General features: G+C 51.0%; 1 protein-coding gene across 2 annotated transcripts; it reads left to right on the plus strand.

Annotated features, from left to right (window-relative positions):
- The first annotated feature begins 4,074 nt into the window (after positions 1-4,074).
- Positions 4,075-27,677, plus strand: SNX19 (sorting nexin 19). Of its 2 annotated transcripts, XR_014616743.1 has the most exons (12): positions 4,075-5,702; positions 6,016-6,154; positions 6,575-6,675; positions 6,824-6,943; positions 7,089-7,216; positions 8,410-8,506; positions 8,745-8,931; positions 10,987-11,116; positions 22,405-22,589; positions 23,289-23,376; positions 24,137-25,986; positions 27,189-27,677. XR_014616743.1 is itself a non-coding variant. In XM_084221571.1 (11 exons), the coding sequence occupies exons 1-11, from the start codon at positions 4,179-4,181 to the stop codon at positions 24,267-24,269; spliced, it is 2,832 nt and encodes a 943-aa protein (XP_084077697.1). In that variant the 5' UTR covers positions 4,075-4,178; the 3' UTR covers positions 24,270-27,677. The 2 variants fall into 2 exon arrangements, 1 of the variants encoding a protein (XP_084077697.1); XM_084221571.1 differs by having other exon boundaries at positions 24,137-27,677.
- The last annotated feature ends 42,372 nt before the right edge of the window (positions 27,678-70,049 follow it).

Here is a 70,049-nt window from a genome sequence, read left to right on the forward strand (position 1 = left end):
CCGTGTGCTGTCCCTGCTCCCTGGGAGCAGAGCCCGACCCCACCTGTCTGCCCCCTGCTCAGGGAGTTGTGGAGAGTGAGGAGGTGCCCCCTGAGCCCCATTTTCTGCAGGCTGAGCCCCACAGCCTCTTCCCACAGAACTGACTCTCCCATCCCTTCCCCATCCCTGGACACACTCCCAGCCCTCAGTGTCTCTCTCCCAGTGAGGGGCCACACCTGGACACAGCATTGAGTGTCCTGGGTTGCCAAGGAAATTGTATTCTATTTGCCATCTGGATGGCAGTTGCCTTCTGCTAATTGGGCAGTTTTCCTTATCTCTCCCACACCAAATCCTCCCTCTGGTGGGACGCCTGCTGATAACAGGCTATGGAATGTCACTGCATGGCTGATAAGAACTACAGCATCCCATTGGGAGATGTGAGCCCAGGGGGAGGAGCCAAGCATTCCTACCTGGATATAATCTGAGATTCTGGAACACCAGCACGGCTTCTCCACTGTATTCTATTTTATTTTATTTATTTATTCTATTTTATTTATTTGTTTATTCTATTTTATTTATTTATTTATTTATTTATTTATTTATTTATTCTATTTTGTTTTATTCTATTCCATTCTATTATTCTATTGTATTCTAAATAGAATTTTATTCTATTTGCCATATGGATGGCAGCTGGCTTCTGTTCAGTGGGCAGTTTTCCTTATCTCTTCCACACCCAATCCTCCCTCGGGGGGAAGGGGATATCTGCTGATAATGAGCTATTTAATGTCAGTGAACTGTTATTCCTGCTCCCATATTTTTGCCTGAGAGCCCCTTAATTTCAAATTTATAGCAATTTGGAGGGAGGAGTTTTGCATTTTCTGTGTCAGGGGAGGTTCCTGCCTTCCTTAGCAGACACCTGGCTTTCCAATCCAAGACACTGAGGCACCTCCCAGCAAAAGCCCAGCCAGGCAAGGAGGATCCATCACCTCCCTGGGGCACAGCCTCAGCTTGCCCAGCTCGAAGAGAGCTGGAGCACTGTGAAAAGAAGAAGGAAGCAGGATTTGTGGAGCACGTTGTCACTTACGAGAGCGCACGGTCACCTCCTGAGAAGGCACTGTCACCTCCTGAGGTGACACACTGCATTAACAAGGTGATATTAATAGGCAGATCCTCCATGCAGAATTTCACCCACGGAGCTGCAGTGACGTTTAACCTTGTGCCAAGTGCGCAGCAAGCTGATTATTTTAATTACAGGGTGGGATTTTTGTTGGGTTTTTTTTTTTCCCTTCCCTGTTGCAGTTCCATTATGAGCTTCAGCCACATTCCTGAACAGCTGAAGGGAGGAGGGGTCCATGGCAGTATCCAACATCCAGGTGCAGTCAGGGGTGGGTCACCTGCACCTGAGGTCCCCTCCCAGCCCCAAATCACTGCTCCAGCCTCTCTGTGCAACCCTGCTGGGACACTGAGTGCTCAGAGCAGAGCTCTCGAAGGTCCCGAGGGCCAGCAACCCTGAGATGTGCACAAAGTCTCTGCTTCGGCCTGTAAAATTGAAGGATGAATCAGAGATCTTTGTTTTCGGTCTCAGAAATATTTATTATTTCTTATCTAGAAAGTTTTCCACCCACACAGCCAGGATCAGTCCAGCAGGACAGTGCCAGGCACTCTGCCTGCCCCCGGGGCTGGGTTATCTCTTTATACCAAAAACTACCTATAACATGTTTACAATTACTTCCCAACACCCATCACCTGTGTTAGACAGTGAGCTTCTACTCTAAACCCATCTAAAGGTGTCACCATCACAGCAGAAGATGGAGGCAGAGAAGAAGGAAAAGAAAGGCTGGACACGCCCAAATCTCTCCATCTTGCCTCTAAAACTTCTATACTAAAAATCCCAAAATCTACTTTTTCACCCAGTGAAAGTATTATTGTTACACTAATTAAACTGCTGGGGCTTGCAGGTCTTCATACAAGGCTGGCAATTTGCTCTACTGTTCATAATCTCACCCACTGGTGTTCTGAACTCTGTGCCAGGGTCTCTGAGCCCCCTGGCAGGGTCTCACTAACTCTGGACACCCAAAAGGACATCCTGAGTTCCAACACAGAGCAACTCACACTTATTGTACATGAAACATCTACATTTACACCTGAGCTCGCAGCTGGGCTCTTGGCTTCCACCAAAGCCACGGAAAAACCCACGTTTGCCTGACAAATAAAGGCAAACACAATGTTTTTGAGAAACCCCACGCAACAGCCAACTTTTTTTTTTCTTTTTAATTGTTCCTTAACTTCCTATCTGCAAATCTGCAGAGCACTCTAACATAATCAGGTCCTCTGCACAAGGGATTAGCAGGCTTATATCCCGTGGATCCAATCAGCAAAGTCTATCAGCAAAACATACTTATGTTGATACAGCTATTATAATCTGCATAATTCTTCTGAGTTCACATACTTAATGGATAGCAAACAGAGTCATTACTGCTGCAACTTCCATCCGTAGGATCTCTACGAGCCATTCACTGCAGTGTTTTTTATTATTCATAGCTTTAGTTATTGATTTTCAGCAGAAGATACATGCTTTTAAGCACCATAAAAGCAAGAGAGGAAAACAAATAGCACTATTCCAAGATTAATACGCTGCTCATAGTGAAAGTATGGCTGTCACACGGCACTGGGTTGAGCCGGTGGAGCCCTGACAAATTCTATGCAAAATGGCTGAGTCGCTTAAGCAGCTCGTTAAATAATTTAAAGGCAAGTTTTACTGGAGGCAGGAAAGTTCTTCCCCAAATCCACTTCCTTCGATTTATGAGTCTGGAGTACGTTAATCAACACAAGTTGATGCTGCATCCCAGAAGGGCACAGACCCTGGGGAGGGTTTGAGGGATGTGGGATATAGGATTTGATGGAGTGGGATTCCTCTGTGGAAGGTTTAAGGGATATAGGATAAGAAAAAATGTGATCACTCTGTAGAGGGTTTGAGGGACATGGGATATAGGATTTGATGGAGTGGGATCCCTCTGTGGAAGGCTTGAGGGACATGGGATATAGGATAAGAAGAAGTGTGATCCCTGTGTGGAAGGTTTAAGGGACATGGGATAGGATTTGATGGAGTGGGAGCCCTCTGTAGACCAAGGATCCCAAGCCATGGGGTAGTTGACAAGCTTGGGTGCAGCGATTACCCATGTTCAAATCATGGGACACCAGGAATCCTCAAGATGGGGCACATAAACCTGGAAAGTGCAAGGACAACTCATCCTTCCCCTTTCCCAGCTCCCTAACAGAGGATGATGATGACTATTACTATTACTATTACTAACTATTACTATTACTATTACTATCTATTACTATTACTATTACTATTACTATTACTATTACTATTACTATTACTATTACTATTACTATTACTATTACTATTACTATTACTATTACTATTACTATTACTATTACCATTACCATTACCATTAATTATTATTATTTCGTTTTATAGCTTAAAGTGGGACACTCCGGTGAGACCTCCGGCCCGCTGGGGGGCGCTGTGCGGAGGCCGCACCGGAAGCGGAAGCGCGGGCGGAAGCGGCGGGCGGTGCCGGCGGAGGGTCCGGGCGGTGAGTGTGGCCCGGGGCTCCCGGTGTGCCGCATAAGCCCCCGCGCTCCCGGCACCTGCGGGCTGGGTCCCGGTGCTCCGGAAGGGGTCTGGGCGGTGACGGGACCCATCCCAGTGCCCGGTGAAAGGTCCGTTCAGTCGTGTCGCTGTGGATAGCCGATCACGGGTCCCGGTGTGCTGGGCTCTGTGAGCCCGCTGAGGGACTGGGCTTGGCGGGATCCATGCCTTTCTCCGGTGCCCGGTAAGGGGCTCGGCGAGGGCCCGGTCTGGGGGGCTCTGCTCGGTCTCAGTGCCTGATGAGGAGCCCGGTGTGGGGGGCCCGGGAGGCAGCGCCCCGGAATCCAGTCGGGGGTCCCGGTCTGCGGGGCTGTGCGAGCCCCGCTGTCCGCTGAGGGTCCCGGTCGGGGCCTTCTGAGCCAGCCCAGCGAGGGCTCCGCACCCGCTGGCCTCTGAGCGCCGGTGCCCGCTGAGGTTTCGGCGCGGCTGAGCCCCCGACCCCGCCCGAGCAGCCCAGGCCGGGCCCTGCCGAGCCCGGTGGGGTTCGAGCCGTGCAGCCCTGCCCACGCTCCCGGCTGTGACAGCCCGTGCCCTCCCCGCCATGCCGGCCCACGGCCCCTCGGGGTCCCGCCGGCCGCTGCTGGTCCTGCTGCTGGCCCTGGGCTGGCTGCTGGCGCTGCAGCTGCTGCTGGACCTGCGGGCGCTGGGGCTGCTGTGCGGGGCGCTGGCCGTGCTGGGGGGCTGGCTGGGCCCCCCGGCCCTGCTTCCCCCCGGCCGCCGGCTGCGGCTGGAGCGCTTCGTCAGCTCCCTGCGGGCCCCGGCCGGCAGCCCTGCGGACGAGGGCCGGCTGGAGAAGGAGATCGCCAGCACCGTCCGCAAGGTGGTGCGGGATTTCGTGGCCTCGTGGTACCGCACGGTGAGCAGAGAGCCGGCCTTCGAGGCCGAGGTGGAGAGGGCCATGCTGGGGCTGGCCGCGGAGCTGCGGCGGCGGATGAGGCGGGTGGACCGGCGAGCCCTGGCCCGCCGCCTGCTCCTGCTCTGCGGGCAGCACCTCCAGAGCTTCCTGCGGGCTCGGGATGCCCTGAGGGCTGACCCCAAGGGCGGCCGGACGCTGTGGAGGGAGTACAGCCGGCTGGCAGGGCCGCACCCCGCTCTGCTGAGCCCCGCGGCCGAGGTGGGCTGTGCCCGCGCCGCCGTGGACGCGCTGCTGCGGGCGCTGGTGCCGTGGCCGCACCTGGAGACACGGACGGGACGTTTTGTGGTGGTGGAGCTGGTGGCCTGCAACGTGCTGCTGCCGGCCATCCGGAAGATGTCTGATCCCGACTGGATCAACCTGCTGCTCATTGGGGCGTTTTCCAAGAAGCCCCGGGGTGGGAAGCCCCACCCTGCACCCTCAGTGCCGGATTCCTTGCCTTTCCCGGTGCAGACGGATGCAGCTCCCGCCGGGCTCCCCCCAACCCCAAGGGCTGCCGAGGGGCTCAGGAGAGAGGCAGGGGCTGCTGGAGAGGCAGGAGAGGAGGCGAGCAGGTCAGGCCACGCAGAGGAACCCTTCCCGCGCTCCCAAGCCCTGGGATCCCTCTTCCCCTGTGAGGGTTTGGAGCTGGAATCCCCCACACCTGACGTGGGGCAGGACGTGGAAGTGCTGGCTCCTTCCCCTGCTGGAGAGCTCCTTGATGAGCCCCCCCAGGACCCTTCTGTGCCAGAGGGAGGACCTGCCTCAGAGGATGGTACAGGGGACCCAGACCACGGCCCTGGCCCCAGCTCGGATGCTGGCGTGCTTCCCACCTCTGCTTTGAGCTCCTGTCCTGACATCCAGATCGAGCCAGCGGTTGAGAAGGAGGAGGAAAGCCCAGCTGTCCTCAGGAGGTTCTCCTCACAAAGACCCTCCAGCCTGGGGAGAGATCTGGGGGCAGCAGAGGGCCCAGCAGCATTTCCCCCAGAGCCTGGGCAGAGCCTGCCCCTGCTGTCATCCTCCCCAACAGCTTCCATGAGCACCTTCAGCTTCGAGCCCCTGAGCAGCCCCGAGGGGCCGGTGGTCATCCAGAACCTGCGGATCACCGGGACCATCACTGCCCGGGAGCACAGCGGGACTGGCTTCCACCCCTACACCCTGTACACCGTCAAGGTAAGGGCTCCCCGGGCACCACCCCCTCCCCACATCCCTGCTGCCACCACCTGGGCTGCTCTTTGCAGCTGAGGACTTGCTCTGTGTGGGTCTCTGCAATAAATTTTCTCTGGTAGTGGGAAATACTGGGCACTGTGGCTGTTTGAGATTCCTGTGTGGGGCTGGTTGAATCTTTTCCTGCTTTTATTCCATCATGATTGGTTCCTTCCTCTTCAGGGAAGGGTTGGCATGAGGAATTGCTGGGTGGGGACTGAGGGGGGGAGCAGGGCTGTTTGAGGATGTGTGAAGATGATGCCTTTGCCTTCCTCCTCAGTATGAGACAGCCCTGGAGGGCGAGGCAGCGGGCAGCCTGCAGCAGGTGGCTTATCACACCGTGAACCGCCGCTACCGCGAGTTCCTCAACCTCCAGACCCGGCTGGAGGAGAAGCCAGAGCTCCGCAAGTTCCTGAAAAGTCAGTGCCTGCAGTAGCCCTCCGAGAAAATCCTCCTCCCTTTTTTCTCATTCCCTGTTCCTCTGCTCCCAGTGTTTCCTGCCCTGCTTGTGCAGCTCTGGATGCTGGGCTGTGTCTCCTGCCCTCATCTTCCAGTGTTTCAAACCATTCCTCTTCCCATTCCATGACACTTGGCTTTGCAGTTTTGCACCATAACAGTGCATAGAAACACTGGTGTCTGTGTTACCTTGGGCTGATGCCAGGCAGTGAGCATTAGAGCATTAAGGTTTTAATAAAGACTAAAATCTTTATTAAAGATTCAGATTTTAAAATTTTTGATCTTGAAAATTTTTCAATTTTAAATCTAAAAGTCTTTTCATTTAAGGTTACTGTGATTTTGCAGTTTTCTCAAGCTTGCCTGTGGGTTTGTTTCCTTTGTAGACATCAAAGGACCAAAGAAACTGTTCCCTGATCTGCCATTTGGAAACATGGACAGCGATAAAGTGGAAGCCAGGAAAAGTCTGCTGGAATCTTTCCTGAAGGTGAGATATTTGTGTGCCCCTGTGAGCTAAAAGCAGAGCTCAGGACAGCTTTGTGCAGACAGTGGAGCACACCATGTCTCTTCCACATTACATGATCAGGTTGGGAGCTTGACTCTGAAATGATTTGAATCTCCATCTATCCTTGCAGCAATTGTGTGCAGTCCCTGAGATTGCAAACAGTGAGGAGGTGCAGGAATTCCTGGCCCTCAACACCGACGCCAGGATCGCCTTTGTCAAGAAGCCCTTTGTTGTCTCCAGGATAGACAAGGTGGGAAAAGTGGGGTGCTGCTTACCTGAGCCCTTTCCAGCTGCCCCCAGAGATGCTTCCTGAGTGGGGAGCTGCTTACCTGAGCCCTTTCCAGCTGCCCCCAGAGGCAGTAATTAAGGGCAGTAATTAAAGTCTGGCTTTGCAGATTGTTGTCAATGCCATCGTGGACACCTTGAAGACAGCATTCCCCAGGTCAGAGCCCCAGAGCCCCACGGAGGATCTGAGCGAGTCAGAAGTGGATGGGAAACCCCAGACAGATGGGAAGAAAAGCAAGTAAGGGCTCCCTGAGCTTTGCAGAACAAGGATTAATGCACAAACTGAGCCCCTGGTGGGGAAGAACTGACTTGGGGCTTTATGTGTTGGGTAGTACATTTTCTGTTGGGTAGTACATTTTCTGTTGGGTAGTACATTTTCTGTTGGGTAGTACATTTTCTGTTGGGTAGTAAATTCTGCCATACTCAAGCTGCCATACTTCCTCCTTCCCTTGCTGGACACAACTATTTGAGCTCCAGTTTATCTCAAGGGTTTCCCAGGAATGCTCAGGTTTCCACAGAAGGTAGGTTTCTTCCTAAAGGAGCTCTGAGGTGCTGCCATTTGCCAGCAGAGACGCTAATGGTCCTGATGAATTGCTTTTTAATCTTAAATATATGCAGGGAGTGATTGCAAAATACAGCTGAAAATTATCAACCTGAAAGTCCCCTCCTGCCTCTCCCATGTGTTCCAACAGTGGCCTTGCCCAGAAAACATATAAATTGCTATTTATGAGTAATATTTAAGATTGTTTCATGTATATTCCTCACCAAATGTTGGTCCTGTTGACAGTGCCCGGTCTCATTGTGATTGTCTCATCAGTGGTTCTTCCCTCACCAAGGAAGGGAAGATTTTTGCACAAGTATGGCTTTTTCTTTCCAAAAAGTGATGTTTTGCTGGAAAAAGCTGCTTTGGACAGAAAGACAAACTCAAAAAATACAAGTTTGGAACCATTTTGGCTGAAAAGGACATTCCTTAATGATAAACAGGCTATTTTACAATTTGTCCCAAAATCCCAATGTCCTTTCATATCCTTCTTTTTGTCAGTGTTTATAACTGGATTTCACAATCCTGCCGAGTGTATTTCATCTCAGAGGCTTTTCTGAACACTTCCCTGTGTGTGCTGCAGTGCTCACACCTTGCTGACCTCTGCCTGCATCTCCCTATCAGCTTCTGTGTAACAGCTCCTTGTGGAATGCTGGAAAACCTTGGCTCACTCAGGTGTACATGAGGAAAAGTGCTTTACAGCTTTCGTTGTGTGGTTTCACTTCCAACTCTTAGTTATCATGGAAGCAGATGCTTTTTTTGAACCATTTCAGGTCTAATCAGATTCTCTAGCTTGCATGTGGACAACAGTAAGAGGTCATGGGGCTTGGCTGAGGCTGGAAAACTCCTGACTCACAGAAAACTGACTGTGCCATGGCTCTGCTTTTCAGGTCCAGGCTGAGGTTCTCATCCAGTAAAATCACTCCAGTGCTGAGTGTGAGTGAAGCTCATGACAGGATCGTGTACTCCATCAGGGAGGGCAATGCTGTAAGTTCAGATCCTCTTGTAATCCTTTCACAGCCCCAGCCGCTGCCCTGTTTGGGAATAATCAACATCCACCAGGGCTGTGGCTGCTGCAGCCTTGTTGCCACATGCCAGCTCTTGGCAGAAGGACAATAAGCAGCCCTGGCTGTGCTGTTGGCTACACCTGGGGGCAAACCAGGAGGTAGGAGGCTGTCTGGGCACTGCAGACCCCAGGCTCTGTGGCACTAACACACTTTTGTAGGTCTCTGGCACCCTGTCACTGGCTGCTATGGAATCCTTCATCCAGAAGCAGGAGAAGCTGCTGGAAGCAGTCCCCAGCAAAGCTCCTGAAGGCCAGGAGGGCAGAGAAGCCAAGGAAATCTTTGTGCAGGAAGAAATGGATGGGCTGAGCACAGCAGAGCAGGGAGGACATCCAGACACTGATTCTGGTGAGCTCAGCCCCTCTCTCAGTGCTTGAATTTCTCCCCCTTGGTACCACACCAGCTCCAACATCTTCAGGTTTAGCTTGAAAAGTCTTCAGGACCTGCTCTCCTCCTGTTGCATCTTGATTGAAGGGAAAGCAGATTAGGTTTTCCAGTGCTGTTTGGTGATTGCTCTGGGCCTTGTTGCTGGTGGGAACAAATTGGGTTTTGGCTCAGTTGTGTCACTGCAGATCTTCACCGTGGTGTGCTCAGCACAGTCACTGCACAAAGAGGTTTCTTAAGGACACGCTGCTTAAACTGGCAGTGTTCTAAAATCAAGCTCTTAGAAACCAAAAATGGGCCAAATTACAGTTTGCTGGAAGTTTCCAGTTAGCCTTGATGTGTCCATACACTATGAAAGGACCTTTTGAGATTAAGTTCACATAGATTTGAGGGGAGTAGCACAAATGTCATCTCAGTTCAAGGAATGATGTTCCCTTTCTGCTTCTAGAACCCTCCTCTGAAGCACAGGGCTGCCCCAGAACAGTTACAAGATTATCCTGAACACACGCAAAAATATGTTCCCCAATCTTTTTTCTTGGAATAGCTGAGCTGTATCAGCTGGAACTTCCCAAAAAACTTCTCTCCAGTGGTTCAAGTTTGGCAAGCTCTGACTGAAAGCACGTGTTTGTGACAGGATAGGCCTGGTGTTCTGAAACCCAGCCTGTGCTACCAGCTTTGCCTGTAATCTTGGAACACATGCCCGTGGTTCTGGGGAAGCAAGACTGGAGTTGGAGGCCAGGGTTCTGCACAGAGCAGGCCAAGTTAGCTGAACTCTGAGGGAAATGGAATGTCAGTGATCTCAAATGCTTGCAGGTCTGGGATGCTTCAGGCTGGGCTGGCGGGGTGAGGAGAACAAATGTCTGGATAAAAAGGCAAACCCATGTCCCTATCTGCTCGTGGAGTGACTTCTGGGAAGTGGTTGGCCAGCAGCTCTCTGAGAGAGAGGATTTGGATGCTGTGGGAATAAACAGCTTGCTGAGGATGCTCCCTGTGTGAGGTTCTGGGGAAGCTCCAGCCTGCTCCAGACTGCACTGGGAGGCCTCTGGGGCAAAGCAAGTGGGCAGTAACTTATGCATGGCCCAGAGCAAGAGGTACCAAGTGCCCTGTCTTGTCCCAGTGAAATCCTGGAATTAGTCCAGCCTTTAGGAGAGGAAGAGCAGAGGAGAGGTGAGGGGTCCAGAATCCCTCTTCCCTTTATTTCCCATAGTAAATTGTGAGTGTAAATTGTCTCTGTAGACAGACAGGTTGGAAGATGAGGCATGAGGGGAGCCAGATTAGGAAGAGCTGCTGCACAGGATCTCACAGAGCCAAGGCAGCAGCCTCAGGTCGGGGTGGTGGCCTGGGAGTGGCAGTGTGGGGCAGTTTTGTGGCACATCAATGAGCTTGTTCAGCACCACACCTCAGAGCCAAACTGCATGAAAGCAATTCCTTAGCGAGTAGAAGCTGGTTTTGCTGAAGGCTCTGACATCCTCCTGAGGCTCAGAGAGAGGTTTGGTGTCCCAGGTCTGTGACAGCAGAGATATTGGGTATGTGTGTGGGTTTGTGTTTTAACTGGTAAATCTGGTTTATCCAGATGTGTTTCATCCCACTCCCTGCCAAGCCTGGGATCTGCCACACGATGGCAGCCCGCAGCCACCAACAGAGCCTTGTGCCTGGAAAACTGCTGGAAAAGGGAAAAGAATGGGCAAGACCAGGATGATAGTCCTCAGCAGTGCACCTCCTCCTGGCTGCAGTCACCACCTGCTCTGTCACCTGTTTTGAGCATGTGGCCATCCCTGTGTGTGGACTGGGATTTGATAATCCTGCTGTTTAATTGAGGAGAAACTGAGCCTTCGGTGCAGCCCTTGGTGGAGATCAGAGTGGGGAGGGCAGGGTCCCAGTCTGGCTGGGCTGCAGCAGGTCACCTGTGTGTGGATACAGGGCCAGGCTGGGGAGAAATGAATGAGTTTGGGATGATGCTTTTCACCAGATTTGCCCTGAGGTGGTTTCTTCATCTGCCCCTCCTCTTCCTCCTGGCAGATTCTGAGACAGCTTTGGCTGACCTGGCCCTGGACGTGCTTCGTCTGGTGCTGGTGGATCACTGGAGCTGGCTGTGCACAGAGAACATCCAGAAGGTCTTCAACCTGCTCTTTGGGACCCTGGTTCAAAGGTAAGGCCAGAGTGACCAACCTGGCTGCTCTGTGAGAGGCATTCCCTTTGCAGTCACAGTTGGAAGTGGAGCTTGTGCCTGACTGCAGATGTGTGTGCATCAGCCAGCAAGGTTCTGTAAAGCAAGTGCTCTATGAATGTGGAGTGAACACCTCCAAGGATCTGCACCAGGAGCTGTTCTCTCTGAGCAGTGGTGCAGCTCTAATGGACAGCCTCCTGTCCCTTGAAATCAGGAAAGGGAAGATCCAGCTCTGGGAGGGGGAGTCTTGGCTCATGCAAGGGCAGCAGTGCCCAGCTCTGGGGCTCTCTAGGGAGGATTGGCCTCCTGGTCTGTGCTGCCCAGGGTTTCAGCTTGTTCCTTCTGCAGAAGTAGAATAAACAGCCCCAGGGAATAGCAACTTGTCAGTGACAGCTCGGAGTGTGGTCTCTGCTCTCACTGCTGCACCCCTCTGCTCTGCCTGTGCCTGGGGCAGGGACCCACACATGGAGTAGGGACAGGCTTCCTTTCCAGCTGGGGTGGACTTGCCAAGCTTTCCTGGGGCCAGGGCCTCTGGGTGGTAAGGCTCAAGGCCAAGAGACACAAACAGAGAATTCCTGGTTTTTGGTGTAGGTTGGTGACTATCACTAGCTGAGGATGTGGTTTGTTAGAGCACAAGGAAAACCTTCCCTGAAGGGCTTGGGAGAGTCTTGCAGCAGTGCTTTTCCCAGTCCTGTGCCCCTTCTTCTCCTGCAGGCGTCCAGAGCCAGCATCAGAATGTGCAGGGCAGCTCATTATAACAGAGCTGGTAACCTGAGCTGCCCTCAGCAGAGATTGCCAAAGTGCTTTGAGGTCAGGGATTGCTGTCCTTCAGGCTGGTCTGTTCCTTCAGTGGCAGGAGGTGGGGGCTGCTCCCACTTCTCCAGAACGGGCTCTGGCCTCTTGGGAACAAGCTGCAACCCAATCTGTGTGTGTAAGCACAGAGGTATGAGAGCTTCAACAGGCACATCATCACCTCCTAATAAGCTGTGTCCTGGTCACCCAGGGAGCCTGCAGCACCCACACGTGGCATTGGCATTTTCCACTAGAGAAGTTGGGATACGCACAGCACATCCTGGCTCTGGAAGGTGGAGGAGCTCTCTGAGTTGTGCTGGTGGATTAGAGTGAGGAGGAATGTGTTTGTAGCTGCTCCACTTGAATAGGTCGGAGCAAACCCCCATGTGCTGCAGGCAGAGCTCTGGCTGGGGCTGATATGGGGATGCCCTGTGACTCTTTGATGTCCCCATCAATTCTGGGTGCAACAACAACCTCTTGAGCAAACCCTGTGTCCATGCTGAAATCCACATGTTGAGGCTGGCTCTGCACTTGTTCTGGGACAATCAGGAATCCCAAGGGAGAGAGCTGCACAGTGGGGACTGACCTGTCACCAGGAGGATGGTGCTGCACCTGGATTGCTGCAGGGAACATTTTCCTCCCAATTCTGCTGCCTGTAGTTACCTCCACAGTGGAGACTGGGAATGAGGAGCCTTCCTGCTGTTTGCCATTCACCCTGGCCCTGAGGCTTGTGCTCATTCCTGGCACAGGTGGTCACTGCTGTCCTGAGCAGGCCAGAGGTCTCCAGCTCAGACCTGCCTATCCAGGGACACAGTGTGGATTTGGTGACATTTCTCTTCCATTTCAATATTTATAACTTGATCACTGCTCAGCCAGACCTGGCACTGCCATTCTGGCTGGCACTGTGTCTGGTGACCTTTTTATAGGTGGGGAAAGTACCAGAAACTCTTTTGGGAGCATCTGCTATTCAAGGAATTGATGCTCCTGCCTCTGAGAACAGGCAGACAAACATGGGACAGCAGATGGATTTGCATCGTGTCTTCAACCATTGCTGGTCACAAAGTATGAGTGGGCATCATCCCTGTAGGAGATTAGACCCTGCCCTGTCCTGCCAGTGTCTGGGTTAGGTGGTAGGGGATGAAAAGGAGGTGTCCTGGCAGGGTTTGGAGGGGCTGCTGCTGGATACTCCTCTGCCAGCTTGTGTTTGGAGGGTAGGTGCTGCTCCTGCTGCCCTCTTGCAGCTGCCAGATGAGGATTCTGCTCTGGCATGAGACACTGGGTGCAGAGTGATAGAAACTACCACAAACTGACAAAACTCACACCAAGAATGAGATCCAGCTTCTCCCAAGAGCCAGGCCCTCTCTTCTTGGAGAACTTTCTGCCTTGGGCTGGCAGTGCCATCAGATGATTGCTGTGACCACGCTGTTACTGATGGTGGGCCCTCCTGACCTGCTCCATTCCCTGTTGTGCGCAAGGAGCATCCCAGCACACTGCTCCTTCCCCCTTCTCCTCAGCAGGGCTGCCTGGAGCCAGGCCCCATCCGTCTCCCTGCCTGGCAGCCCGGTGGCAGGGGGAGAGGAAGGCTCCATGACCGAAAAAGGGATTGTTGAGTAAAGGGCGGCCGCCTGTGCGAGCCGGGTCTGCGCTGAGCCCATCCCATTATGTAACAGGGAGTGAGCCTTTTTTGGAGCTGAAAGGAGAGGCGGATGGAGGGGCTGGGAGTGGGAATGACCCTGGGGCCGAGGATTGCTTCCAGCAGCCTCTCTGCGTGCTGGGGCCGTGCCTGTAAACAAACCCTCTGCCCCCTCCCGCCTCTGTCCGGCTCCGCTTCCCTCCCGCGGCTGCAGGGATCAGCTCCTCTTCCCCTGGGAGGCTGCAGCAGGAACCTGCTGGCACGGGGGAGGAGGTGGGGCTATTCTGGGCTCCGGTGTTCGGTGCAAGAGCTGAGAAGCATTTGGAGAATCTGGGTGCTTTTTAGAGCCTTCTGAGTCAATGAGGTGTTAAAAATATGCGGCAAACACGCGAACCACGCGGTGCTGGGACCCCACACCCTGCTGGGACCCCACACCCTGCCCTCAGTTGTCCCCATAGTGGCCACAGGTCTGGGGACAGTGCTGGGGCCAGGGTGACAGCCACCACCTCTGCTTTCCACCTCTGGAGGAGAGCTCCAGCAGAGTGCCAGCACCCCAAGGATGGACCTGGGAGGATTTGAGGGGCAGGTCCTGGTCTGTAAGCTTTTCCTGGCCCCTTCCCATGCAGCACAACAGAAAGCCATGGCCACAAAGCGCTGAGTGGGGGGAAGGTGTCTCAGCACACCCCGGCTGTCTGTGCCCTGGAACCTGAGCAGGGCTGGGCACAGCGTCTGTGCCAGGCTCGGAAGTGCCTGTCCCTGAAAGGAGCATGTGGAACTACTCAGGCAGCTTTGCTGGTGTCATGTTCCACTGAGCAGGAGTTAAAATAAATGCAAATCATCCCTGCCTTACCCACGAGCTCAGCACTGCTTGGCTTGCTGTTTGCTTTGGGTCATTCCCGTGCTCCTCCAGGCTTTGTCCATGCCCCCTCATCTCTTGGCCAAACTGGAAGATTTGAGGAGGTGACATTCCAGTCTCTGTGAGCTGTAGGTGGAGAGGCAGAGATGCTTTGAGGCTGGTTGCAGGTGGCCATCATGTCTTTGTGAACTGGTTCTTGCAAGTTCATGCTGTCACCTTGGTGTTGGGCTCTGCTGGTGTCAGGCTGAGTGTCACAGGCACTTGTAAGTCAAGGAGGTCTGGAGCTTCAGAGAGCTCCTGCCTGGGTGCTTTGTTCTGATTTTCTCTTTGGTTTTCTTTGATCTCTGTGCCAACAGAACTGGCACAAAGACCCTTGGCAGCCGCCTTGATCCTCTTGACTGGAAAGTGCCACCAGCAGAGAGTGATGCCTGACCCTCTTCAGTGTCCCTGAGTAAACCTGGAGCAGCAGTGCTGGGAGCACAGTGCCCATGGGCAGGGAGTTCTGCCAGCCCTGGAGCCATGCAGGGGCCATGTCTGACAGCTGAGACCGTGCTCCCACTTCCCTTTGGCTTCCTGGCTGGCAGGTACCACTCCAGCCTCAGCAGAAATGCAGTATCAGTGCAGCTGGGGCATCTGAATCCCCTCATTCTCCTGGTTTGTTACCTGGGGAGTGGATTTGGGCATGTTTGATGAGGATCTTTGCAGCTGCACACAGAGGGGCTGTGCTGGCAGGCCCGGGTATGTGGCAGCAAAGTTACTGTCCCTAAAAGCAGCCCCAGAGTTGGGAGTTAGGGGAACCAACCTCATGGCATCTTTCTCCTCGTTTCTGGGTTTGGCTGTTTGTGTTGTAGCCGTGAGGAGCAGCAGGAACTGCAGCCTGTGGTATGTCAGTAAAAGTGATTTCAGGACTCTGTGTGTCTTGGTGTGTATATGTAAAGTAAATAAAATCAGCTTGGAAATGGGCCTCGATTCAGTTGTCTCCAAGCACCTGGAAATTTTGGATCTGGCTTTGAATCTCTGTCCCAAACAAAATTTTTTTCCCTCTTCTAGAAGCAGCATTCTTCCAAAAACAGCCACTAGAATGAAGCCAGCTCTCCATGCTTTGATAATAATTGCAACATTATTCTGACTCTGATTCTGTTTCAATGGTTACACATGCCAGCTTTCTTCCTGGATGTAAAAAAGCTCAACAACTTCCTATTTCAAATAGAACAAAGAAGAAAAGGATTGAGTGGAAGTAATGTCTCCCTGTTGGTTTTAGTTTTCCCTGGTTTTAGAAGGGTTAATAGTGGATTTATGTATTTTGATTCTGAAGTGGGCTAATGAAGCAATTGTTCCAAGCAGGGCCTGGCTGAGACAGCCTGGCCTCTCCCTGGGGCACCACTGAGAGCTTAATTGGCTCAATAAATACTTGAAGAAGATGTTATCAAAAGCCAGGATGCTTTGTGAAAAATCAAGGGGGTTTGGGGACGATTATTTTAATCACATACCTTTCCCCCCCTTCCCTGAGCCCCAAGGCATCTCAGGAAGATCTAGGTTGGGAAAAGCAATGGTCAATTCCCTGCAGGGTGAAGCTATTGGAGCCCTGTGAGTTTCCATGATTTCTTCTTGCAGCAGGTGTGTTTTGAGGGAGCAACACAAAAAATAGCACAGAAATCCCAGCACCAAGGGGTGCTTTCCTCCCTGCAGGGATGAATGATCACCTACAGAAGAGAATTATTTCTTTTTCTCTCTGCTCCACAGTAAGATGTCCTGCACACCCACATCTCCCAGGGTTTCTGCCTGGGTCAAGCAGGTAGGAAAATCCCTCTGCCCAGGATGTCCCCAGCCACGTCCAGGACAGGTTCTTTGCAACTCTAAACCTTCACAGGGGCAGCAGGAGAGGAACATTTCAAGGAGAATTTGTGTAGGAGTTCAAAAGGCCTCAGGATGCTTCGTGTCCTTTAATTTATGGAGGTTTTTTTTCCTTTTCTTTCCTGTTTCCTTCCTCAGCACAGGGTTTACCCATGGCCTGGACAAGTGTGAGGCTGCTGTGAAGGTGCTTAGCTGAGCATGCTGCACATGTTTCTGCTGTGTGGAGAAGGTGGATTTAGGCTCAGGTAGCAGGTGCTGAAACCTGAGCCTCAGGACACAAACTCTCCATTTGTGATTTTCAGTTCTTGCTGTGCCCACTGCAGCTGTTGCTTCATTTTATAAGGTTTCCTCAGAAAGGTTTTGCAGTCAAAGCACTGAAATGTTCCTCCTCTTGAGCCCTTGAGTTAAGGATAATCTTGTACATTATTTGAGGAGGAATTTGGGGAACAAGAGCTGGTAAGGCAGGGATGGTCTGGTGATTTAAGCACCAGACTTTCTTAATTTCAGAGTCATGCTTAAATGCCTCTTGTTTTCCAGATGTTGCTTTTTTCCTTCAATCCTTTTCACTGTGTTGGTCCCAGAGGCCTTTTTTGAGCTTCTGGATATCCACACTGTATTCCTCAGGGCAGGGGGGCCATGTTCTGGGGTGGGCAGCAGTCACTGTTGAGCTGGACATGCTAGTTCATGTGTATTTGTAGAGCTGTTTGTATTTGTGCAGCTAAAGCAGAGAGGCTTTCTCCTCTTTGTCATCTTCTAGCCTGGCCTTTAGTTTGTGTTTATCTAAATCCTTAAAGCCCCTGGGTTTGAGGAAATCACAATTGCTATTGCTTCAGATTTCAATGACAGTCAGCATATTTAACTTGGCTGTTCCTTAGCTGAAGTGATCTCAGTTTTTATCCTCACCTTGATGGACAAAAAGAGCAGAGCTTCACCCATTTCTGGCAGGTGGGTGTAAATCTGCAGAGTATTACATCTCTTTGTTCATTCTTAGTACATCTTTGATGTCCAGACTAAGCAAATCCAGCCTGTCCAGGCTTTACTTGCTGAGCTGAGCTCTCTGGATAGTCCAGTTAAGTGAGAGGCTCCAGCCAGGTAAAACCAAGCCCATTTACCTGTTCCTGACTCTCAGCCTGCCTTTCCTCCCTCCTAGCAGCCCTTGTTGTTTCTAGGAGCCCAAGGAAGGCCAAGGTCTGCACTCCCCAGCCCTTGTTTTTCATTCCCAAGCTCTTCTGATCCTAATGAACCCCTTCAGGTGACCTTGGAGTTCCAGCCTGAACCGTGGCATTAATTTGGCTCTTTTTTAGCAGCCATTTCATTCCTCCACCAGCAGCTATTTCAAACAGAGGTGCCTTACAGCATGGGCAAGTTATGCCCCTCCAGATTATCTTCCAGGCCTCAGTAGCCTTTGCAGTCTGGCTCTTTGCATTGGGCACTATCAAAGCATTCTGAGCCCAGGAGGTCACTTTATCTATTTCTGAAGTGTAAGGAGATGGTTCTGTGATGGGTTTATTTTTTCTTTCTTATTAAGGCTATTTCTTCATGAAATAGCAGAATGAAAATAGTAACTCATCAGCCATCCAAAAAAAAAAAAAAAAGACAGGTCTATTTCTGTTTCTTGGTGGATTTATTTCTACCTGGGAGCAGTGTGTGTGTGCTTTCAATGTGGCAGATGATTCTCAAATGCTTAGGCCTTTAATAGCACAAAAAATCATCTGTGACCTGCTGGTGAAGGTCAGCTTTGAACCAGCAGATGTTTGGAGTTCCTGAGGGGTTAATCCCAATCCTGGTGCAGCAAGTCTGCCTGATGGAAAGGTCAATTTGCCATTTTCTGGGGTTTACTCAGGTAGGAATTTTCAATAAAGTTGGTGTGACTCTCTCTGAGTTGCAACTACAGGTGTGGGAGTTGAGGGGGCATTCTTGGGATGTCTTGTGCAGGACCAGCAGTTGGACTTGACTTTCCTTGTGGGTCCCTTCCAGTTCAGGATATTCTGTGAATTCCTTTGCTCCTCACAGTTTCATGCTGCTGGTGCAGCTCTGTGTGTGTTGGAATGGAATGTGATTCCCCAAAAAGTGTGTTGATGGTTGCCTGTGGTTGAGAGGAGGGAAGAAAACTCTTCATGACAGGTCACTGTGTGCTGAGATTTTCTTTTGAAGCCTCAGATGTTCTCCCAGAGTGGATTTAGAGCCACATGGACCAGTCTTGACAGTTCTTCTCTGTTAAAATCTGTAATGTAAAGAGCTCTCAGAACTTTGGGTCTGTAAGCCAAAGCTTAGAATTAAGCACAGGATTTGATCTGAGACCTTAGAAAAGGTTTGCAAACTTAAGTGATAGAAGCAAGAATGGGGATTTATAGTTTAAAACAATGACAAATTAAGTAGAAGCAGTTACAAAGGTAAACAAGGAATTTAGAATCAGTACTGTAGGTTTGTGTGTCATAACATGATTGGCTAAGGAAGCTTACACTGTAGCATGAGTCCATAAGATGGAATATTTAAAGATTGAGTCAAAAACATAAATATCCTTGTTAGCAGTGTTTTATTGGTCAATAAATCCTTAAAAGGTCTTGTAACTAAAGGCCTTGTCACCTTCTGAGCCATACAGTAAAGATGTGAGCCAAACTCACCCTCCCTGCCTATGTAGAAGATAAGAAAAAAACCATATCATCAAAACCAATTCAGAAATCCCATCTCTAACTCATTCAAAACTCCTTCAAAATCTCATTCTCCTCTTCCCAGTGCCTTTGGAATGGCTCCACTGGCAAAGGGGAAAAACACCAGTCTATGTTCCATTTGCACCTGCCTTTGGTTTCTCCTTCTTTCTCATCCCATTTCCTGTTTAGTTCCTTGACTTTTCCTTGTAAACTTTGTGGGTTTGGCTGCTCCTTCCCCAGCTCTCTGAGCACCACGTCATGGGGCAAGTTGGCCTCTAACAGGAGCTTGTGTGGAGCTGTGCAAAACCCATGGAGCCATTCCCAGATGCTGCCCTCTGCTTCCCAAAGGAGGAAAATCCATCCCTGGTGTTTCACAACTGTGGGAATCCAGACCTGCAAGCCCTCACCTGCTCCCAGTGTGTGCAGATCACATTTAGATGGTGTGATCCCATTTCAAGGTGTTACTTGGGGGCCTTGTTGCCTAATTCTGGTGTTTTTAGGGACGCACACGAGCTGGAAACAGGAGGTTGTTTGTGTGGGCCCTTCCAGCATTTGTCAGTTCTCAGCTTGCTCTTGAGCTGTCTGGAAATGTGTGCTGTCCTCTGTAGGTTCAACTTTCTCTCTGTTCACTATTTTCTTGATTTTTTTTTTTGCTATTTTAGGAACTCTAAGAGAAAAAAAACTCGTTCTTTGCTTTCTGCAACCTTTTAAAGGCTGGGAAGGGGCTGTTGCTGTAATGAGTTTGGAGTCAATGTTCAGTCTGATCCCCTTGGTGCAGGGCTGACTCTGCAGCTCTGTCCCCAAGTCTCTGAACTTCTGTTGCTTGTCAGATGGTTTCCCAGCTAGGAGAGCGGGTTGTGTAAGAAAACATGTTAATGAAAAACCATGTTAATGAAAATCCGTGTTAATGAAAACTCTTGCCCCTAGAGGAGTCACAGTTTAACACTTTAATTTGCTTGGGAATAGCTGGAGGGTTTACCATGATCCAGAGTGTTAAACTCTGCTGATGGCTGGAGATTAAAACCCCTTTAATTGTATTTCCAACATGGCTTTTTTTAGACAGGACTAGGATGTGACATTTTGTCCTCTAAGCACCTCTGGCATTATCTCGTAGCAGCACCCATACTCTATGTCCATGGCAATACTTCCCATTTCCAGTGCCAGCACTGGGAACATCACCTGTGTCCCTGTCTCTGAGACATTCCAGGCCTTACCAGTGCACTAAGATCCTTTTCAGGTTTTTTAATGTCCTTTGCTTTCCAGCTGTTTCCTAGGTGTGCATCTGTCCTAGGGTGATGTTGTGATGCTTGTATCCCCAGTTGCTGTTCTGTTTATGCTGGATTTTATGTTCTGTGCCTTCAAGACTGGCTCTGAAGAGCAAAGTTTTGTTTTGCTCACTCCCCCACAGTTGGCAGGACACACACACAGGGCAGTTCATAGTGCAGCTTTGGCTTTTTGCTCTTGCTCCTGCATTTCTCTTGCTTTTGCTCCTGCTCATTAGTCAGTTTAGCTGAATAGTCCGAATTTTCCCTGGACTGTTTTTCTTTTCTTTTCTTGGAACCACCTGAGCCTGTTCAGGACTGGGACCTGGGAGCACCCAGAGTTTGCACCTTGTGGCTGCAGCAGCTGCCCCAGAGCTGGAGGGACTGATAACAGAGTGAGCATCCCCAGGAGGGACTTTCTGGATTTGTCATTTTTCTCAGAGCAGTGACAGAGTGCTGTCACCCAGTATTGTTCATTTTGTGTGCTGGGGGTGCTGTGCCTGTTCAATAAACAGGTTCTTTCCACTTCTCTCTGAGGAATCCTTCCTGAACCGGCTGGGGGCAGGGGCTGTGTAGGTTTGCTTTCTGGAGGGGTCCCTTTGGAGGTTTTTCTCCCAAATTTTCCCTAAACAAGGACAGCATCTCTCAAGAATCACTGTTTGCACCTCATTTCCTGCTCACTCCTCAGCCCTGTCCCACATGATGCCAGCCTGCTTCCTTTGCCCTGCCCTTTGGCTGTTGCTGATCCCCAGTGCCCAGCTGTGTGGGGAAGGACACCCTTGGCCCGAGTGCCTCTCCCAGGAAGAATGCAGACAGTCTGGCAGAGCGCAGGTTAAATAAAGTTTGCCTTGGCAGGGCTCTTGGCTGTGCTGGGAGCTGCCGGGGCGTAGTGGTGACGGAATTGCAAGCACGAACGTCAGCTGCCAAGAGGAACGGCTCTCCTGGCCCTGCTGGCTGCCTCCTGTCCTCTGGGAATCTTGAAGAACTGGCAGAATCACAAGCCTTTTCCCTACCCCAGTGCTGTTCTGACACTCCCAGCTTTGCTCCAGAGCCTCCTGCCATTGAGGCCAACAGCACCAGCAGTGCAGCAGCACCCTGAGCCCTGCTAAACCTTCCTGTGGGATTCATCCACGGCCTCTCCTCATTCTGAGGGCAAAGATTTTAGGCAGTGCGAGTTCTGACTGATGGCTGTGGCTTGTGCTGTGCCTAGGAAGTGATTTCACATCTGGGCAAGAGGGTCCATCCATATGGTTGATTTAGAAACTGTGCCTGGCCAGCCCTTGGGTGGTGGGGAAACATCATCCAGTGCAGCTGCAAACCTCTCCAGCCCTTCTGGGGAGCAGGGATTTGGGGATTTGCAGGTGGTTACTGAGAAAGGGCACAGTCCTGCCCCAGCAGGAGGGACCATCAGCAGTTCTGTTGGATTTTGGATGGGAACAAAATAATTATTGGCTGTGAGAGTGGGGAGACCTTGGCACAGGGTATCTGGAGAAGCTGTGGCTGCCCCATCCTTGAAAGTGTCCAAGGCCAGGTTGGATGGGGCTTGGAGCAACTTGGTCTAGTAGAAGGTGTCCCTGCCCAGGGTGGAATGAGATGAGCTTTAAGGTCCCAAAATCAAACTTTTGGAGATTCCGTTATGTCATTGGTTGCCATCAGTGCATGGAGCAGGACTGGACAGCAGGATGAGAGGGGGGTGAAGCATCAGGATATTCGTGGCTTGTCATCCTTGGAGTGTGTTTTAGTCTCCAGGAAAAACATCCTTGGCTGTCTTGGTAGCAGAGGGACTGATGAGAGGAGCAGAGGCTGCCAGAGCAAGGCTTATGTCCTTCCAGTCCTTCCTGGGGGTCGTTTGTAGTTCAGCACCAGTTCCTCCAGCTCTGTCTCAGACTGTGCTTGGAGATAACTTAGGAGCTTCAGGCCAGTGATATCCCTGAGCTGGGCTTCCTTTAGTCACCAGTGATTCACTTGGGTTCCTGTGATTAGCAGGGTGATGGGGCTTTTTGTGACCTTTGCTTGTCAAAAACACTGGGAACATATCCCATTTTTGGTGCATGGAAAACTCAGCTAATTAAGACTTGTGGAAATCTTCAGTGTACAGACATGAAAACTGCACGTTAACAAACCCAAAGGAGCTGATTTAACCCTCTTGATGGGTGGAAATATCCCAGCTGGGTCCCAGGCTGGAGTTTTCCTGACCTTTGTCCCTGTCCCTGTTCCTGCAGGTGGCTGGAAGTGCAGATGGTTACCCTGACCTGCACCCAGCGCTGGGTCCAGTACCTCCAGTTGCTGCAGGAATCCATCTGGCCTGGAGGAGTTTTACCAGCAGTGCCTAAACCCCCCAGGACAGAGGAGCAGAAGAAGGCAACAGCAGAGCAGGCCCTGCAGAGCCTGATGGGGATCTTGCCCAGTAAGTGTGTCCCAGAGACTTGTCAGCTGCCCTGGGACAGGAAGGCAGCTGGGGAACACTCCAGTGCACTGGAATCTCTGGAAATGTGGTTAAATACAGAGATGGAGGCTGCTCGTGCCAAGGCACTGGGAAACCTTCGTGACCCTTGAGGTTTGATGGTTTCCTGCAAGCAAAACCCAGAGTTTTCCAGTTCTGGATAGTTTGTGTAAGGGTTTGGGAAGCAGCCCAGCTCAGAGGGAAGGGATGTGAGTCCAGGCCATGATTCAGTGCTCACAGCTCTGAGCCACCTCACAAGGCAGGGCTCAGGACAGCTCTGCTCCCACCTGCTGCCAGAGGGTCCCATGCTGAGCAAAGTCACCATGCAAAGCCTGTGGCTTTTCCACTGGACTGAAATCCCCAGCCCAGCTGCACTGGATTTCCCTCTCTTGAAGTTTGACACGGGGACCTTTGGCATTAAAGCAGCTGCTGCCTAATCCGTGTGAGTGCAGTGTGAACTTTTAACTCCTTGATGTAAAGGGCCCTCACTGTCCTTTGGGAATGGAAAAGCACTGCTGGTATGTGCCCTTCTAGCCAGGAACGCTTTCCTGGCACTCCCTCCTCTCCCAGAGCACCATCAGGAGCTTTGATTCAGCACCCACCAGGAGAAGTCTGACCTGTGGAAATAGGCACTGCCTAAAGCTTTGTCTCCAACATTTCCAGATGTGATCCAAGAAATCCTTGGAACCAGTAAGTGTCAGATGAGCTGGAACCTGGTGCTGGAGTCACTCAGCCAGCCTGTGATAAACAGGTATGTGATTGTGGTCTTCACCTTGGTGGGCTCTGAGAGCTGTGCCCAGGGTTTTGCCAGTGCTGCTTGGCACTGAACACATCCAGGTTATTATTCCAGACTTGCAATATCAGGGGGCATCTGCATGTCTGGCTGCAGATTATTAAGCCAATCATGTTAATTATGTCATTTGGCCTGCTTAGTTAGTGGATGTCAGGGAAGTAAGACAAATCTTGGTTTAGTTTGGTTCTGGAGGAGCTGCAGGTCTGTGTAGGGGTGATTCTGTCTATCCCCAGTGCTGTGAGTCAGACGAGGGTTTGGTGATGGACAGCAGAGAAATGAGGGTCAGCCTGGACATCAGGAGATATTTCTTCACTGAAGGGGTTGTTAAACATTGAAAAGGGCTGCCCAGGGTGGTGCTGGAGTCCCCATCTTCTGAGGTGTCCAGGGAACAACAGGATGTGGCACTCAGTGCTCTGGGCTGGTTGACAGGGTGGGGCTTGATGATCTCAGGGGTCTTTTCTGCCTTCAGTGATCCTGTGATCCTGTTAAACACATATTTTGCTCCAGAAGATGCATTTGTGTTTTCTGTGCTGCTCAGCAACTTCAACACCCACTGGTTTGGGGGAGGTGAAAGAAAGCTGAACCACCTCTGGAAACATTTCCCTGTGGACCTGATATTGTTCCTTTCTCCCCTGGAGCATTGGAACACTCTTTACTTGTGCTGAGCTTTGCCTCCCACGCCCTGCCCAGTCTAAGCTTTGTCTTTTTTCCATTCCAGGCACCTGGTGTTCTGCCTCCTGGACATTCTGCTGGAGTTTTTGGTTCTGAAGGGCTCCAGCAAGGAGCCTGAGGCTGCAGCTGCCACACCATGTGCCTGCAGTGGCACAGACAAAGGTGTCCCAGCACTTTAACCAGGCCTGGTGCCCCAGCAGTGGAGGAGAGAAGCAGCCACAGGCATGGAGCGTTGGATTTTCAGCTTTTACTGAATGTGCCTGGGAGCTTCCTGTAAGGAATTTCTCCAGCCAGTGCTAAGTGAAGCTGCTTCTAGGCTTCTCTGTGTCAGCTGGGTGGTGGATCCAACCCAGTGTGAAGGGCCAGAGATGCTGTGCAGCATCTGTTCCATTGCTGACCTGATGGGGAGCCTGGAATGAACCAGCATGACCAGCTGGAGAAGGAACCACAGACCCTTCTGAACATCTCTAACATCTACAGAGAGCACAGGAGCTCTGCTTTTGTGGCTTCAGGGTGCACCTGGCACTGAGAGTTGCTGTGCTGGGATCCTGCTGCTGAATGTTTCTGCAGGACAGGTGAAGGGATGCAGTGCTGTCCCTGCTGTCTGAGCAGCCTGGCCTGTGCCTGCTCTGCATCAGCTGTGTCACCAGAAGGAAGATGGGGAAAGGATCAGTGTGGAGATGTGGACAAGTCCTGGAGTGTGGAGATGTCCTGAAGTTCAGCATCCAACTGCCCAAACACCTGGGAGGTGAGAGCAGGGCCAAAGGTGCTGTCCTGCCTTAAGGACTAAGATCAGCTGCTTCTCCCTGCTCTAGTTCTCAGTAGGGTGCAGGCAGGCTGGGATCCTGGCAAAGAGACTCTCCTCAGGCTAGGGAGGAGTGGTGGCTTGGCTGGACTTTAGGACTCATTTATATTGTGCTTTCTGAGTCACTTTTAGTCCCTGGGACAGTCACCTGGAAGGCACAGGCCAAAAGAGCTGACCCATGTGGGACACAGCAAGGAAATCAGCTCACACACAAACGTGGTTGTCACAGGAAGCTCTGGAAGAGGAATGAGGACCTTGAGCCCAGGGGAATCCTGCATGTGTGTCATGGATACACATCTGGGTTAGACCCCAGCAAAGGGCCTGGCAGCACTGCCTGAGCTCTGCTCTTCATGGCTGTGTCACTGGGCTTTGCTTTGCTGTGCCTGCTGCTGCCACAGCTCCCTGCAGGGCTCTGGAAAGCTGCTCAGGTCATGGAACAGAGATTTGGAGCTGCTTCTCCAGCTTGTCCAAGACTTGAGTGGCTTTGTGAGCACTTAATGTGCTCAGCAATCAGGTTCCTGGGAGTGCTGAAGAACTCAGAACATGCAGCCACAGCACAGTTTGGTGTCCAGTTTGGTTACCACTTTGGTGATTTTCTGGGAGAAGCACAGACTGAGCAGTGCTGCACTGGGCTGGTGAAGGTGTTCTCTGCAGATCAGAGGAGGCTCCACACAGGAGCCATGCAGGATCCCCTGTGGTGTCTGTGCTGCTCTACCAGGTGGTTTCATCCCTCAGAACCATGGAATACCAGGCTGGGACAGACTGCCTGCAGTTTCTTGGAGCTGGATGCTCCATGGCATGTTTGGAGAGAAGGCAGTGTAACTCCAGCATGCCTGTCCTGCTCTTCCAAAGGAGCTGGTAAATTATGGGTACAAAACTGTGTGAGCTGATCTGTGCTTCTGTTGTGGGAAAATACAGAGGGATCATTTTGCTGCAAGCAAATAGATTTTCAGGGAGCTCTGAGGACATGCCAAGACCAGGCAGAATCCAGTGCCATGAAGCAAATCAATTCTGCATCACTGTTGGAGCCATTTCTCAGCAGGGAGGCTTCAGAGATGGTAGAGTGGCCACCTGCTTGGAGAAGGAGGGAGGTGTGTGTTAAGTGGTTTAAGAGCAGATGAGGTGGAGAATGCTTTGGGATAATCCCGAATGGCCAAGCAGCAGTTTGGGAAGCAGGACTCAGATAAATCCTTAAATATCTGCTTGGAGCAGCTGTTTCCCCTTGTCTTTCACTGCCAGGCTCTGTTTCCTCCTTTTCCTCCTGCTTCCATTTGCCACCCCAGCTGTCAGGAGGGGCACAGGGCACCCTGAGCCAGGGGTGATGCAGCAGAGCTCTGGTGACTTCCCAGATGTTCCTGCTGTTCTTGTTTGCTGTTGCTTCCCAATGAATTGTGTGGCTTTGGAGCTCCAGGACTGTGCTCTGTCATTGATTAGGGAGAATATTTAGAGACTTTGCTGAAGAGGATCATGGAGTGCACATTATCCTGCCAGCTCCAGGTTAGGGCAAAAGTCTGAAACAGTCCCTGCACACACTGGGTGTGGCACTGGGAGGATGAGCTGATACTTCTCCTTTGCTAGGAAACCCAAATTCTCCCAGTTTTTAACCCCCATCTCTGAAATTATGCAAATGACTGAATATTCAGTCCTCCAGAAGGAAATAATCTGTGATTTCTGCCAGCTGGGGAGCTTTGGGTGCTTTGCTGGGCTGGTGCAGCAATGATTTGGGGTTGTCCCAGCAGCACTGTCCCCCTCTGTGTTAAGATCCAAAGAGCTGGGACAGAGAGGCAGAAAGGAGATGTATTTATGTGCACTCTCAAGGCAGAGTGGGAGTGGGGAACAGACCTAAGGAGTTTGAACTGCAAAATGGTTGTTTTACCCTGCAGAACCCCTTTCTTGTCTCAGACAGGAGGGGCTGGAGCCCTTTCTCATGCTCTCACTGGCTGGGCTTCAAATTCCCATTCTGTCCTTGGGAGATCTTAGAGCAGCCTTGCAGCTGAGGTGAAGTGCCCAGGAGCAAAGAGCCCCTCTCTGCATCATGTTGTTAAGGACTAAAACAAATCCAATAAAAAGCTCAGCTCTTTTTCTACTGTGAGTTCTTTGCCTCACTGTGATTTTGGGATTAAATTGAGCACAATGGTGGCAGATACAAACTTCTGCACTCAGGTGGGCTGAAAGTTTATTTCCATTGGACTAAGACTAGAAAAACTTCTCTGGTAAAACAAACAAAGTTGACAAAAAAACTTCAGCTTGCTCAGTGTGTCAGATTCCCAGCAAGCTCCTTTTTTTTCGACAGGAATTTGTAGAAGGAATTTGCAGAAGTCTCCAGCCACCTCTCCAAAGGGTGGGTGGTGAGAGCAGCCAGATTTGACCTCAAGAAAGAGTTGCAGCCTTGTGTCACGTTAGGTCAAGAGCAGTACCTGCCTCAGGTGGGTGCTCAGCTCTCCCTCTCCAGGTCCTTCAGCCTGTGTGATCTGCCTCCAGCCCACTTGCTGATTTGTAAAGTGTTTCCCTTCCCACTGCCTTAGTTTCTCCCAGCTGACTGGAAGCTTCCTGGAAGCAGGCATTGCTCCTGTGGATGACTGTGCAGCTCCAAGGCACCACTCTAAGCTTAATAACTATTTAACTGTGTTTTTAGGGGAAAAAAGTCCCACCATGCACTGACTCCCTGTCCCATTTCCTGTACTCAACCCTTTGTATCAGCTGTTTGTGGTGCTGTTGGAGTCTGTGTGGAATTCTGCTGTCTGGAAAAACCCATTTAATTGTTAAATGGGGAGCAAACCTTCACTCCCATGTACTTGTGTGCAATAATACTTTATTTCAAACTTACTTCTCTGTCAGAGTTTAAAATCTGCCTTTGGTAGAGGAGAGCAAGTGGGGAGGAGGCTGGGTGCGAGTGGGAAGGGATGGAGGTGACTTCCAGGTGTCACAGAATGCATGGTCAGGGCAGGGGGCAGTGGGTGGGCCAGGTTTTCTCTCCTGACACACAGGGGGACTGCTCAGACATGGGAAAGACCAAAGTCCTTAAAGCTGGGCCAGGAATCAGAACAATTTCCCACCCCATCAGCATTGCTGCTTTCTCCCTGGCACAAACTCCTCAATTTGGGCTCTCCAGGGAGTCCAAAACCAGGGAAGTGATGTGGATCATTTGCCTTTCTTCTGGCAAACTCCCCTAGAAGCAGGGATCTCAGACCCATCTCCACATCCCCTGGGCAGCTCTGCTTAGGAAGCTTTCCTTGCTGTCAGTGCTGGGGCAGGAAAGCTGCTAAGCCGTAAGGAAATAGGGAATGTCTGCAAACGAGGAATTCCACATGAAATTCGTAATATTATGTGAAAGAGGAAATAAGAAAAACCTGATACAATGACTGCTTGGGTCATGTATTTTTGTGGATTAGCTGTGCCACAGAGGAGCCCAGGCACCCTAAGAACTCCATTCCCTGCAAGCCAGAGAACATTTGTACAGCACATGATGTGGGACCGTGGCTGAAGCCAAGTTCCCTGGGATAATATCCACCCTGGGCTAGATTGGGCCATTTCCAGTGTCAACAGCCAGAGGATTAAGCATTTATCTCTGCAGAACAGGATAATTAATACCAGATCACACTTGGGGCTGTGCTGGAGCTGAGTCTGTGCCCGAGCGAGGTTTCACTGCTCACTGTGGGCAGTGGGAGGATGTCCTGGGGGCTGCCAGATGCAGGCACTGCCTTGGGCTCCTGGAATGGCACTGGGATGCCACCAGGGATGGCACTGGGATCCCACCAGGAGTGGCACTGGGGTGCCACCAGGAGTGGCACTGGGATGCCACCAGGAATGGCACTGGGATGTTACCAGGAATGGCCCTGGGATGCCACCAGGAATGGCACTGCCTTGGGCTCCTGGAATGGCACTGGAATGCCACCAGGAATGGAACTGGGTGCCACCAGGAGTGGCACTGGGATCCCACCAGGAGTGGCACTGGGGTGCCACCAGGAATGGCACTGGGATCCCACCAGGAATGGCACTGGGATGCCACCAGGAATGGCACTGGGGTGCCATCAGGAGTGGCACTGGGATGCCACCAGGAATGGAACTGGGGTGCCATCAGGAGTGGCACTGGAATGCCACCAGGAATGGCACTGGATGGCAGTGGGAGGCCACCAGGAGTGGCACTGGGATCCCACCCGGAATGGCACTGGGATGCTACCAGGAATGGCACTGGGGTGCCACCAGGAGTGGCACTGGGATGCCACCCGGAATGGCACTGGGATGCCAAGAGGAGTGGCACTGGGATGCCACCAGGAATGGGACTGGGATGTCACCAGGCTTCCCAAATGAAGCTGAGGGTGAGCTCTCCCATCGTGGCCACGTGAGGTCAGTGTTAATTTTTCACCCTTATCAGGAGCTCTGTTCCATCCAGCCAGGAGTTGGGGGAATGCAGTCAGGGTGCTGTGATTTGCCATCTGCTGGGTTTCAATGGAAAATCCAGGTTTTGGCACTTCTGGCTTTGTTGAAATAAATGAATACCATTATCCTGGCCACAGTCCAGGTCAGGTAATTTTATTCTTCCTACCTTAATGCCACTGCAGCCCCTGTCTCTGCTGGATATGCTATACTCTTTAATTCCTGTCTGGAACTTGCTTATTATGTTACAGAGTTGGGTTTTTTTCCCCTCTCAGCACCAGCCAGGCCCCAGCATTGTGCTGAGCTGCTAAAATAGGGAAAAGCTGCTTTGGATATTTGTTTGATTGTGCCTGGTGTTCTCCTGGAGCACGTCTCCTGGTTGTAAGGCTGTGGGGCTGGGAAGGTGGGTAATGTGGAAGGTGAGAGAACTTGTTACAGCCCTGGTTAATTCAGTGCCTGCTGGAAACCTGCTTTTCTCCCCTGCCAGTTCCTGAGGCTGGTGAGTGTTCATGGGAGAAACTCAGAACTCATGGGTGTCTTACCTTCCTCTCCTGTCATTTCTTCAAAGATTTTGGGAGGCTAAAATATGTCCTTCATGGAGGAAAAGTCCTCCTGCCTTCAAGAACATGTGCCATGCCCAAACCCTGCTGATCAGGCAGAGCAGCCCTGTGTTGGTTTGAGAGCCAGCCCTGAGCCCCTATTTCCTGCAATACCTGAGCTGCTTTGGAGTGCCTGCTTTCCCTGCTGGAGCACAGCTCCTTGTCTGTGTTGGTGGCTCCCCAGCCTTTACATCTCCTGCAACCAATGCATTGATTGTTTTTTTTTTCCTTTTGAAAAGTATTTAAAGTCCCCTTCTTCCCTTTCCCTTTCAATCCCACTCTTGCTCTCCCAGCCCTGCTGACGGGTGAAAGGGTTGCTCAAGCAGTACTTGAGGACAGCATCCCGTAATTCCACGGACTTCCTTCCTGTTCCCAGGCCCCTCCACTCCACCCTGGCCCTCGAGGACAAGGAGGGTTGGAGGGGCAGCAGGGGTGAGGATCAAAGCCCCTGAAGCACTGTTTAAAACACAGAGTGCCCACTGCTGCTCTGGAGTGGCGCATCTGGCAGAGCCTCATTAACCTTCTGCTTCCCCCTCCTACTCCTTTGGCCCTGAAAATCAACAAAGCCAAACATAACAAGTTGCCTGGCCTGAAGCAGCCTGAAGTGTGTGTGCTTAGTGTGAAAAAGCAAAGCCAAGCCATTGGCCAGAGCCCCTTTTCTGTGCAGGCCACTTCACATTTCTTCCCCTCCGAGCCGGAGCTCTTTAAGCCCCGATGCTCTTTAGAGTTGAGCTCTTTAACTTTCCCCCTTCCTCCCTTGCAGGCTCCATTCTGCCCTTGTCCCGCTCCTTCCGCTCCCTCTGTTCCCTTTTGTCCTGTGAGGAGGAGTCTCTTCATCCCCTTGTACTGCAGATTAAAGCTGCTCCAGCCTCCCCAAGCTGACATTTTCTCAGAGAGGCTCACAGCCAGACCCTGGGGAGAGCTCTGTGTCTGACTGCTGCTGCCTTTCTTCTCACCCCAACCTCGCTTGCTGAGCTTTCCCTGAGCAGGGAAAGGCTGTGCAGGGCAGCCCCATGTGGGCACTGCCTGGGCCCAGCAGGGCTCAGGGGGCAGGAAATTAAGACCCATGGAAATTAAGAAGTAAATAAAGAGAGGAATTAAGAGAGAGAAGCAAAGCAACATTCAGCGTGTTTGGAAAGCACATGCTGGGCTGGGGTCTGAGTTTGGGAGTCAGCCTGGCTTTATGAGGAGCCAGACCATTAACCTGGGACTCATTTCCAGAACTCACCTCCCAGCACCTAAGGGAGGCTGAAGGAGGACTTTCCACAAGGATGTGCAGGGACAGGATAAGGGGGAGTGATTATCCTTCCTTAAGCTGAAGGATAGAATTAGATTAAATATTGGGAATTGGGAATTGTTCCCTGGCAGGGTGGGCAGGCCCTGGCACAGGGTGCCCAGAGCAGCTGGGGCTGCCCCTGGATCCCTGGCAGTGCCCAAGGCCAGGCTGGGAGCACCTGGGACAGGGGAAGGTGTCCCTGCCCATGGGACACCATCACAAGATGAGCTTTAATGTCCCTTCCAATCCAAACCATTCTGGGATTTATTTTTTTTTTTAGTAGGAGATTGGGGTTTCCCAAAACCCAGAGTTCAGTTTGCATTTGTTCCAAGAAGAATGGACTCAGACACCCACAAGTGCAGAGGTAGATGCTGTTTGTGAGCTTACAGGGAATGAAGTGACTTCTGCTCCTGGGGGCTCTGTCTGTGACAGCAGCTCTCTTACTGTTTGTCATCAAATAAATGACTGTGCTCACCTCTGGGACTGCAGAGTGGATTGCTGTGCTGTTCCTTGTCCTGTGCACATCATAAAACCATAAAGGATCAAGGTAACTTGCCTAAAAGTGTGTGTTCTAATGGCAGCAACATCTTCCCTTGAGGTTTCTGTCTCATCATCAGCCTAAGTGTCCTACAGGTGTCCCAGAGCTGCTGGCAAAGCACCAAGCAAGGTGCAAATCTGCTCCTTGATGCATTTCCCAGGGAAATGGTGCAGAGTGGCCCCAAGCAGGCAGGTCCCCTTTCAGGTTTGTGTCTGATACATGAGCAGGCACTGGGGAAGGGGAGAAGCATCTAAGAGGCTTTTTGAGCAGGGAGGGGACAGGCTGGGTTCTCTCAGAGCTGCTGCATGGCTTGGCATGGTTAATGGGAGCCATTGTTTCACCCAGGTGTAAAATGGGGTTTTTACCTGACCCAGAGCTTGCAAACACCCCAACACTGCCATGCTCTGGGTGCTGAGCACCCCACCTGGCCTGAACTGGGGAAAATCATACCATACCTGTGACAAGTGAGTACATAAAGGTCAAGTTTGTTTCTGGGAGACTTCACCTGCATCCATTTACACCTGGATGCTGTTTTGCCTCCCTTGTAAAAGTGTGAAAGAGGTTTTACAGTGACTTCTGTGAGCCAGAGAGAAGTTTGATAAGAAGATCCATGTTTACTCCTGAAAGAATTTTCTACCACGGTCATTGACATAGAAACCAAGAAAGAAAGGAGGAGAAATGAGAGAAATAAGAAACCTGCAATTGTCTGTTCCAATGAGCACTTTGTCTTTCCTGACCAATGAGTAAAGTGTAAACTGAAGAGTTTTGTAAGAATGTAGAAAAAGCATGCATGCTGTAATAAAACCAGGTTTGAAGCCTTCTGGAAATGCAGTGTGTTGCTTTGTGTTGTGACTGTCTCAACTACCACATAAAAGGACAGAGATTTGATTTATCTGTGAATAAATCCACGTGTCTGGGGTTAGGAGGTGTTTGAACGGTTGAGCCCATCAGCTTTTGCTAAAATAGATGGTGACCACATATAAATAATAGACCAGTATATAATAACTTCCCATCCCTGGAAGTTCAAGGCTGGGCTGGACAGAGCTTGGAGCAGCCTGGGATTGTGGAAGGTGTCCCTGCCCATCCTCCCCATGGCAGGGGCTGGAGCTGGGTGGCCTTTGAGGGGCCTTCCAACCCAAGCCATTCTGGGATCCTGTCAGAGAGTGGGATCCTGTGGGTGAGGGTCTGCAGTGACACAGAGTCCCCAGGCAGGTGCAAAGGAGAGATGCTTTATTGCAAAAACAAGGCCTTTTTACACAGCTAGCCCATTATCAAAGTTTTAAATCATAACAAACAGAATTCAACAACCACCACACGCCACAATGTGAACTGCTATATAATTTGGTTTCCTACCTAAAGCAGCTCAGTCACTTTCCCACAGTCCTCTTCTACTCAGCTGAAGTAGCTGGCCTGAGCCATGATTTTACAAGGGTAACAAAGCCCTTATTTTATAAAGCTTCACCTATATGTGACATTTTCCCATCCTAACTGGTGCTGTCAGGCCAGCTCGTGGCACCGGTGCTCTCCCATCCCGTGCCTGAGCAAGGGCAGAGGCTTCTAGGGGCAGCAGCAAAGCTGCTTTAAAGCCACTAATGAAAGAAATGCAACTTTCCCTTTTTGGGAACTCATTTCAGGGCAGAAGCCTCCCTGATAATGAAATCAAACCAGGAGCTGGCCCCCGGAGGCTCCGGACGTGTGAACCTCTGCCATGTCGAATCCGTCTGAACCCTCCTCCGGGAGCCCCCAGCCCTGTAATTACTGCTTTCCTAGCAAGCAGCCTTTTCTTTCTCTTTGTGTGGGCCCTCTCCCGCCTCCCTGTCCCTCTGTGAGCACATAATAAGAGGATATTTGTAATGAAAATCGCCGGGCAGCAGCAGAGAACAAAGCAGGGGGGATATTGGAGGCGCTGGGCTCCCACCTGGGCCAGCGCGGTGGGCACGGCGGGCTGGGCAGCTCTGAGTGACCTCCCTGCGCCTGCACACAGGGCTGGGAGCCACGCTGGGCCCGTTCCATGGCTACCCCAGCTGGCTCCCAGGCGTGCAGCCTGATGAAGGGACAGTCTCCCCAGCAACTGTAATGGGTTTTTGCACCGTGCCCTCTAATCTGAGGGAGAAATGTCAGCGCCGTCACAGCCCGGGCTGGCAGCTCCCAGCCCCAGCCCTGCTGCTGAGCACATATCCAGCTTCAACCTTCTGGTTGCTGGGGTGAAAGGGCCTCTTCATCTCCACAGGGAGAGGCAGATGAATCCCTGGCTCCGACAAGGAACCTGCTTTTTGTTTTTATGCCCCACTCCCACCCCCCCATCCGCTTCAAGGGCTCTTTATTATGTCTTTTAATTCCTGGCTGCGAGTGGGAGGGAGAAATGAGGCGAGGGGGGAAAAGCCCTCACAGTGGGGAGAGGCCCCAGTCAGCAGTGTGTGAAAAGAGAAGGCAGCGTGGGGATTAAAAACATCAACTTCATGGGAAGTGATTGATATTTAATAGCTTCACTTGATTGCTGTGAGGCTGAGACGTGCACAGCGCCCCAAGGGCAGCCATGAGCCCTTGGAGAAGCCCACTGGACTTCCACTGGAAGGACTGGAATCCCACTTGCCTGGGGAGTGGAAGGTGTCTCTGCCCATGGCAGGAGTTTGGAACGAGATCATCTTTTATGTCCCTTCCAGCCCAAACCCTTCTGTGGTTCTGTGATAAGGGATGCCACGTCTGGGTGTCTCAGGCACTCCCACAGTGCAGGATGGGGTGAAGGAGCCTCGGGAGCTGAGCTGGGGTGACATCAGGTCAGGCTGGCAGGTCAGGGGCTCGTCCTCGCCGAGCCTGGCTGGCACAGGGTGCAGGACACAAGTCCTGGCACAGCAAACAGAGCTGAGCTCCCCTCCCTGCCATGGCCAAGAGCTCTTGTGTCTGGTTTGCTGCAGAAATCCTGCTGAATGCCCTGCCTGTAAAGGATTCTGCAGCTTGCTCGTGTTTGCAGCCACCTTCAGAGCATTAGCTCTGGGTAATCTCCTCTCCTCAGCAGATGCTCTGGTGCTCATCTGCCTCCTGTACAGTCAGGGCCACTGGAGGAATCCATCTGTGTGGCAGGAGTGTGTTCCTGCACCAGTGGCGATTTCAGCACCATTTTTATCTGATTAGGCCAACAAAAAGTCTTGGATTCCTCCCTCATCACCAGCATGCACGTGCTGCAAACACCAGCACCAAACTGCACCCTGATTTCTCACCCAGATCACCTCCCCTGCCCCTCTGGGTGCAGCCAAGAGAGGAAATCACTGTTGGAACACTGAACTCTCAGAGGATGGAGAGTGCTTCTCGTTGTTCCTGTTGTCACAAAGTGATGAAGACACTGGAGCTTTCCTGGCAGGGCTGCTGGGGGGTTCCCAGCACTGCATTTCATCTCTATCCTTGCTGTACCAAGGCTGCCCTGGACTCCAGGGCTCTATCAAGACCATTAAGCTTTTCCTTTCATCCCTGCAAGTGAATTCTATAAACTGCTTTTCTGGCTGCCACCCTCAACACGCTTCTAAACACATCCTTGCATGTTCTGAGAGGTTCATCCCAGATTCATGGGCACCATCTGAAAATCCCCCTGTCCTGTGAGGCAGGCACTCACAATGTTTTCTGGCAATATTCCTGCCAGCACCTGCCTGCAAAAGCAGGATGCATTCCTGTCCCTGCCTTGGCTCTTCTGTCTCAAGGAAAACAGCATGCAGGGAGCAAACAGCCACAATGCCCTACAATTCTTTTTTAAAGGCTGCTCTTGTCCCAGTGTGCTCCATCAACAAAAATAACCTGTTCCACCCTCCTAGGCAGGGTTCACCTGGAGCCCAAAAGCCTCTTTGGAATGGTGAGTACCAAAGTGCATCACAAAACAAGGCCTTGAAAATAACACTGATCTCTTTTTATCTGTTCCTTTCCATGCCAGGCTGGCGATTCCCAAGCCAAGAATGTCACTAACTTCTCACATTTCTCCTGGTCATTTCTGTCCTGAAACTGGAATGCAGCCACAAGTGAAAGGGGGTTGGATGCCCTCGAGATCCAGATTTGAGAGACATTATCTCATCCATGGTGGACAACAACAAGGCTGGCATGCCATCAGGCAGGATGTTCCCTGGGAGGTTCAGTGCACGTGGCAAGGCTGAACTCCACGGTGGAAAGGTCCTGGCAGCCTTGGAAAGGTTTCTCCATGGAGCTGCAGAGGCCAGGGAGGCAGAGGATGCAGGAAGGCTGAGAACAGTTCCACAGCACAATGATTAGGAATGAAAAAGTCAGATTGGATGGAGGGAAGGAGGGAAACAGGACTGAAATCTCTGCAGGAGCTGAAGAAACTGTGTTTGTTCAGTCTGGAGAAGAGGAGACTCAAGGAACACCTCATTTCTCCCTACAACTCCCTGACAGGAGGCTGTGGTGAGGTGGTGCTCAGGCTCCTCTGTCTCAAGTGAAAGGAGCAGAGGAAACAGCACAAAGTTGCATCAGGGGAGGTTCAGATACCTGAAAAAAGTTTGGCTGGAAAATCAGTCAGGCATTGGAATAGGTTGCCCAGGAAGGGGGTGGTGTCTGGAGGTGGCACTTGGGGACAGGGTTATGGGGGGATTTGGATGTTGCTGGGTTGCTGGCTGGACTCTATGATCCAGCAGGTCTCTTCCAGCTGTGATGGTGCTGTGAATTTATGCAAAATCTGCATTTCTCTGCTGTGGCTTGAGAGAAAAACGATGTGGCTGAGGGAGAGGAGCACCCAGCAGGGACCCTGGAACATCCGGGTGTGAGAGAGGCACTTGCAGGGCTGCCCTGGGGTGGCAAACACGGAACTAAAGCCACATCTAAAGCTCCTAATACCCTTTCAAAAGCTCCTTAGGCTGGCATTGTCCTTGAGAGCGAGTTCATCTCTGGTGCTTGGCAGCAGCTGTGTTTAGCCTGGAGTGCAGCACAAGCACTGGCAGATAAGGTGGCACCGGGAGGTTTTGCAATCTCTGAGCCCTCTGGGTCCTGCTGGGGCAAAACCTCAGAAGGTCCCAATTTCATCACGAGGCAAAATTAGAAAATGGTTGCAGGAGGGGAAGAAATCACATGGGAAAGAGGAGGAACAGCTTCATGCACTCATCATCCCCCCCAGCGCCGTCCCAAATCCCATTAAAGTGCCAGCTCTGATCCTGCAGGTGTGCAAGCCTGGCAGGCACTGGCAGCATTGCAAGTGTGTTTGCAGGGAGCATCCTCCTGAAACAGCCTGAAACTGCCAAAAAAACGTGTCAGTAAGTTAAGCTGCCTGTAAGAGCTGTGATGCAGGCCCCAGCACTGCAGGGACAGGTGGAGACACCTCCCATGGCTTGCAGCACCTCAGGAGGGACCCAAGCTCTTCACATTTTTTTGGAGGAACAAATGAAGGGGGACCTGGGAGCTCCTAAATCCGTGTGTCCTGCCCCACAGGGGCATTTTGAGCTGTCAGCCCAGCCTTGCTCACCCCAAGGATAAACCTTTGCTTGCACCTTGTCCCCGTGGGTGGACTTGGGGGTGACCATGCCGTGTCCTGCCATGCCCAGGTGTCACCACAGGAAGAACACAAGCACACACCACTGCTCTCAAGGTGTGAAAATAAACGTTCTCTTTCTCTATTTTCTGACTCTAGTTTTCTAGAAGTGGCAGTGGATTGGAGGGTGACAGAGCCACCTCTCAATGACACAGGACAAACCAACAGTCCATCAAATTTCTCTTCTTCCATAAAAGAATGCAAAAAAATGAGTTCTTTACAGAAAGGGTGTGAGAAAGTTCGTTACAAAAATGTAAACATCAGAAGGCTTAGAAAAATCTTAAAAAATCAGGGTGGTTTTGTTCTGGGGAGCAGGCAAGCTGCAAACCTTGGTTTGCCCTGATGCCTGCTCCCAACCCTCTAATTCAAGGGATGGTGTGATGAGAGAATTGTTTAATTCCTAAAGCACCTTAAAGCCCATCTCATTCCACCCCCTGCCATGGGCAGGGACACCTCCCCCTGCCCCGGGGAACACCTGGGCTGTGCGACCGCTGGCTGCAGATCCACGAGAGGGAGCCTGGGGTCATCCCTGAGCCCTTTCCCATCCCTGAGCCTTTTCCCATCCCCGAACCCTTTCCCAGCCCAGCAGAGTCACCAGATGGTGCTGTTGGCCCGGCCATGGCAGGGACCGGGGACCCTCGGGAGCCCCGCCGTGCCACCGCACCGCCCGCAGGACACAGCTCCTGCAGGGCAGCCTCTCCCTAATCCCAGCCCATCTCCAGCCCTCCTTCAGGGCAGCCCCTGGTTTTTCTCAGGAGAAGCTGCTGGACCAGCGATCTAGAGGAGAAACACTCCAGCGAGGGCGGCTTCACATCCCACCTGGGATAACGCCCTGCCCTCGGGGTGAAGGGTCTGTGTCCCGGGGGTTACAGCTTTCATTTGGGGTAAAATCAATCCGTGGAGCCATGAACATCGCGGTAAGGGCTCCTGGGGGTGGAGAAAATACAGAGGGGGTGAGGGTATCCCCATCCCCAGGGAGCACCAGCTCTGCCCAGGGACAGAGATGTGGGTGTGCAGAGCCCTCGCTCACACATCCCAGGGGAAAGCTCCAGCCTGGGCTTGAGGAGAAGTTTCCCATGAAAGATTCCCTGAAAGTGGTGCATTCCCACACGGGGCTTTGATTTCAGTGCATTGGCACTTTCCGATGAGAACCCACCCTGCTGGAAATTCCCAGCCAGCAGAGAGGAGCTCCCGGCTGGATCAGGGTGGGTCCTGCCGCCCGCAGGGGGAATCCAGCGCCAGGAATCCAGCACCAGGAACCCAGCACCAGGAATCCAGCACCAGGAATCCAGCAGCAGGAATTCACCAGCAGGAATCCAGCACCAGGAACCCAGCACCAGGAATCCACCAGCAGGAACCCAGCACCAGGAACGCATCACCAGGAATCCAACAGCAGGAATCCAACAGCAGAAATCCAGCACCAGGAATCCAGCACCAGGAATCCAGCAGCAGGAATCCAACACCAGGAATCCAACACCAGGATCCAACAGCAGGAATCCAGCACCAGGAATCCAGCAGCAGGAATCCAACACCAGGAATCCAACACCAGGATCCAACACCAGGAATCCAGCACCAGGAATCCAACAGCAGGAATCCAGCACCAGGAATTCACCAGCAGGAATCCAGCACCAGGAATCCAACAGCAGGAATCCAGCACCAGGAATCCAGCACCAGGAATCCAGCACCAGGAATCCAGCACCAGGAATCCACACAGCAGGAATCCAGCACCAGGAATCCAGCACCAGGAATCCAGCACCAGGAATCCAGCACCAGGAATCCACCGGCAGGAATCCAGCACCAGGAATCCAACACCAGGAATCCAGCACCAGGAATTCACCAGCAGGAATCCAGCACCAGGAACCCAGCACCAGGAATCCACCAGCAGGAACCCAGCACCAGGAACGCATCACCAGGAATCCAACACCAGGAATCCAACACCAGGATCCAACAGCAGGAATCCAGCACCAGGAATCCAGCAGCAGGAATCCAACAGCAGGAATCCAACACCAGGATCCAACACCAGGAATCCAGCACCAGGAATCCAACAGCAGGAATCCAGCACCAGGAATTCACCAGCAGGAATCCAGCACCAGGAATCCAACAGCAGGAATCCAACAGCAGGAATCCAGCACCAGGAATCCAGCACCAGGAATCCAACACCAGGAATCCAGCACCAGGAATCCAGCACCAGGAATCCAACACCAGGATCCAACAGCAGGAATCCAGCACCAGGAATCCAGCACCAGGAATCCAGCACCAGGAATCCAACACCAGGAATCCAGCACCAGGAATCCAGCACCAGGAATCCAACACCAGGATCCAACAGCAGGAATCCAGCACCAGGAATCCAGCACCAGGAATCCACCTGCAGGACAATCTTTGTCTGGATAAAGGGGTGAAGGGCAGCCAGCCCTGCTCCCGGCTCAGGGGGCTGTGCAGCCCTGCAGCTGAGCTGATTTGCTCCCCAGGGGCTGCTCCTTGTTTTCCAAACACTTTCCCTGGAAGTTCCTCTTCCATCAGGGTGATGCTGCTCGCAGAGCAGAGGCAGGAGCAGCTGGGGCTGTGGGGGCACTGGGAGCACAGCTGACGCCCTGGTGGGGGTCTGGAGATAAAGGGGGGCCATAAAACTTGAAATAATTGGAGAAACCAAGGTTTCTAAACTTTCTAACCAAGATGAACAAGTTAGATATCAGCAAATTCATGTATTAGGAGGAAGTTCTTCGTTGTGAGGACGATGAGGCAGGTGCTGCCCAGAGAAGCTGTGGCTGTCCCATTTCTGGAGGTGTTCAAGGCCAGGTTTGGACAAGATCAGCTGCAGCCATTGGGCACTGAAGCATAAGATGTGTCCAAGGCCGGGCTGGACAGGGCCTGGAGCACCCTGGGACAGGGGAAAGTGTCCCTGGCCCTGGCAGGGGGTGGCACTGGATGGGCTTTAAGGCCCCTTCCAACCCAAACCACGTTTCTATGACCTGCTCCCAAACAGGTCTGGTTATTCAGTGAGGCTGTTTCCACACCCCCACCACTCCCTAATCCCATGGCTCAGCTCTGGAGGGAATTTCTGGGTGTGCTATGGAGACAGCTCTTCTTTCTTTAATCTGGGGCTCCTCCAGAGCAGTGACAGGTTCCTGCACCCTGAGGGACCTTTCTGAGGGACCCTGGGACACTGCTGCCAGGGGGGCACTGAAACACCTGGGACTCACCTGGACAGATGACTTGGGTTGGTTTCTGGCAGTCCATGGGGCAGGGAGTGAGCACAGGGAATGGGGCAGGGAGTGAGCACAGAATGGGGCAGGGAGTGAGCACAGGGAATGGGGCAGGGAGTGAGCACAGAATGGGGCAGGGAATGAGCACAGGGAATGGGGCAGGAGTGAGCACAGAATGGGGCAGGGAATGAGCACACACAATGGGGCAGGGAGTGAGCACACAGGGAATGGGGCAGGTGTGAGCACAGGGAATGGGGCAGGGAGTGAGCACAGGGAATGGGGCAGGGAGTGAGCACAGAATGGGGCAGGGAGTGAGCACACAGGGAATGGGGCAGGGAGGGAGCACAGGGAATGGGGCAGGGAGTGAGCACAGGGAATGGGGCAGGGAGTGAGCACACAGGGAATGGGGCAGGGAGTGAGCACAGGGAATGGGGCAGGGAGTGAGCACAGGGAATGGGGCAGGGAGTGAGCACAGGGAATGGGGCAGGGAGTGAGCACACAGGGAATGGGGCAGGGAGTGAGCACACAGGGAATGGGGCAGGGTGGGAGCACAGAATGGGACAGGGAGTGAGCACAGGGAATGGGGCAGGTGGGAGCAAAGGGAATGGGGCCGGGAGTGAGCACACAGGGAATGGGGCAGGGAGTGAGCACACAGGGAATGGGGCAGGGAGTGAGCACACAGGGAATGGGGCAGGAATGAGCACAGGGAATGGGGCAGGAATGAGCACACAGGGAATGGGGCAGGGAGTGAGCACAGGGAATGGGGCAGGGAGTGAGCACAGGGAATGGGGCAGGGAGTGAGCACACAGGGAATGGGGCAGGGAGTGAGCACAGGGAATGGGGCAGGGAGTGAGCACACAGGGAATGGGGCAGGGAGTGAGCACAGGGAATGGGGCAGGGAGTGAGCACAGGGAATGGGGCAGGGAGTGAGCACACAGGGAATGGGGCAGGGTGGGATCACACAGGGAATGGGGCAGGCTGTGAGCACAGAATGGGGCAGGGAGTGAGCACAGGGAATGGGGCAGGCTGTGAGCACACAGGGAATGGGGCAGGGAATGAGCACACAGGGAATGGGGCAGGCTGTGAGCACACAGGGAATGGGGCAGGGTGGGATCACACAGGGAATGGGGCAGGGTGCTGGCCCTGGGAAAGTCAGTACCCTCCTAGGGCTTCTCTCCCTTTGTGAAAAACCAAGAGCTGGCCCTCTGCTCTTAAAAGTAGCCCAACATTTGGCTCTTGATGCTTCCTTTGACATCATCACTGGCTGCACGGGAGGTGCTCTCCTCAGGTGTCCTCTCACAGAGAGGAGGGGAGGTCCCCCCACTCCCCAGGTGACATCTGCAGGTTCAGGAGGGTTTCCATGCAGGGCCTCACACCCCATGAGCCCTCAGTGGGATGGAAGTGATGGAGCCAGAGAACTGAAACCACAGCTAGGTCACCAATGCCCCCCTCTCTGCCAGGGCCTCCTCTTCCTACACCACCTGGCATTCCTCTGTTCTGCATCAACTGCAAGGCTGCTGCACAAGAGCAAAGGAGAACAGACTCCAGCATGAGTTTCCCCAGGGCTTTGTCCAGTCTGGAATGCCTTTCCTGTGAGAGGGCTTTCCCCAGCCCTCCTGGGATAATGCCCCAGAGCCTGCTGCAGCTCTGATGGAGAGCATGCCCCTGCTCCATGGCAGGCACTTCATCTGAGCTGGAGGTTCCTCCTCTCCCTTGTTTTCCTGCTGGTTGTCTCTGCAGCCAGTCCTTTGAGAGGCCTGCACTTCTCAGATGTTATGTCTGGAAGTTTGCTCTGTTTTTTTGGCTAAGGGGCCCTGGGTCTGGAAGTTGAGAGGCTTTTATGGGAACCCAAGTCCCCTTTTGACACGACTTCCTTGTGCTTAAATTTCAGGTTGAGTTACAGGCTCGAACAATTTCTGGTTGGATATCTTTCATTGTCAGAGGGGATTAGGGCAGTGATTATTTACATGCACCTCTATTACACAGAGTCTGTTTCTTTTCTTTCCTTTCCTTTCCCCCAAGTAATTCCACATAATATGCAAAGCTTGATTGAAGCAGCCCCATAGATGGGGAGAGGGAGTGAGTGGGGCTCCTGCTGTGCCAAGTGAAGATCTCTGAGCTGGGGGATGCCTGTAGGGCTGATGGTTATGAAATCCCAGAATTGTCTGGATTGCCCTTAAAAATCATCTTGTTCCCTCCCTGTGCCACTGACAGGGACACCTTCCACTAGGCCAGGTTGTTCAGAGCCCCATCCAATGTGGTTTGGTGCTTTGGGAGAGCATCCTCTTCATCATCATCATCATCCTCCTCCTCCCACCCGTGTCCCAGGCAGGCAGGTTCCCCTGGAGCATCCCCTCTCTGCAGTGCTGGAGCTGCTTCCAGCAGAGGCTGAATGCCTGGCACTGGTTTGATCTAGGGCAGCTGGTTTGATCTAGGGCAGCTCCTCTGGAGCCTTGGCTGCTCCCCAAGAAATAGGGAGATATTTTTTTAGAACCCAGCGTGCATGAGTTTTAAAAGGGATTTTTGATAGAAGTCCCATTTACTCCTTTATTTGGCTTGGGAGGCTGCAGTGGAACAGATTTCTTTACATATCCTTGAGTGTTATTTGATTAAGGTTATGACTGCTAATAAACACTCCAGGGCTATTCTCCATCCCCACCACTTGTAATTCAGGCAAACTGTTGCCTGCATGGGACTACACCTTTTTTATATCAGTACAAGGGACCAGAGTGCTGATTCTGCTCCCCTTTCATCAGCTGGCCAGTGAATTGCTCACTTTGATTTATTCCAGCTTTATAATGTAAGGGAAAACAGAAATGGGAGGAGTGCCAGGAGTGTTTCTGGCACAATAACCAGTTTACTTCCTTTTCCTTCACTTTGCCATTTAGAATCACAAGTTCTTCTATAAAACAGCCACGAGAAGAGCACACATTACCCTGGAGGAAGGAAAGTTGAAGCTGCAGAATCAAACAAACAGACCCCAAAATCTTGTTTGAAATGCAGAAGAAGGTCCTGTGCTTAGGAAGGAAGGGAGCCCAGAGGACTCTGTTCTACCTGCCACCTAGAAAATGAGTGTTTTTCTTAGTCTGCTTTGGTTCTGCTATGTAAGTAAATATTTTGAATTTTTCCATGAAGGAAAAGAGAGGAAGTGGTGCAGACACCTGTGGTAGCAGCATTGGTGGGACATCTCAGCACTCAGGGAGGGTGGGGAGGGAATCCCAGCCAAAACCAGGAGGAAGCCCAGCCTCAAACTCAGAGACTCAGACCAACACCTGGGGAATAACCAGGGCACTGCAGAGGCTCAAAAAAAATCAACTGTGCAGTGAAATCAGCGCTTGGGTGCACCCAGGGTACAACTGCAGACACACACTGATGGCCAGGTGGGGATCCAGGAGAGCACAGAGAGCTCCCTGCCTGCTCCCAGCTGTCCTGCTCCCCTCTCCCTGCAGCCTGGGGGCTGTGGTGGCTGTTCCTGGCCACGCAGCACCTCTGTCCACAGCAGCCCTAACAGGTCTTTAATGAAAAACTGTGTGGGCCAGTCCCTAATTACAGCCATCAGTTAAGCTGTCAGGGGGAGCTCTCAGCCTCCTGGGTTCATTATTAGAGTCTGGCCCTTGATGAGCTGCAGTCAGGCATGAAAGGGCAGCCTGAGCCCATGGGGGTCTCCACTCCCCCACGGAGCTCAGGGGGGTTTGGGACCAGACCTGGTTTTTCAGGTCTGAGTAAGGAAAGGAGGAGAGATTCAGATTCTTGAATTGCAAAATTTTCACATTTTCTGGCCTCTTAGAATCTTCAGGCTTCAGCATTTTGAAGATGAGATGCCTTCAGTGGAGGCTTTTCTGCATAAACTCTTCAGGAATTGCAGCTCTGTGTGTTCAGCTTCGCTGCAAATGGGATGCAGGGATGAGTCCAAGCCATGGCATCTGTCAGCCACATCTGGATTTCAACGTGTCCCAAAGGATGGTCTTGGGGGGCTATTTCCCCACTTCGTGGTCCCTTTAAATTCACACCAGACCCAGTGGAAAGCAGACATGCAGATGATGGGGTTTAATGACAACAGCACCAGTTTATTTGAACCAGGGGCTTTATGGGGAGATGTGTTTGTTTTCTCAGGCCACACATTATTAACTAATCCCTAGACTTTGTTTGTACAGTCACATTGTGAGCAACTTCCCACTTCTCTCCCCTTTTCTGCACCAAAACACTCTGGAGTGGTGTGTGAGGCATCCTGGGCTGCTGCTGCTGCTGCAGGGGATGAATCCCCATTCAGCAATCCTGCTGAACCCCACAGAACCAACTGGGAAAGCCACACTGGGAACTCCCTGCTGCTCCTGGGACAAGATCAGCTCCAGCCATCAGGCATCAAGGCCAACATGTGCCCCAAGGCCAGGCTGGATGGGGCTTGGAGCAGCCTGGGATGGTGGAAGGTGTCCTTGGTGCCAAATGGAACAGGAGGAGCTTTTGGGATGCTCTGCCCAGGGAGGTGGTGGAGTCCCCATCCCTGGGTGTGTTTAACAAAGCCTGGATGTGGCACTGGGTTGGTTGAGGTGTTGGGGCTGGGTTGGACTGGATGATCTTGAAGGTCTCTCCCAACCCGGTCATTCTGGGATTGTGTGATTGTGGGTCTGGGATTCTGTCATGAAGCTCAAACTATTCTGTAATTCTATGATTCTGTTCCCTTTTGACATGAAAAGCTAATTTTGTTTTTTCTCATCTTCCCCAAGCATCAGCCCCATTCATATTCCAAATCCCCTTTTCCCAGCTCCTCCTCTCCCAGGACAGGTCTGTCATTGCTGGGTTCCTGTGCTGGGAGAGAAGAGCCCATGTGCCAAGAGCTCCAAGTGAAACACTTGCAGGAGCTGGTTCTGGAGTGTTGGTTCTGTTGCACCAGGACAGAACAGGCTTTTTCCTGTTCCTGCCTCCATTCCACAAGTGTTGAAATAATGAACCATGGCTGTGCATGAGGTTCTGGGCAAGGGATGGCTTTTGGACAAGGGATGGCTTTTGGACAAAGGATTCTTCCCACCTGTGACTGTCACAGAGTCTCCCCTGCTCAGTCCCAGCCTTTTCCTGACCAGCAGGAATCTGAAACGAAGCAGTTTGCTCTGGGGGTCTCTGCTGAGGAGCTCACACAGCTGTTAATCACCAAATATCTCTGGCTCCCAGCAGCTGTCTGCTGTTTATCTCTGCCTGGATATCTCCTGGCCCGGCCTGTGAGCTCAGGCTGTGCAGCCAAGGCAAACACAGAGGGAGCTCAGAGCCTGTGCACACAGGGCTGAGCACGTGGGGCTGCGTGTGTGTGCAGGGCTGTGTCCTGCTGCTGCAGCTGCAAGTGCACAGCAGAGATCTGTGTCATTGAACTGCAGCTCTGGGGGGGTTAAGGTGCACCAGAGAAGTTCTCCTCTCAGTGATTCCCTGAGCTCTCTCTCTGAGCCTCATTGAGCTTTTGAGATAAAGTGGAAAAATACAGAACTTCCCCAATCTCTCAGCATCAGCCATGCAGAGGCTTTAAAGAGCATCTCAAAGGCAGTTCCTTGGGCATCCCTTTGGGAAAGCAGAAGGAGGAGGAGGAGCAGGGCTAACAAAGCAAACTGTACCACCTGCAGAAGAGAAGGAGGGCTGACCCCATGGCTCCAATTAACCTGTCCTCGCAGGTGTGGGAGGGCACAAGGTCACATAAATCAGGCTCAGGAGGAGCTGAGCTTCCCCAGGCAGGACTGAGAGAGGCAGCTCTTGCCTGTTTGATGGCCTTTTTGTGGCAAGAAACTTGCAGTGAACTCAGAGGTTAAAGGCTTGAGGAGCAGGAAGGAGGATGTGTGTGCTATAACCTGATTTTTTTTTTTTTTCCTTGTTCCCAGGTCCTTTCTGTACCAGAGCAACCTGAGCTGCCATGGGACAGCAGAGGATGTCCTGGCTGCATCTGAGTCACTGTTTGTGTGATAAGGGGGGGTTTAGCTGAATTTATGGGTGCTGAGAACCACCTGGAGTTTTCTTTTACTGAATTTTAACTGCCAGCATCCAGCAAAACACAAGGTTGTGTTGCTGAATGCTGTGAAGCTCCCAGCTGAAGGGTTTGAGGCTGGTTTGTTGGCTGGGTACTTAATGCTGTTCTGTGAGGAGAGCTCGAGGTCCTGCTTGCTGCTGACCCTGCCCTGAGGCTCCCAGGGCTGCCAGGCTCTGAGCTGGGGGCTCTGGCTGCACAGGATGCTCCCAGCCTTGGGCAACCCTGCAGGTTTCACCCTGAGCCCCTCAGGGGCAGCTGCAGGACAGGCTGCAGTGCTGGCTGTTGCAGGGAGTGTTTTTTGGGAGGTGGGAAGCTGGAGGCCTGAGCTGAGCTGTGCTTTGGGCTGTGCAGGACTGGGTGAGGGGGTGTGAGTTTGCTTATCCCGCTCTGTGAGTACAGGGAGTGCTTTCCACGGACATTGTGCAACAAAGGCCAGGGCTCCTTCTGAAGCAGCTCTGCTTTCTTGGCTGGAAATGCCCAGTTTTCCTTCAGGTCCAGCTCTGGTATTTATCAATTAACTTCCTCCTGATGCTGGGAACAGCCACAGCTGTCCTTCCCTCCAGCCCAGAGCACCCACTTCCTCCTGCCTTACCTCATCCTGCAGTGACTGTCCCTCAGGGCACCCTGGGCTGCTGCAGCCTCTGCATCTGTCCTGTCCTCTGTGCAGGCAGCAGAGCTCAGAGCAAGCAGGAGTGGAAGAGAAAGAAGCCCAGGAGGGGTGGGGAGGCAGGAAGGTGCTGAGTTGTGAGCCTGGAGTGGGGTGTGATGGATGGGGAATGCCATGGCTGACTCTCCCAGCTGCAGGGGCAAATATCCCAGCTGCAGGGGCAAATATGTATATTTCATATATATATAAAATATAAATATGTTAGGAGAAGTGTTATATATTTATAGTTATGTTTTACCCCCTTGTGTTGTTGTCTAGGGGTGCCCTGGGTTCGGGACTTTTGGGAGGGTGGGATTGTTGCCATGGCAATTCCTGACCTCCAATCATGATTTAAGGAAATTAATTCCACCCCTGGGCAGGGAAAAATGTGTGGATGGGCAAGATTTTGGGAGGGGCTAAAGGGTTAAAAGGTCAAACTTACCTTGTGAGGGTGAGCACGTGGTGGGGAAAATCCTCTGCTCCTGGTGCTGTAATATTTTCTCTATTCAGTCTTCTGTTGTATTTTTGATAAGATTTATTAAAAGCTTAAATTTTTAGAAGTAGTATTAAGATAGATTTAGAGGGCTTCTCAGATTTAGCAGTAGTATTAAGTATTTAAGCTTTTAGAGCAGCATTTCTCACAGGGGTGAGTCTGGGATGGGGAGCTGGAGCTGCCAGGAGGCTCCTGCTGGAGGCTGGTGAGGAAAAGCAGTGGAGAGGCTGTGGTGGCTCCTGTTCCCACCTAAAATGCCAAACCCTTGGGCTCCCCAGCCTTTGCTGGAGGTGAGGGACTCCTCCAAAGGGAGAGCCCCTCTTTCTGGAAGGGGAAGGGCAGGAAGGGAGGAGTTCAGCTGGACCAGACTCTCCAATAATGAACTTGTCAGCTGTTAATGAGCTGGGAGGATGGTGCAGCCCATGGATTTGCTCTGTGTGCAGTGGCTGCTGCTCTGAAAAGCCAAGAGTGTCCTGAGGAGCAGAGCCTTCCTTTCCTCTGTGGAACACTCAGAGCAGGCTGTTTGGGATTGGCACACACTGGGGCTAAAAAAGAGGAGTAAAAAAAGAGGAGTAAAAATCTGCCCAGAAACACCACAGTGCCCTGGGGTGGTGCAGACAGCTCAGGAGGCATCCCCATGGCAGGCACAGCCTGGAACTCCATCCCCTCTGCTCTATTGTCCTTGTAAACTCAATTTCCAGACTGGGAAGGGAAGCATCACCTTTGGCTCTGCCTCATCAGATGTGCTCTGAGCAGAGCTGGCAGGTCTGGGGCTTCCTCCTGGGGCGGCTCAGGGCACCTGTGGGACTGGGATGGGGTTGCTGTGGCATCTCAGCCTGGCCCATCCCCATCCCAGGGCACCAAAAATCCCAAGGGAGGTTCCCAGTGTTATCAATGAGTAAGGAGGTGGTTGGCTGTCACAGCAATGTGTGTAGTTGTGTTACTGTAATATCAGTTATCATGGGATGGCCCTGGTGCTCAGGGTGTTTGGGAGGTTTGGCTTGCTCCCATGGCAACACCTGACCTCCAATCAAGATTTTAAAAATTATCTCCACCACTGGCTGGCAAGGGACAGGACTTCAAGAAGGCCTAGAAATATAAAAAATGGAGCATCCATTTTAAAGAGGAGCACGTGGCTGGCAGTCAGGGGGGCTCCCAGCGCTGTCATTTTTCCTTATTTAGTCTTTGTGTTGTATTTTTTTGTTAAAGTTTAATAAACTTTTAAGACTTTAAAAGTGAGCAGTCATTTCTCACGCCAGGATTCTATGCCCCTGTGGAAGCCCTGGGTGCAGAGGGAGAGTGGCCTTGCCCTGCCAGGCAGAACTCTGTTGTTAAGTGGGTTTGGGTTTTTTCCTAGTGAGGGGATTGTGCCTCTGAGTGAAGGCTGTTGAGTTGGGCAGCCCTTACAAGCAGAGCCTGTACAAAAATGTGTGTGAGCCCTCCTAAACCTTCCTGCAATTCCATGAACTGCAGTGTGGCTCTGCTGCTGCTTGGAGGGGGGAGCTGGCCCTGGTCCCAGCCAGGATGGAGGTCACTTCCATTGACCTGAGCTGCATTCAAAACAATCACTTAGGTGTGAAAAAATCCACTGCCTGCTCCCAGGGCTCCTCAGTCCCCACCCAGAGTATTTTTAAAATATTCATAATGAGCTGTCATCTTGGCCAGGGCTCACTTGGCCATTGAGGGCTGCTGGTAACAATGAGACCACAATGTGCAGGCAGAGGCAGAGGAATGAGGGGCTTTCTGCTGGTTTATTGTTTTCCCCTGCTCTCTCTAGCTGTTTGGAGTCCTGCAGTGGTTTCCAACAGCTGGCCCAGCCATCATCCTGATCGTGTTGCTCTGTGCTTCGCTGAGCTGGGGGGACTTGGCAGCCCAGCAGCTGTCCCAGAGCCTGAGCCATGAATGAGCTCAGAGGGGAAGGAGAGAGCCTTGGATGGGAGAGAGTCTCTTAGTGGTGGCTTTTTTTCCAAGTGAGAGGCTGACAGAGCTGACTGGATGCAGGCACAGCCTGAGCAGGTGCTGTGTGTGCTTTGCCCTCCCGTGTTTCTCCTTCTCTGCCCATGCCCGGACCCTTCTGGAGCATTTGGGGTGAGAAGTGACCACAAAAGCTCCTCAAATTGGCCTTTCTGGCCATCCCACCCTGCCCTGGGCGCTCCCAGGGCTGATTCCCAGCTGCTCCTGGCTCTTCCCACTCTGATGCCCCACACAGATCTATTTTTTTAAGCTCTGCTTCAGCCTTGAATGCAACCTGCTGACAGCCTGTCAGAGGCTGCAAACCCCAGGTGCCAGAGCTGCCTAAAATGGGGTGTCCTGGATTAGGGCAAATCTGAGAGAAAACCTCCAAAGGGGATCCCCTGTCCTGGTTTAGGGCAAATCTGAGAGAAAACCTCCAAAGGGAACCCCTTGTCTTGGTTTAGGGCAAATCTGGGAGAAAACCTCCAAAGGGGATCCCCTGTCCTGGTTTAGGGCAAATCTGGGAGAAAACCTCCAAGGGGATCCCCTGTCCTGGATTAGGGCAAATCTGGGAGAAAACCTCCAAAGGGATCCCCTGTCCTGGTTTAGGGCAAATCTGGGAGAAAACCTCCAAGGGGATCCCCTGTCCTGGATTAGGGCAAATCTGGGAGAAAACCTCCAAAGGGACCCCTCCAGAAAACAAACCCACACAGCCCCTGCCCCCAACCAGTTCAGGAAGGATTCCTCAGAGAGAAGTGGAAAGAACCTGTTTATTGAACAGGCACAGCACCCCCAGCACACAAAATGAACAATACTGGGTGACAGCACTCTGTCACTGCTCTGGGAAAGATGACAAATTCAGAAAGTCTCTCCTGGAGTGGTCACTCTGTTATCAGTCCCTCCAGCTCTGTGGCCCAGAGCAGGCCCTGGTAGGCCACTGTAATACATGTTATAAAATAATTTGTTCTTAAAGGAAATTAAAAACCACAGCATTTTGTGTACAAAGCCAGTGTGGGGCAACCAGCAGTAATGGCTGAGTGATAAGGATGGACATTCAAACACCAGGAGGACACACATCCACCAGAGATGGATATTTCAAGGGATTTTTTTGTCTGACACAACCCCAGCAGGAGGCATTTGTTAGGCATCATCAATAAGATAATATTCCACACCAGAAGTTTACCCCAGAAGGTTTCCACCTGACAGGATTTCAGCAATTATTCACCAGTTCTGAAAAACACAACAGCAAAAAAGAAAAAAAAAAACTATGATAATATGCTAAAATATGCTAAAGAAGGGCCCCTTCCAGACCCCAAAGGACTGTATAAAACAAACCCCAAAGGACTGTATAAAACAAACCCCTTAGAAATGACATTTGGAGACCCATGGGGACTTTGGTGCAATAGAGGCCAAATCCTGGGTTTCCCTGACTCTGATTGTGTGGATCAGAGTTGAATGGCTTGTGGCTTTTTCCAAATTTATACTTTGATTATTTAATAAATTTCCTTCATTATTAAATTACAGTATTCATTTATAACAGCCACAAGGCGCAAACTCTCAGTGCTCCCCAGGTCCAGTCCTGAGCAGGCTCGAGTGGTTCCAAGAAAGGGAAAGGAAAAACAGTCCAGGGAAAATTTGGACAGCTTAGCTAAACTAACTAATGAGCAGGAGCAAAAAGCCAAAGCAGCTCTGTGTACTGCCCCATCTGTGTCCTGCCAGCCGTGGGGGAGTGGCTGATAGCAAAATAAAACAAAACTTTCACTCCTCAGAGCCAGCCTTGAAGGCACAGAACACAACATCCAGCACACACAGAACACACAAATGGGGATACAAGCATCACAATGTCACCCTGGGACAGGGGTTTGGAGCAAGAGTCTCAGTGTCCCTTCCAGCATCCCTGTCCCCTCAGGTCAGACCTGACCCACCAGCTCCAGCTGCTGTGAGATTCTCAGGGTATTTTGTACCCTGCACGAGGTAGGGATGAGAGTTTCAGCTTTTATTTCATGCTCGTGCCCTCAAGCCCATGTCTCAAAATGATGTGACACCTAAAACTGTGTTTTAAGTTTCCATAAAATGATCCACACGGATCCAGTGAAGATGTAGCATGGTGTGAGGGTGGGATTCCCTCCTTTGGAGCCTAAAACACTCGATAAACATGCTGACCCCTTCTGGTGGTGTCCCCAGGACCAGGGAGGAGATGAGAATCTTAAATCCCTGTTCAGAAGGCTGGTTTATTATTTTATGATATTATATTAAAAGAAAGTGTTATATTAAAACTACACCAAAGAAAGAGAAAGGAGACATCAAAGGTTCGTAAAGAATGGTAATAAAATCTTGTGACTGATTAGAGAGTCTGACACAGCTGGACTGGGATTGGTCATTAAGTAAAAACAATCCACATGGAACCAATCCCAGATGCACCTGTTGGTGAACCCTCTCCAGACCACATTCCACAGACATCAGACAGTTATTGTTTACTGGGGATTTTTTGAGGCTCCTCAGGTGAAAATCCTAACAAAAGTATTTTCATAAAATGTGTCAGTGACAACCCCTCTAAAATGTGGGATTGTGCCAAGCAGAGAAATGGGGTGACAAGAGTTGGGCAAAGCACCCCAGGCTGCTCCTGCTCCTGAACAGCTCCTCCTTGGCTGGGTTGTGCCTGCAGCACCAGGGGCAGCCCTGGGGGCTCCCTGTGCCAGGCACTTTGTGGGGATGGTGCTGATGTGTGGCAGGATGCCCCAGCACGGGGTGGGCAAGGCTGAATCCAACCCTCCTGTGAGCCTCTGCCTGCTCTGAGCTTTAGGAGGAAAGAAAACAAGGGGCTGCTTTGCTCTTGCCTAGATCTGGACTGTGGCAGGGTGTTCTCACTCCTGCTCTGCTTTTCCCCTTCCCACCCAGCCTGGCTCCTCTGGTGTGTGATAGAAGCTCCCTGTGGGTGCAGGGTTGGCTGCTCTGCCTTGATCTCATCCCCTGGCGTCTGGAGAGCTCCTGACCTGCGTTATCCCTGGCCTGTGTCTCATCTCTCCATGCTGATCCCCCAAAGTGTTTTGCTGGACCCCCCAGTTTAGATTTGTGCTGGTTTTATCAAGGATGGGGCTCTGTGTGCCATTCAGCCTCGGCCATGCCCATCCTTCCTCCTGCTGTTTCTCAGCACAGCTGCCCTGGTGTGCTGCATCCTGCTGGGAGGGCAGGATCAGCTGTTTCTGCTGGGAAAACCCCTTTGGTTTTTGGCAGGGGTGGACTGAAAGCCAAGTTGTTGGTTGGTTTGGGACTTCTCAGGCTTGTTTTCCTCCAAGCACAGAAGAACCACAAAGTGGGGCAGTGGTAAGCACAGGGCTGAGGCCTTGGCTGTTGATGCCTTGAGATTTTAGCTTTTCTATTTCCCAAATCCTGTGCTGCATTGGTGCATAACTCTAACTCCACATGAAGTGTCAGCTCCTGTCTTCACATCTTGGTCAGACAAAACAATTCCTCTGGGCCTGGAACCCAAGGACACCCAACAGCCTCAGGAGCCAAAAATTATAAACAAAAGTGAATTGGGGAGGAGCAAACTGGGGGAATGGGACTGCATTGCCTGAAGCTGAAATTGGAGAATTAACCCCTGCTATGCAAATGGACCAAAGTGAAACCTGCCTGGCAAACTTGAGCCCCCTGCCCATGCTGGGTGCAGCCCCTGAGAGGCTCTGACTGCCCCAGGTGTGTCTGTTAAAGGCCTTTCATAAATTCCCACCTTATTCTCTAACTCTGTCTCTCCTCTGTTCCAGGCAGCCACTCCAAGGCATCACCAGAGTGAGGGAACAATCAACTTTTTCTACCCTAATGCTCATTGCAGGTACCAGACCTTTCCTGGCAGGGAACAGGCCAAGAACTGGCTCCAGAGTTGGAAATTCCAGTTGGAATTGTGGAAAGAACACTTGTGGGTTCATTTAGATACCAGTGCCCTGCTGCCCTTTGGAGGGTGTTTGTTGCCTGGCACTTGAAGGTACAGTTTTTTTGCTGACAAAAAAAATTTGCAAACAAATTTGTGCACCTGAAAGGGCGTTTTAAGCTGTGAGAGGAGGGCTGGGATGCTTCCTAAGTCATAGAAGGGAACTGGTTGGGGGAGACAGTCTTAATTCTTTGACATAATGTGGAACTGCAGTAGTGAAATCCACATTAAATTAAGACAGATGAGTGCAGGAGGAGTTGCTGGAGGAGTTGGCTGTGTTTAGCACAAGAGAGCCAAATCTGTGTTCCCTTGGTTGTGTCTCAACACCAGAGGTGCCTTAAGCTGCCTGGCATGGGGCTATTTCTGCTAAGATTGGGTTGAAATAGGAGTTTTCACGTGGTGACATTGAACTCTGAATGAAGGCTTTGGCTCTGTCACTTTTTTTTTTTCTGCACTGAGAGGAGGGAGCTCTGGCCTCTGCTGCTTTCTCTGACAACAAACCTGATTCTGAGGTGTGCAGGAGAGCACTAAATCTCAGCTCCCTGTGAGTTATTTCCTTTGAGCTCTTGATTACACTCTAGCACATGCACCCCTGGTATGATCCAGGATGGATGAGGTTCCATCCATTTCTTGTGAATACCTCATGGATCTTCAACAGCTGTGAGCAATTTATTTTGGGTGCAATCAGTCAACATTTTGGTGAAGTGCTTTGAAGATGTCCAGCATCCTCAAACACTGAGCTTTGTTTCATTATTATTACTATTTAACATCTCTATGCAGCTGAACTACTGTCAGCCATCCTCACTTAATAACAGGTTTTGTGTCTGGATCTTCTCTGCAAAGGCAGATTTTTGGCCCAGGGGATGGTGCAGTGATCTAATAGAGTTTGCAGTTACATACTGCCTGTCATCCCAGTCTCCCAACGTGCTTCACAGGCACCACTTCATTCTCACCTCGGCAGGGCAGGCTGGCAATCCATCATCTGTGATTCCATGGAATCCCTGCACAGGCTGAGGGGAAAGGGTCACCTTTGTGGGGTGAAACAGGGAGGAATCAGACCAAGATTCCCAGACCCTGCTCTCCCCATTTTGGGGTGAACAGGGAGGAATCAGACCTAGATTCCCAGACCCTGCTCTCCCCATTTTGGGGTGAAACAGGGAGGAATCAGACCCAGGTTCCCCAGACCCTGCTGTCCCCATTTTGGGGTGAAACAGGGAGGAATCAGACCCAGATTTCCCAGACCCTGCTCTCCCCATTGCAGTTCCAGTGCCCTTTCCCTGCATCCACACCACGGCCTCACAGGAACCTCTCCCACTCCTTGCAAAGGGATCTGACAACTGCTGTCTTTAGATATTCTTATTTTGGATCAAAAAGCCCAGAGCTGGAGTTTGCTGCTGTGCAAAACCCTTGTGCACTGCAGGGGTTGGAACTGAGACACCCAGGGGAAAGAGGAAAGCAGGACTGAGCAGCTCCTGAAGCCATGTGAAGTTTGGAGGGAGGTTTCTGTCACTGAGGGATGGGTGGTTGTCTATGCTTTCTCTTGTTGTGATGCCACCTGGAGACCAGGCATTGGTTGAGTTATTTAATTCCATTTCTGGCCAGCAGGATAGCTGGCAGAGCTCTCCAAGGAGCTGCTGTTTGGGATGCTGAGGGAACCAGTCTGACCAGAGGCCACCCAGCAGCCTAAATCCCCCTCCTGGGAGTGGGGAGGCACTGAGCCAGTCCCTCTGTGTCAGAGCAGGGCAACTTTCCTGTCTCTCCTGTGGCTGTCAATCCCCCTTTTTCACCAGAAACATTAAAAAATCCCTTTAAAACTGAGGATGTGATATGAGGAGCTGTGGAGCTCCATCACGTCTTGGACATGAACATCTAGTCTGGAAAGCCCTGGAAAGCAGTTCCTCCCCTCCCTGCATCCCCCAACCCACCCCAGGGACAGCAATAATGTGGAAATGAAATCAATTAACCAGCTCTGCTGTTCTGACAAATAAAGAGGAGCTCTTCATGAAGGCCTCGGTGTTGTTTCCCTGCCAGGAGTCCTTTAAACAGCATCATTAGTGACTTATCTCTGCTGGAGAGACCCCACGGGTCACTGCTGGGCTGAACATCTGTCTGCAGCTCCAGATGTTTGCACCCTGCATGGGGAACCTCCTTCCCTCAGCCACACCTGGGACAGGGATTTATAGCTCCCTGCAGGGCTGGGGGAGCGCTCAGAGCAAAGTCTGGATGGTGAAAAACACGTCCACTCTGCTGTGAAAATGTAAAATGTGGAATGAAGGACAAGGAGCACCCTTATCTTTGGGGATACCCCTTACATACCTCTTAATTACATCAGCCTGTTGCATATTCATAGACCCTAACGCATTGCAAACCTTTCCCCCTACTAGTTCCCATGTTTAGCACGGCTCCTCCTCAGTTCTGCCTTTTTAGATAATGGGGATTCCTTGGTTGTGGTTTTAGTCCTTTTTTATCACCTCCAGTTTTGGGCCTTGGTCCTCCCTGCCTTCAGATGTTGTATTGCACTAAATAGTTTGTTTAGTTGTTGTTTTGCACTGGGTGATGGGAAATTTTTTACTGAGTATGTTGGGTCACGTGGATGGTTTTTTTCCCCCTCCCCCATCACATGGTGTCTCCCTCACAGACCCCCCTGTTATACACACCTGGTGGTCTGTCCCATGGGTACCTGTCCCTGCCCCCTTCCCCTTGGGTATAAAACTCCATTGCAAGGGTGCCACGCCCTCTTTTCTACCTGGGTAGTCGCCATCGCCAGATGCATCCTGTCCCAAGCCAATGAACTGGATACTCGTCCCCACGTGGAGAAGAGCATGAGAATTCTCGTCTCTTACTTTTGTCTATGCAAGTCCATGTGGGCTAGAGTCTGAGCTAGCCGGATTTGGACTCATATAAAGCCCAGAAACCCACGGATTATTGCAGGTGGCGCCCCACGTGGGGCTCAAACCCACAACCCTGAGATTAAGAGTCTCATGGTCTACTGACTGAGCTTGCCAGGACTGGACTCATCTTCAGCCCAGAAACCAACAGATTACTGCAGGTGGCACCCCATGTGCAGCTCAAACCCACAACCCTGACATTAAGAGTCTCATGCTCTACCGACTGACCTAGCCAGGCTTGGATTTATCTAAAACCCAGAAACCAACAGATTATTGCAGGTGGCACCCCACGTGGGGCTCAAACCCACAACCCTGACATTAAGAGTCTCATGCTCTACCGACTGAGCTTGCCAGGACTGGACTCATCTACAGCCCAGAAACCAACAGATTATTGCAGGTTTCAGACAGTGAGTGCTGATGGTTGGCAGATCTGTACAGGTGTGCCCATCCTGTGTGCATTGGGTGTTATCCCATCCCAGCAGGCGCTTTAACACAAGCAGCTATTTCACTGAGCTTAATTAACGACAGAAATAAAAACTGTATCTTTATAACAAAGTTACTTTAACGCCCACATACAGAATCCATTTTAATCTTTGCAAAAACCAATATTATAATATGTATCTATAACAGGGTGACTGACAGCCCGAGCAGGGAAAATCCCTCCTGCTTACTCACAGCTTTACAAACGCCCTGCTCTTCACAGGAAATGCTCTTCCTGATAACCAGGCAGCTGTAATGGGTGAAAAGTGTCCTAAACAGGCACTTAGGGCTGCCCTAAACAGCCCTCAGTGGGCTTGGGAATTGTGCTGAGAGTCTTGGAGCCGATTTATCCTCCTAATGTTCTCATTAACAAAACAATATTATCTGCATCCTAAAGCAGGGAATAAAGAGGCTGTTACTGCCCTCGAGTCTCCTTGGTCCTGGTGTCTCCCAGAGTCTGAATTGCTCTTGAATGTCCCCTTGCTCCCCAGTCCCCAGCTCCAGGAACTGGGAAGGGGTTTCAGATGACTGAACACGGCCCTTAACCACTACCACAAAAGTGCATCCCAGGGAAGGGATGCAAAACCTTTTAACCCCGGTGAAAATCCACACTTTTGGACCTGCCTTGTGGTGTGAACCCTGCAGATGTGCCAGCTGAGGCTGCCCAGGTTCCCTGTCTGTGCCAGGTTTGTGCTGAAGCTGTCTCCTGCAGGCAGTGCTGTGCAGGGTCAGCTCTGCCCGGTGACCTGAGGCTCAGGATTGGCAGCCTGATAAAGTAAACCAGCCAAAAATTTGCCTGGAATTCCAAAGTCTGGTTTAGGGCTGTTAAATTTGAAATCAATCAAGCCAAACTTTGAAACCCATTTACTTTCTGAACTCTTCTTTGCTTGCTTGTTCAAATACTGGGAGGGAAGCCAGCTCTGGAAATGAAGTCACTTTTGAAAATGGCTGCTCTCCCCAGAAGGAGGCTCTGAAAATTCCCATTGTAATTTAAAGTCATTTTTCCCCCCTCCTCCACCCCCCAAAAAATATTATGAACTTGGCTTCCAAAATCAGCCCCTCCCATATGTCCTCAAATTAAAATAAAAAGGGGGAAGGGGGGAAGACACTGGCACTGCAGGACCTTTTTTATGACACCAATTTTATTGCATAGGATCCAGCCCATTGACAGGCTATAAAAGTTTATTGGAAGCAGATCCAGCCCGTCAGTGGGCTGCCCAGTGCCCCTGGCTGGGATTCACCCCAGGCTGCAGGAGAAGGGATGTGGGTTTGTGGCATTTTCTGCACTTTGCCTGGGTCATCCCTGGGGGGAATTCCCTGCAGGGAAACCAGCACTGGCACAGGGTGTGAGGCACAGAAACATGGTGCTGACAGGCTCTGCGGTGAATCTTTGGGGTGGAACACACTGCAGGGTTATTTGTGCAAGTAGGACTTTCCCTGGAAGCTGGATTGCACTTGGATAAAATTCCCAGGAATGGGAAGGGCAGCAGTGGATGCATCATCAGCATCAGGTGTGAGGAGCATCCACCTCACAGAGCCCACCAGAAAAAGTGCAAACTGAGGTTGTGCTGTTACTTGTGAATTTGGAAGGGAGCTTTTTCTTAGCAAAATGGCTCTTGGTTCCAAAGGAAAGCTGTAATTAATTCCTGTGTGCTTTTGCAGGAGACCTTGCCCCCTGTGGCAGGAGTTTAACGTGCCTTGTATGTGCAAGGGACTTGGAAGTGTTGAGGACTGCCCACCAAATGCTGCCTCATCCCTCAGGGGCTTTGGAGTTTCTCCCTGATGATTTGGGTTGATTCACCTTATGCACAATGTGAGAAATGCTGCTCACTTCCAAAAATTTAAAAGGTTTATTAAAACCTTATCAAAAAATACAGCAGCAGATTGAATAGAGAAAATAATACAGTGCCAGGAGCAGAGAATTTTCCCCACCATGTGCTCACCCACACCATGGAGGTTTGGCTTTTAACCCTTTAGTCCCTCCCAAAGTTCTGTCCATCCACTCCTTCTTCCCTGCCCAGGGGTGGGGATCACTGCCTTAAATCTTGATTGGAGGTCAGCTGTTGCCACGGTAACAATCCCACCCTCCCAAATGTCCCAAACCCAGGGCACCCCTGATAACAACACAAGGGGGGTAAATCATGACTATAAACCCATTAAACTTCTTCTAGCATACATCCATGATATTTGCCTTTAAATTGTGAGAGTCAGCCATGGCATTCCCCATCTATCACAACAACAAGGACAAATTTTGCCTTTACCTGCCCTTCTGTGCCTGTTCCCTGCTCTGTGCTGAGCTGCTGCAGCAAAGTTTGTCCAAAACAGAGTGAGATCCTTGGAGGGGCAGGGTGCCAGATCTGCAGTGCTCCCAGGGCAATGAACTGGAATAGCTCCTTCCCTTGGAGACACCCAGAGACCCCCAGCAGGACAGGGCTGTGTCCCCCTGCCAGACCCCTCACCTTGTTGGCCCGTGCCAGTTTGGCTGTGCTGTCAGAGTCATTTTCTGGGGGAGCAGCATGAGGTAAAGCCCTGGTTTTGTATCCACAACAGTGTTGCATCAAGGTTGCCGCGTGTCATTTCATCACTCTGGCTCAAACCGCGGGCTCAGGGCTTGGAGTGTGGAACCTTATTTTTTAATAAAGGAAAAATCTTTGCACTTTTTATTCTGCAGCTGTCAGCGATCTCACTTGGCTGGGCCCTGGAGGAGTTCAGCTGGCCCTCGTGTTAAGGAAAACCAACAAATTAGTACAGATGTTTTTCTGAGAGCTACGGGGATCAGGGATCAGTGATTTAATACTGCCTGATATTTGATAGGGGACGCCCAGGGAATATGTGTTGGAAACCAGGAAGTAATATTACTTGAAATCAAAATATAAATATGTTCCTAAAGGTTTAGGTAATTTTTTGCAATTTCCCCTTGTACAGTTTTAAATGAGGTCTCTCCTTCTCCTCCTGTTCTTCCTGCACTTGTTCATGTAGGATTCAAAAAGCCAGGGAGTAAAATGGAGGATTTCTGGGGGGTTTTGTAGAATTATGGAATCCCAGAATGGTTTGTGTTAGAAACGACCTTCAAGGTCATCTTATTCCACCCCCTGCCATGTGTAGGGACACTTCCACTGTCCCAGGCTGCCCCAAGCCCCAGTGTTCAGCCTGGCCTTGGGCACTGCCAGGGATCCAGGGGCAGCCCCAGCTGCTCTGGGCACCCTGTGCCAGGGCCTGCCCACCCTCACAGGGAACAATTCCCAATTCCCAATCTCCCATCCATCCCTGCCCTCTGGCAGTGGGAGCCATTCCCTGTGTCCTGTCCCTCCAAGCCTTGTCCCCAGTCCCTCTCCAGCTCTCCTGGAGCCCCTTCAGGCCCTGCCAGGGGCTCTGAGCTCTCCCTGGAGCCTTCTCCTCTCCAGGTGAGCACCCCCAGCTCTCCCAGCCTTGCTCCAGAGCAAAGGGGCTCCAGCCCTGGAGCAGCTCTGTGGCCTCCTCTGGGCTTGCTCTACCAAGTCAACATCTTTTTGGAGGCTTTAGCACTGCTGAGCACACATTTAAAAGTAGCCTTCAATGTCAGAGGTAGAATTTTGCCTTTGGGAAGCATTCAGGCTCCAGGATCCACCATTCATTGTGCCCTCCTTGCTTCTTCCAGCCCTGAGAACAGATGCAAATCAGGATATTCCATGATCCCATAACTCTGTGAACTGAATTGGACCTACAAGGATCCTCAATTCCAACTCCTGGCCTTCAGCTTAAAGCTCCTGCCAAGAAACATCCTTAGGAAGGGACAGCACGGACATGGGAAGTCACTGTGGCACCACTCTGCTTGCTGACATGCCAAAAAGTTATTTTCCTGAGGGCTTTGGGGCATTCCTTGATTCCTGATGGTCCAAAAGGCCACACGCCTGTTGTCTTTCAGCATTTTATATTCATGCTATTTTTTATATTCATGTCATTTTTTTATATTCATGCTACTTTTATATTCATGCTATTTCAGCATTTATATTCATATTCATACATTTCAGCATTTTATATTCATGTACAACGTATGAAACCAAGCGCAGCAAGGGAAGGTCAAGTTGTTTTCCACCTGTTCTGAATTTAGATGACATCTCTGAGTAGACTTATCATGGCCATGAGGAGTATCTGCAATTCTTCTCGGTGCTTCTGGACTTTTAGGACCTCCTGATGTGTCCTGCTGGTGAGTTCTTGCCTGCCACATCTCCTCCATGGGGTTTTTGTGTTGCTCAATGGTTTCACCACTGCTGGGTTGGGTTTGCTGATACCTAAATAACTCACAGCATGAGAATTTATTCACACCCTCCAAAAAAACCACAAGATATGGAAAAATTCATGTTATTCTTGACTCTCAAAAATATGGCAGTGACTGAGATGAAGTCATAAGGGCTCTGCAATGACCATCAGGGGGATTTTGAAATAATTCCCAGGTCCTCTCTCTGTCCCTGGGATGCCCAGGGTACCCCAGCTGTCTGGCAGAGGGGAGTGCATTGCTCAGCACAGGCAATTTTGGAGTGAAAAATGACTTTTCTGCTCAACTTGCTGCTGCCCCACTTGGAGCTGGCAGGGCCTCACCAGCAGGCACAAGATGACAGGGCTCTGGCTGAAGATTTTTTTGGGCTGGAAAACTGGCTGGCTCATGAAGGTCACACCACATCTGCCCCCCCCAGGCTGCTGCTGAGCCTGGGGCAGGGCAGGGATGCTGAGGTGCATCCTCTGGGTAATGTGGAGCTCTGGAGCATGAGGAAGTCTGGCTGCTCAAAAGCCATTGCTTCATTCTGGAAGATGACACAACCAGCAACTCCTTCCCTCACATTTCTCTTCTTGCCCTTGGGCACAAACCCAAGCCCTTCCTGATGTGTAATGGATTTACTGGTCCCTCTCCAGTGGGATGTTGCTCTGTCCTGGTTCTCGTTGCTGTTTCAGTGTCACAGCTTTTGGGGTGTGCCTGGAAATATCCCCAGTGTTCATCCTTGTGCTGCAGCTTGTGGATTTGGTCTCAAATAAATGAATTTTTTATGAATGTCATGTTGAGGTTGTGCTGAAAACAAAACTAATTAGAAGTCAGTGGGCTTCTTGGTCATGGAAGTGTTGGGCCAAGGGAATCCAGAGCAGGGAGTGACAATGTCCTGCCCTTCACACTGGGGAAATTCCTGCTGAAATTCCTGCTGGGGCTCTTCCTTTCCCTGTGCTCCTCCAGTTGTGCCTTCCTGCAGCACACAGAGACTCAGGGGTCGCTTGCCCATCTTACCCCAGGATTTCGTGGCTTGCTGGGATTCTGTAACTCCTTTGGTAGTCCTTCTACAGGGATAGGAAGGCTGAGGTTTTTGTAAGGCCTCAGCTGGCTTTAAATTGTATAAACTTTGTACTCCTTTTACATCCAGCCTGCAAACTTAAGGAACATATTCAACTCCGAAACAATTTCTCAACTTAGTGACAAATCTGCTTCCTATAAACCCAAGCTGTTGGCATTTGCTCTTACTCTCCTTTAATGCTTTATTAATGAAGTTCTTTTACAGCTGTTCCATTATTTCACCTGGGATAAGAGTCAGGGTCACAGGTGGATAATTATGTGGGTCATCCTGTTTCTATCCTCTTAAAACTCTGGCACAACATGAGCTTTCTTCCAGCCCTCAGTGTTCCAAAGACTTATTAAAAGTCAACATTAACGATCCAGAGCACTTTCTGGCCAGGTCCCTTTTAAATACGAGTTCTCTGTGCTTGCTGATTTCAAAAGCCCTCATTTGCTAGCTGTGCTTTAACATCCTCCTGAGTTACTGTTGGATTAGGAGCTGTTTCATCATTGCGTGACACCAGCAAATCCCATGGCTTCCTCCCAAATCCCAGTGGCTGGAATACCTCAGAGCTCTGGAAATACCCCTGCTCTCCCTGGCTGAGTTCGTTGCACTCTTTGTAGCATTCACATTCTCTGAAAAAATCCCCTTGCCCAGGATTTTCCTCCTGGGAAGCTGAGAAGCCTCAGCGAAAAGGAAAACAATTTTTATCTCATTGGCTTCTCCTGTGTTGTGCTGATGTGGAATGTGTTTGGAGATTGTTCACCCACAGGTGATTGTTCCATTGCATTCTGCTGGGAGTTGTTTCAGGGCCAAGCTGTGTCAGACTCTGGAGAGAGTCAGGAGTTTTCATTATTATCTTTTTAGCCTTCTCTAAGTATCCTTTCTGTATTCTTTAGTATAGTATAGTATTCATTAATATAATACAGTATCATAAAATAATAAATTCGCCTTCTGAGAACATGGAGTCAGATTTATCACTCCTGCCTTCGTCAGGGCATTCCCAGCAAATACAATAACTCCTTTTGTCAAGTCAAAACCATTGTTGGGGGTTTGTTCCTCCAGAGTTATCTGAGGTGGTTGTGCCAAAGGGAATGATGCAAAAATTTGCTTTTTCCAGGCAGCGACATCATCACCACAGAGTGAGGAACTGCACTTGGCCCCAGGCACCAATCCAGGAGCAGAGAGAAAAGGAAAGAGGGGCAAGAAAGCTTTTCTGCACTGGAGATTGCCCTAGTGAGGGGTAGAGACTGCCCTCATGTCCAGACTCAGGAATGAGGGGATCCCAGAATGGTCTGGGTTGGAATGGACCATAAAACCCCCCTTGCCCCATGGCAGGGACACCTTCCCCCATCCCAGGTTGCTCCAAGCCCTGTCCCACCTGGCCTTGGACACTTCCAGGGATCCAGGGGCAGCCACAGCTTCTCTGGGCACCCTGAGGCAGGGTCTGCCCACCCCTCCCAGGGAACAATTTCTTTCCAACATCCCCTCTAACCCTCTTTCAGTTTAAAGTCTTTCCCCCTTGCTCTACAGAAACGTCCAGAGGAAACCCCTGGGACACGTTAGGGTGGGACAGGGGCCATGTGTGGGGCCCTTGGAGAAAGGGCAGCAGGATCACAGCAGGATGATGATGGGGGGAAGGCAGAATGTGGGAAAAGTCCTTCTGGGTTGGCACTGAAGGGACATCTGTGGCATCACTGGCACAAGAACACATAAAGGGGTGAGCAGAGAGAAAAGCAGATTCGGCTGGGGCCTCTTGGCGACTCCCTTGGGGAGAGTAAAAGATGAGAAGGGGAGCAGAGGAACAGCAGTTTAGCACTGAGCCAGGGAGGCAAGAGTGGAAGAGAGGCCTTCCATGAGTGGAAGTCATCCTCTAATTGCTGCCACATGGATGCAAGAGCTTGGATAAGCTGTGGAAGAACTGGCATTGCCCATCTGAAGCAGGAGTTCTTCAGGCTGGGGAGGGCTGCAGGAGAGGAAGGCAGGAAACCCCTGAGCACAGACAGGGAGTGGACAGAATGGTACAATGTGGGTGTTGAGGTCTCTCTAATTCCTGGACAAGTCACTGTTTCCTGCTCGAAAGGGGAAGTAGGATGTGAACTGGTGTGTGGTGGTGTCTGGCCAAAGTGGTGAGCAGGATGAGTGCTCCCTACGTAGGTGGTTGTTTAAGGATGAGCTTTGTTTTGGAAAGGTACCATGGAGAAACAGCTGCTGGATCACTTCTGCTTCTGCTTTATCACAGTTGTGCTCTGAATCTCTGGAAATAAAGTGCCATGTATGATGTGGGAGATTTTTTTTGCTCCTCTTGGTGGGTGAGAAGGAACTGAGCACAGAATGGGAGCCCAATAACTATCAGCAATAAGCAGAGGTGGCTCCCAGCTTCTTCTAATCATGCTTTTCTCTGGTTCAGACAGTTCAAACTTAGCCTGTGTGCCAATCCATGTTCCTGCAGACCTATGTAGAGATTTTAAGCTTTGTATTGCAAAAGGTGAGCTGTTCAAAAATAAAAGATTTCCGAAACTTCCATGCATGCTTCTGTTGGCTTTTCTGATCCCACATCAATTGAATATGTGCTGCCTCAGGGTTTAGCCCATTAAATTGATCCAGAGTTAAAAATCTGGGGCAAATTCAGCATAAATAGTGCCCAGATTCCCATCAATCTGCTCTGTGAACATGTTGCAAATAAACCTGTGTCAGTGCAAAGACACTCTCCACCTGTGACCTGTGTTACTTGTGATGGCTGCAGATGTCTTTTGGAATGGAATCCTTGAATTATGTTGGGTTTTGCCTGGTGTTTACTCAGGTACTTGCTATGACACAGAAGAAAACAAGTCAGTGTCAGGGAATTGTGGCTACTTGTGGTGATTTATCCTCAGCCAGATAATTTAATTGTCTTTCCTGCTGGGTAACCAGATATGGGGATGGGGAAGAGTAAACTTGGATGTGTTCAGCTTGCAGGTTGTTGGCACTGTTGTGGTCCTTTCCCTGCCCTGGGAAGCACGGTCTGGAGGCTGCTGTGAAAAGGTAGAAGTGAGCAGGAGAAAACCAGACACAGAACAGTGTCTGGTGGTTCGCTGCCAAAACTGCAAACTTAATAAAGCGAGATTTTGCCAGGCATGGAAAAAAAAAAAACAACCCCACTCAAACCCAAAGTGTTTCATAATCCCTGAGGCTGTGGATGATAGGAGAGGGAATACTTGTGTCAGTGCTGCCAGTCAGGGAGGTGCTGCTGGAGGATGGGATTAGCTTTTGAGGTGGCTGTTGCAGTGGAGGGAAACCCCCTCCCTTCTGGGTGGGGAACAAACCCCTGGATGTAATTTGTCATGGATAAAGTTTGCACATAAATCACCAGGTGCATAAATAGAGGAGGGAGAAATGCTGGCCAGGGAAAGCTCTGCCTGGGAGGGTTTGGAGCTGACCTAGGCTGGGGTCTCTGGTGGTTTTTGTATTGCAAATAAAAAGACAAGTATCGTGCTGGGAAGTATAAACAGGGCTCTCAAGCCCTCAGGCTCCACATTAACGTGCTGTCAGCTGTCTCTGGGAGGAGCTGGTAGAAACTGGGATTATCTTTAAGTGTTCTGGATGTGCACACTCAGGTGCCAAAGTCAGCAACATGTGCAAATTCATCCCTCCTTAGACTTACAAGAACTCATCAGCAGGGATGGAGAATAACAAAGGTGTGCAGTGCCCCTGGCACCTCTCCTCTCTCTGGTGACTCCTCTGGGAGCTTTGAACTGCTGAAGGGTGAGGAGTCCTCAGGCTCTGGAACAAAAGCCATTCCCAAGAGGCAAATTGTTCCCAGAGCCCTGGGATGACTCTGACTGTTCAACAGGGAGCAGCCTCCACTGGGAACCTCCCTCCTCCTAAACCTTCCAGGAGAAAAGGCTCAGAAGCTTGAGAGGAGGCAACTGGGTTGGTGAGGGGCTGGGAACACAAGTCCTGTGAGGAACTGAGGGAGCTGGGGGTGCCCAGCCTGGAGAAAAGGAGACTCAGGGCTGCCCTCATCACTGCACAGCTCCTGAAAGGTGCCTGTGCTCAGCTGGGCTGGGCTCTGTCTGCAGCAGCACTGACACAGCCAGAGCACACAGCCTGCACTGCACCAAGGGAAATACAGGTTGGATATCAGGGAAAAGCTTTTCATAGAAAAAGTGATAAAGTTCTGGAATGTTCTGCCCGGGGAGGTGGTGCAGTCCCCATCCCTGGGTGTGTTTAACAAAGCCTGGATGTGGCACTGGGTGCCAGGGTTTAGGTGAGGGGTTGGGGCTGGGTTGGACTCGATGATCTTGAAGGTCTCATCCAACCTGTGATTGTGTGAGTTCTGTTTATCAGGAACAGCAGCTTTCAGGTGAGGATATGGTTATGTGGGACTTGAGCTCAGAGCAGACCCAAGTAATGAAATTACCCAGTAGTACCCAGAGCATCAGGACCTGCACATTCTCCAGTTTGCCCCTCATGGCTTTGGAGGGCAGATGAGTTGGGAATTGGGAACAGGGAACTGGGAACAGGGAACTGGGAGCAGGGAACTGGGCCTCCCACACCTCCCTCTGCCAGTTTGGGGCCTGTGGCAGATGTTGTAAGGGAGGATGTGCATTCCCTCTGTGCCACCGACCTGCTGTTACTCATGTGGGAATTTTGGCAATGTTATATTTGGGAATATGCACCCAAAAGCTGGTATAGGTCACCCTGTTGCAAGGATTTGTTACGTTCAAGGAAATCACCTTTTCTGAAATGTGTTGGGTGTTTCAGCTTTGGTGTAACCACTGGAGTGTCCCCACCGGACTTTAATGATGTGTTGTAGAACAATCTGCAGTGTCCTGTGTGCAGAAATTCAGAAGTCTGAGCTGGGAGTTGTCACAAACCAGCCTTTGTTGTCAAGAGTCTTGGGGATTTATGAAACTGGAGGATGTGATGATAACGTGAGTAGCTGCAGGACTCTTCCCTCTGAAAGATAGCTTTGGTCTCCAAACCTGGATGGCCCCAGGGGTGGGGGAGCTGTAGGGCGAGGAGCTGCTGAAGTCTGACACGTGGGAGGTATGGCTGTGGGAATGGGGATGCTGAGCTCCTTCCCAGCCCTGCTGCAGTCGTGTGTGACTGCTGGGTGAGCCCCTCTGAGTCACAGGAACCAGAGATAAGGATAATCCTCTGCTCCAGTCCCGTCTGGCTGCTTCACCAGACTCCAAACCTTCTGGGAAGGAACATCCTCTACTATTATCATTATTAGCATAATTGTGGTGCCACAGTCACAAACTTTATCATCTGTTCCTGTGTTTTGCTGAACTGTAATGAAACAACCAAAGTTCTGGTAAAGTGCAGCTCTAACCTGACTCCACAGGAGCTGCAGTTGAGAGCCAGGCTTTTATTGTGCTCCATAACCACTGATCCCTGGCTCTCCGTGGGTACTTCTGGCTGCACAATGGGATGGACTATGCTGGTTTGCCCTCAGATCTGGTTGGGTGATGTTTGCTGGGGTAGCCAGCTGAGATTTAGATGTTGACACTGTTATGAGTTAAAAAAAAAAGGGTTATCCATTTTTTTAAAGGTTGCAGATTTACTCTCCTGGCAGAGGAGAGTTCTTTGTTAGTTTCACGTTGTAATCACCTGTTAATAGGCTGTCATTAACTGCCTGTTGTTGAGAATTCCCTTTCTGTCAGTACCACCCTGCCTGCTGCCAGGAGGATGGCATCCCCCCTGGACAGTGAAAGGAGGGGACATCGGAGTTGGCATGCAACGAGAAAAGCCCCCCACCAAACCTAGCAAATAAACCCCTAAAAACAACGAGCCAACACAGAATGAAGAGATCAAAGTGATGTCTGGACATGAGGAACAGAACCCAGAGTTTGCTGAGATTCTTTTTGCCTCTCGCCCTAACCTGAAAAGATGTTGGCTGGACAGAGGACCCTCAATGTCAAAGTGAAAAATGGGAATGTCCTGGTGCTCTCATGAGGATGGAACCCCCAGCTCTGCCTAGCAGTGGACAGAGCTGCACTTTCCTCCTCCTCCATTCCCCTCCTGAAAGCAGCAGCAGCGTGACTGTGGACCCCTCGGTTCTCCCCACCTGAGCTGATCACTTTCAATAAAGGCATTAAAAAGGAGGAAGATCTCCTGCCCTATTTATTTCATACACCTCCCATGGGTTCAGGCAGATTCCACTGACCACAATTCCTGACCCCAAACTGCCCCACAGGTGTTCCCAGCTCCTTGGAAGAGCAGGAACGCCAGGAGGTGTTGGGAGGCAGGATGAGGCAGGATGCTCCAGCACACAAAAGCAGAGTTTCCCTGAAGGGAGCAGAAAAGTGAATTTCCCCTGCAATGAGGGGCTCACCAAGGAGAGGCTGAGCTCTGCAGGGTGCCAACATCCCCGAGCTCGTTAACAAAAATGTAAGTAAACAACAAATTAAACCAAATTACGTTTGTTTCCCAGGCCTTTGTTTATACAGGGATTAAGCCTGGCTTCAGCTGTTGGGATTTGGCAAGGGACAGAGCACAGTTCCAGCTGAACCCAGCTCTGCTCTGCAGCCAGGCCAGAACTGCTGCCCAGAGGAAGAGAAGTGCAAACCAGCAGTTATTGAAGCACTGAGGGATTTTTAGGAATGCAAGGGCATCTGGGGTGTCTGCATGCTGTAGGCTGAAAAAAAAAATAAAATCAAAGACACAAACAAAAAAAAAGTGATAGTTTTTTATTATTTTATTAAAGAATAAAAATATTTTTCCTTTTTATTTTCCTCTGCAGGTGGTTGGGGCTGAAGCTCCTCACAATTTTACAGAATATTCTGAGCTGGAAGGGACCCAGAGGGATCACAGTGGCATCACTTGGCACTGTCAGCTGAGGAATCTGCTGGGCTGTGAGGCTGGGACAGGGGTCAGATGCTGGGCAAGGTTTGCTGGGGGCATGGACCAAGGTGTGGAGAAGGTTGAACAGAAGATCTCAATGGTCAGGAGGGGACTTGTTGATAATATGGGTGTTTTCTATATGAAACTTCAACTGAAAATGGGAATCCAAGAACTAAATTAGAGGGGTTATGTTATATGGAAAGAAATAAATCAAGTCTAAATTTTTTTTTGGGGGGGGATAACTTTCTGATAAATCCCCCAAACTAAGATTTCCTGTGTCAGCAGCAGATGTGAACTCTTTCACTAAAATTAGAAAATCTCCTCCAAGAGGGATCAAAGGGAAGGAGGCCCATCTCTGCTGCCTCTGCAGATCCATTTGCCTCAAATGCACTTGTTAAAAAACACAAAAATATCTCAAGGAATGCTGCCTTTAAAAACAAGTTATTCAACCTGGGAACTGCATTTTGGAGGCTGGTATTGAAGCAGAGGCCAAGTTTCCCTCAGTGCTGTCCATCCAAAAGCTGTGTTTACTTTGACAGACTTTCTGGAGCACCAGGGGGAAGAGCCATAGGGAGATACTGCAAGAATTCCATCCCAAGCATCCAAATGCCTCATTCCTAAAAGTAGCTGGAATGGCAATGCTGGTTCGTCTGTGATTATTATCTATGTTTGATTTGATGTGATTATTTCAGGAAATGTAGTGAGAGGACAGAGACTAATGGGTTCAGAGTAAAAGAGGGGGGATTTGCCTCAGATATAGAGAAGAAATTCTTTCCTGGGAGGGTGGGGAGGTCCTGGCACAGATTTCCCAGAGCAGCTGTGGCTGCCCCATCCCTGGCAGGCTGGAAGGGTCTTGGAGCAGCCTAGGACAGTGGAAGGTGTCCCTGGGCATGGCAGGGAGGGAGATCAATGAGATAAACTTTAAGGTCCCCTCTTACCCAAACCATTCTGGGATTATCAGGGGTAATCAAAACCTCTTAATCTCCCAGGGCTGAAATATCACAGCAGCCCCATCTTGCTGAGTGTTGTCACCAAAGCATTTGCAAATGGCTTTTCTAGTCACATATTTGCAGCTAAGCCCAGCTGTTGGTTGAATGTGCTGATGGAAGGTGAAGCAAAGAGG

This window comes from Fringilla coelebs (assembly GCF_963513975.1).
Source record: "Fringilla coelebs genome assembly, chromosome: 25".
Lineage (NCBI taxonomy): Eukaryota > Metazoa > Chordata > Aves > Passeriformes > Fringillidae > Fringilla > Fringilla coelebs.

What these genes read in the sequence shown, in the direction of transcription:
- SNX19 (XM_084221571.1), top strand. Translation starts at nt 4,179, where the DNA reads ATGCCGGCCCACGGCCCCTCGGGGTCCCGCCGGCCGCTGCTGGTCCTG. An exon ending in TTGTCTCCAGGATAGACAAG is followed by an intron (nt 6,944 to 7,088) that starts GTGGGAAAAGTG and finishes CTGGCTTTGCAG; the next exon opens with ATTGTTGTCAATGCCATCGT. An exon ending in ACATCCAGACACTGATTCTG is followed by an intron (nt 8,932 to 10,986) that starts GTGAGCTCAGCC and finishes TCCTCCTGGCAG; the next exon opens with ATTCTGAGACAGCTTTGGCT.